This window comes from Pristiophorus japonicus, chromosome 20 (assembly GCF_044704955.1).
Source record: "Pristiophorus japonicus isolate sPriJap1 chromosome 20, sPriJap1.hap1, whole genome shotgun sequence".
Lineage (NCBI taxonomy): Eukaryota > Metazoa > Chordata > Chondrichthyes > Pristiophoridae > Pristiophorus > Pristiophorus japonicus.
Genome location: NC_091996.1, coordinates 86,895,943 through 86,966,681, shown reverse-complemented (window position 1 = coordinate 86,966,681; position 70,739 = coordinate 86,895,943). Strand labels below are relative to the sequence as shown.

Sequence of the window (70,739 nt, the reverse complement as noted above, 5' to 3'; positions counted from 1 at the left end):
CGCCAAAAATCAAAGTGAAAACTATTTACAAGGTGAGGCAGTCGGGAGCCTTTCTTTCCCTGGTGGACCGCCTCGGTACAAATGTCTGTTCTGGTGTGTTGGCTGTGCCCTCGCTGGGCTGGCGTGATGTTGGCCCTGCAGGGCTGTTGGGTGAGCCTGGCCTTGCAGGGCTGCTGGGTGAGCCTGGCCTTGCAGGGCTGTTGGGTGAGCCTGGCCTTGCAGGGCTGCTGGGTGAGCCTGGCCTTGCTGGGCTGTTGGGCGTGATGGGTTCGATTTCCTGGTCCGGCGTGGTGTCGTTGATCCTTTGGGTGTGTGTTGTGGGCTCGAAAAAGGTGGTGTCTGCTGTGGGTTGTTCAGGGCAGTCTGTGAACCGCAGCCTCGTTTGGTCCAGGTGCTTTCTGCAAATTTGTCCATTGTCTAGTTTGACTACAAACACCCCACTCCCTTCTTTAACTATCACCATGCCCGCGATCCACTTGGGACCATGTCCATAGTTTAGCACATACACAGGGTCATTCAGATCAATTTCCCGTGACACAGTGGCGCGACCATCGTTTATATTTTGTTGCTGCCGCCTGCTCTCTACCTGATCATGCAGGTTGGGGTGAACCAGCGAGAGTCTGGTTTTAAGTGTCCTTTTCATGAGTAGCTCAGCCAGGGGCACCCCTGTGAGCAAGTGGGGTCTCGTGCGGTAGCTGAGCAGTACTCGGGACAGGCGTGTTTGGAGTGAGCCTTCTGTGACTCGTTTAAGGCTCTGTTTGATTGTTTGTACTGCCCGCTCTGCCTGCCCATTGGAGGCTGGTTTAAACGGGGCCGAGGTGACATGTTTGATCCCATTGCGGGTCATGAATTCTTTAAATTCGGCACTGGTGAAACATGGCCCGTTGTCACTGACCAGTATGTCAGGCAGGCCCTGGGTGGCAAACATGGCCCTCAGGCTTTCAATGGTGGTGGTGGCGGTGCTTCCCGACATTATTTCACATTCAATCCATTTTGAAAAAGCATCCACCACCACCAGGAACATTTTACCGAGAAACGGGTCCGCATAGTCGACATGGATCCTCGACCATGGTCTGGAGGGCCAGGACCACAAACTTAGTGGTGCCTCTCTGGGCGTGTTGCTCAACTGAGCACACACGCTGCATTGCCGTACACAGAACAATACCATCAGAGTCAATAAGTCAGAGTTGATACCGGGCCACCACACGTGGGATCTGGCTATCGCTTTCATCATTACTATACCCGGGTGTGTGCTGTGGAGATCCGAGATGAACGTCTCCCTGCCCTTTTTGGGTAGCACTACGCGGTTACCCCACAACAGGCAGTCTGCCTGAATGGACAGCTCGTCCTTTCGCCGCTGGAACGGCTTGATTGTCACTTGCATTTCAATGGGGATGCTGGCCCAGCTCCCATGCAGTACACAGTTTTTTACTCGGGACAGCAGAGGATCTCGGCTGATCCAAGTCCTAATCTGGCGGGCCGTGACAGGTGATTTACCATTTTCAAACGCTTCCATGACCATCAACAAGTCTGCGGGCTGCGCCACCATCAACAAGTTTGCAAGCTGCGCCATTTCCACCCCCGTGGTGGGCAATGGTAGCCGACTGAGAGCATCTGCACAGTTCTCGGTGCCTGGCCTGTGGCGGATGGTATAGTTATACGCTGATAGCGCGAGTGCCCACCTTTGTATGCGGGCTGAGGCATTAGTATTTATCGCGAATTTATTAGTTTTTAGCGAACAGGGATATGAGGGGCTTGTGATCGGTTTCCAGCTCAAATTTGAGGCCAAACAGGTACTGATGCATTTTCTTTACCCCGAACACACACGCTAATGCCTCTTTCTCAATCATGCTGTAGGCCCTCTCGGTCTTAGACAAGCTCCTGGAAACATAGCGACAGGTTGCAACTTCCCCGCAACGTTAGCTTGTTGTAATACACACCCAACTCTGTACGACAACGCATCACATGCTAGCACAAGTCTTTTACACGGGTTATACAATACAAGCAGCTTGTTGGAGCATAAAATGTTTCTGGCTTTCTCAAAAGCAATTACTTGTTTTTTTCCCCATACACAGTTCTCACCTTTACGCAATAACACAGGTAGGGGCTCTAAGAGGGTGCTTAACCCCGGTAGGAAGTTACCAAAATAGTTGAGGAGTCCCAGGAACGACCGCAGCTCCGTGACGTTCTGTGGCCTGGGCGCGATCCTGATAGCCTCTGTCTTGGAGTCTGTGGGCCGAATGCCGTCCGCCGCGATCTTTCTCCCCAAAAACTCCACTTTTGTTGCCCTGAAGACGCATTTCGACCTCTTCAGCTGCAGCCCTACGCGATCCAGTCGCTGGAGGATCTCCTCCAGGTTTTGTAGGTGCTCGACGGTGTCCCGACCCGTGACCAATATGTTGTCCTGAAAACCACCGTGCGTGGTACCGACTTAGTGGGCTCTCCATGTTTCTCTGGAAGATCGCTGCAGCCGACCGAATTCCAAACAGGCATCTGTTGTAGATGAACAGCCCCTTGTGCGTGTTGATGCAGGTGAGGCCCTTCGAAGACTCCTCCAGCTCCTGCGTCATGTAGGCTGAAGTCAGGTCGAGCTTGGTAAACGTCTTGCCTCCTGCCAGCGTCGCAAATAGGTCGTCTGCCTTAGGTAGCGGGTATTGGTCCTGTGGTGAGAAGTGATTAATAATCGCCGCAAATCCTGACCGTGCCATCACTTTTGAGTACTGGAACAATCGGGTTGGCCCACTCGCTGAATTCCACTGGGGAGATGATGCCCTCACGTTGCAGCCTGTCCAGCTCGATTTCCACTCTCTCCCTCATCATGTGAGGTACCGCTCGCGCCTTGTGGTGAATGGGTCGTGCCTCTGGGACCAAGTGGATCCGCACCTTCGCCCCGGAAAAGTTTCCAATGCCTGGCTCAAAAAGGGAAGGAAATTTGTTCAGAACCTGGGTACATGAGGCCTCATCGACATGTGATAGCGCTCGGATGTCATCCCAGTTCCAGAGGATTTTGCCCAGCCAGCTCCTTCCAAGCAGTGTGGGGCCATCGCCCGGGACAATCCAGAGTGACAGTTCATGCACCGTGCCCTCGTAGGTGACCTTGACCATGGTGCTGCCCAGGACAGTGATAAGCTCTTTGGTGTACGTTCTCAGTTTTGTGTGGATGGGGCTCAGGGCTGGTCTGAGTGCCTTGTTGCACCACAGTCTCTCAAACATCTTTTTACTCATGATGGATTGGCTAGTGCCAGTGTCCAGTTCCATGGCTACGGGTAAGCCATTCAATTTTACGTTTAGCCTTATAGGTGGACATTTCATCGAAAATGTGTGCACCCCGTGTACTTCAGCATCTGCCTCCTCTCTCTGAGGCTCGAAATTGTTTTAATCCACCATGGACTGATCTTCCTCTGCCACGTGGTGGTTAGACGGTTTTTCAGAGCTTGCAGCTCATCTGCAAGCTCGTTGGAGGTGCCCCATTGTTCCACAGCTCTTGCAAACATACCCTTTGAAGCGGCATGTATAGGCTGAATGGAAGCCTCCACAACGCCAACAAGGTGTGAATTGCCTTGCATTCATCCTTTGTTGGGGACTCTGAGTCATCTGGGTCATCTGAGGCCTGCTGGCAGTTGCAGACTCATGGTTTCTGCCCTGTACATTTCTGCTCGCAAACACAGTTCCAGTTAATTTATGAACATTGCTAGCACTTGTGTGCTGAGAGATTTGTTTGGTGTTATCACTGATGGACATAAACGCCTGTGCTATCGCAATGGCCTCACTGAGGGTCGATGTCTCTACAGTCAAAAGTTTTCATAGGATGTTCTCGTGGCCAATGCCCAGTTCAAAAAAGTCTCTGAGTATCTGCTCCAGGTAGCCATCAAACTCACATTGTCCTGCAAGTCGCCTTAGCTCGGCGACGTAGCTCGCCACTTCTTGACCTTCAGATCGCTGGCACGTGTAGAACCGATACCTCGCCATCAGCACGCTCTCCGTCGGGTTAAGATGCTCCCTAAGCAGTGTACACAGCTCCTCATATGACTTATCAGTGGGTTTCACCGGAGCCAGAAGATTCTTCATGAGGCTGTAGGTCGGTGCCCCGCAGACTGTGAGGAGGACCGCTCTCCTTTTTGCAGCGCTTCCTTCACCATCCAGCTCGTTGGCTACAAAGTACTGGTCTAGCCGTTCGACATAGGCTTCCCAGTCCTCACCCTCCGAGAACTTCTCCAGGGTGCCCACAGTTTGCTGCATCTTTGCGTTGGATTCGTATACTCGTCGCCAGTTATTGTGTTTCTAGCACAGTTGAGACTGCACACAGGGAGGTTAAAGTAACAGTGACCTCAGTCTTTAATAAGACACTCCAGAGTGAGGAACAGGCCTTAGGGGCCGGCTTATATACAGTGCTCCCAAGGGATGCTGGGATCCCTTGGGACTTCAGGGGATGCGCTCCCTGGTGGCGGAACATGGGAGTGCAGGCTTTACAGATACACAACACCTTCCAAGGCCAATATATCCTCCCTACAGCAAGAGCAACGAGCTCAGGGCGCAGGAACGGTGAGAGATTGCAGAGCGATGTGATCGGGGCCCAGGAGAGGCGAGAGTTCGGGGCCCAGAAGAGGCGAGGGCCCCAGGGGCAGCACGGGGCCCAGCCCACACTGTGCGATATGTGTGGGCGCACTAGGGTCCGTGCAGCAGAGCTGGTCTCCAGTCGTCCTGGTTAACCCTGGCCACTGGACCAAGACCTCGCTCTGTCAAGCCCCGTGTGGTGGCTGGTGTGCAACGGCCACCCCACGTTAAAAAAATCCACCCACAGGCATCTTCCACCCTTCAACATGTAGTTCGGGATCCGGAATATCAGGGCCTTCATTGAAACATCTGTGAACTCATCCCTTTTTGGTGTGGAGTCAAATCCTTGTTTCGAGGGAACGCCTATGATGATGATGGTGCTTCTTAAGGAGTGGTGCCCAGAAGGTTGGCATGCAGGTGCAGCAGGCGGTTAAGAAAGCAAATGGCATGTTGGCCTTCATAGCGAGGGGATTTGAGTACAGGGGCAGGGAGGTGTTGCTACAGTTGTACAGGGCATTGGTGAGGCCACACCTGGAGTATTGTGTACAGTTTTGGTCTCCTAACCTGAGGAAGGACATTCTTGCTATTGAGGGAGTGCAGCGAAGGTTCACCAGACTGATTCCCGGGATGGCGGGACTGACCTATCAAGAAAGACTGGAGCAACTGGGCTTGTATTCACTGGAGTTCAGAAGAATGAGAGGGGACCTCATAGAAACATATAAAATTCTGACGGGGTTAGACAGGTTAGATGCAGGAAGAATGTTCCCAATGTTGGGGAAGTCCAGAACCAGGGGTCACAGTCTAAGGATAAGGGGTAAGCCATTTAGGACCGAGATGCGGAGGAACTTCTTCACCCAGAGAGTGGTGAACCTGTGGAATTCTCTACCACAGAAAGTTGTTGAGGCCAATTCACTAAATATATTCAAAAAGGAGTTAGATGAGGTCCTTACTGCTAGGGGGATCAAGGGGTATGGCGAGAAAGCAGGAATGGGGTACTGAAGTTGAATGTTCAGCCATGAACTCATTGAATGGCGGTGCAGGCTAGAAGGGCCGAATGGCCTACTCCTGCACCTATTTTCTATGTTTCTATATGTTTCTAACTGCTCACAGTGCTCCAGGTGTGGGCTAACCAGGTGATGTTGAAAGCTAGTCGGAGTGGATTTGGCATTCAACTTGTCCAGTAATCAACAATGGCTAAACTCTCATTGCCCAGACAGTGCAACATCATCACAGGCAGTCCCTCGGAATCGAGGAAGACTTGCTTCCAGTCTTAGCATGAGTTCTTAGATGGCTGAACAGTCCAATACAAGAACCATAGTGCCTGTCACAGGTGGGACAGACAGTGGTTGAGGGAAAGGGAGGGTGGGACTGGTTTGCCGCACGCTCCTTCCGCTGCCTGCGCTTGGTTTCAGCACGCTCTCGGCGACGAGACTCGAGGTGCTCAGCGCCCTCCCGGATGCACTTCCTCCACTTAGGGCGGTCTGGTCTTTGGCCCAGGGACTCCCAGGTGCCGGTGGGGATGTTGCACTTTATCAGGGAGGCTTTGAGGGTGGTCCTTGTAACGTTTCCTCTGCCCACCTGGGGCTCGTTTGCCGTGTAGGAGTTCCGAGTAGAGCGCTTGCTTTGGGAGTCTCGTGTCGGGCATGCGAACTAAGTGGCCCGCCCAGCGGAGCTGGTCGAGTGTGGTCAGTGCTTCGATGCTGGGGATGTTGGTCTGGTCGAGGAGGCTAACATTGGTGCATCGGTCCTCCCAGGGGATTTGCAGGATCTTGCGGAGGCAGCGTTGGTGGTATTTCTCCAGCGACTTGAGGTGTCTACTGTACATGGTCCATGTCTCTGAGCCATACAGGAGAGCGGGTATCACTACAGCCCTGTAGACCTTGAGCTTGATGGTAGATTTGAGGGCCTGGTCTTCGAACACTCTTTTCCTCAGGCGGCCGAAGGCTGCACTGGCGCGCTGGAGGCGGTGTTGGATCTCCTCATCAATGTCTGCTTTTGTTGATAAGAAGCTTCCAAGGTATGGGAAATGGTCCACGTTGTCCAGGGCCGTGCCGTGGATCTTGATGACTGGGGGGCAGTGCTTTGCGGCGAGGACAGGCTGGTGGAGGACCTTTGTCTCACGGATGTTTAGCGTAAGACTCAAGCTTTCGTACGCCTCAGTAAATACGTCGACTATATCCTGGAGTTCAACCTCTGAATGTGCGCAGACGCAGGCGTCTGTAGCTCGACGACAGAGGTTGGGGTTGTCTTGGAACTGGCCTGGAGGCGGCGAAGGTTGAACAGCTTCCCACCGGTTCTGTAGTTTAGTTCCACTCCAGCGGGGAGCTTGTTGACTGTGAGGTGGAGCATGGCGGCGAGGAAGATTGAGAAGAGGGTTGGGGCGATGACACAGCCCTGTTTGACCCCGGTCCGGACGTGGATTGGGTCTGTGATGGAACCGCTGGTCAGGATCACGGCCTGCATGTCATCGTGGAGCAGGCGGAGGAGGGTGACGAACTTTTGGGGGCATCCGAAACAGGGGAAGGTGCTCCATAGACCCTCGCGGTTGATGGTGTCAAAGGCCTTTGTAAGGCCGAAGAAGGCCATGTATAAGGGCTGGCGCTATCCCCTGAATTTTTCCTGCAGCTGTCGTGCTGCAAAGATCATGTCCGTTGTGCCCCGCAGGGGACGAAATCCACACTGTGACTCCGGGAGGAGCTCCTTGGTCACAGGGAGAAGACGGTTGAGGAGGACTCCAGCAACAGCTTTCCCAGTGGCTGATAGCAGGGAGACTCCTCTGTAGTTGCCGCCCAGGAACACAAGGCACCGGAAAGAGTGATCACGCTGGATAAGGCCGCAACTTGACCACTGCGTCCAGTTCTGGTCACCCGAGACACAAGGGGGATATTCAACTGCAGGAGGCAGTGCTTCGACGAGCCACGGGCCGGATCTTCAGTGCCAGGGGGGGGCGAAGTGATGCGGAAAGACCCGAGAGACGTGGGCAATTCGGCCTGGAGAGGAGGCGCCTGAGAGGTGGTCTCAGAGAAGGATACAATACCTTGCATTTGTATAGCACCTTTAACGTAGCAAAACGTCCCAAGCTGCTTCACAGGAGCGATTACCAAACAGAATTTGACACCGAGCCACATAAGGAAATATTCGGGACAGGTGACCAAAAGCTGGGTCAAAGAGGTCGGTTTTAAGGAGCGTCTTAAAGGAGAAGAGAGAGAGGCGGAGAGGTTTAGGGAGGGAGTTCCAGAGCTTGGGGCCCAGGCAGCTGAAGGCACGGCCACCGACAGTGGAGCGATGGAAATCGGGGAGGGGGATGCTCAAGAGGCCAGAATTGGAGGAGCGTGGAGATCTCGGAGAGGGCTGTAGGACTGGTGGACGTTACAGGGATAGGGAGGTGGGAGGCCAGGCCATGGAGGGATTTGAACCCGAGTCATATTGGAAGAGGAACATGCGGCCTATCGCTTCAAACGGAACAGAGTCCAGAGGTCAAAGGTGGCTCGGGCGTCGAAACGAATAATGGTAAACTCAGGACCGGAGCCGAGGTGGTGAGCAAAACACGGAGTGGAGTCTGGAGGTAGCGGATCGGAGTGGGCAACTCCCTCGCAGATGGTCTCGGGAGAGGGTTATACGCTGGTGAAGGCACTTTAGGTTTCCAATGGGCCACGTGACCTCCCATTCACCCGTAGCTGTCTTGTGAAGTCGACGTTGGTTTGTGTTTTGGTTCAGGTTCGGATGGCGGGGGGGGTGGGAAGAGGGGAGGAGGTGCGGGGCTCGGTGAGGTTGGTCCAACGGGAAAGGCTAGTCCCTTCCAGGACCTGTGCTGTGGTCTTTGGCCCTTGTGACAAAATACGCAGCAGGCTGGGAGAATCACCGATCCCCCTCCCCCATAAAATCTGTCGGTATGCCGTCGCCGGGCATGATGGGGGTGAGAGAGTGTGCAGGCGAAGCCTCGTGTGATCGAATAGCCAACCACTGCTCACTTTCTGGAGGCACGGGTGCAGAATAGCTGCCGTTTCCGGAGATGAGGGGCTTGACTTACGAGGAAAGGTTGAGTAGGTTGGGCCTCTACTCATTGGAATTCAGAAGAATGAGAGGTGATCTTATCGAAACGTATAAGGTTATGAGGGGGGCTCGACAAGGTGGATGCAGAGAGGATGTTTCCACTGATGGGGGAGACTAGAACTAGAGGGCATGATCTTAGAATAAGGGGCCGCCCATTTAAAACTGAGATGAGGAGAAATTTCTTCTCTCAGAGGGTTGTAAATCTGTGGAATTCGCTGCCTCAGAGAGCTGTGGAAGCTGGGACATTGAATACGTTTAAGACAGAGATGGACAGTTTGTCAAAAGATTAAGGGGGTAAGGGGTTATGGGGAGCGGACAGGGAAGTGAGCAGGCTCGAGGGGGCCGTATGGCCTACTCCTGCTCCTATTTCTTATGTTCTTATGTTTCCTCTCTGCCCCCACTTCCCCCGGGGGGGAGGGTGTAAGTGTAACCCCAGCGAGAGTTAGGTGCCGGTGAGAGGCGGGGGGCCCAAGGAGAATCTCTCGCCCACCCCCACCACGAGTCCAGTGTGACGGACGGAGGGAGGAGAATGTTGGAGTTGGGAGCCACACACACACACACACACACACACACAAAGCCCAGCCTTGGGCAAATAGCACAAATTCCAGGCATTCTCACCAGTGGTAACGCTGCAGAAGCCGAGTGTGTGAGAGACATCGCTCAAAAAGGCAAACAGTGAGTCGATCGGGCAGTGATGTTCCTGAGCAAACTAATCTCGGCCTGGGGCCTGACATGGCTGCCTCAGCCCTGAATTAGACAGATTAAAAAAATATATAAGCCTGGGTTCTCTGCTCCTGTTAATAAAGAAAGAAGGACTTGCATTGATATAGCGCCTTTCGCGACCACTGGCCGTCTCGGAGTGCTTTGCAACCAATGAAGTACTTTTGGAGCGCAGTCACGGCTGGAATAGAAACATAGAAATGTATTGCGTATTGTGCGGTGAGAGATCATGGCGGAGGAGCGGCGAGAGATCGGGGCGGAGGAGCGGCGAGAGATCGGGGCGGAGGAGCGGCGAGAGATCGGGGCGGAGGAGCGGCGAGAGATCGGGGCGGAGGAACGGCGAGAGATCGGGGGCGGAGGAACGGCGAGAGATCGGGGCGGAGGAGCGGCGAGAGATCGGGGCGGAGGAGCGGCGAGAGATCGGGGCGGAGGAGCGGCGAGAGATCGGGGCGGAGGAACGGCGAGAGATCGGGGGCGGAGGAACGGCGAGAGATCGGGGGCGGAGGAACGGCGAGAGATCGGGGCGGAGGAGCGGCGAGAGATCGGGGCGGAGGAGCGGCGAGAGATCGGGGCGGAGGAGCGGCGAGAGATCGGGGCGGAGGAGCGGCGAGAGATCGGGGCGGAGGAACGGCGAGAGATCGGGGCGGAGGAGCGGCGAGAGATCGGGGCGGAGGAGCGGCGAGAGATCGGGGCGGAGGAGCGGCGAGAGATCGGGGCGGAGGAACGGCGAGAGATCGGGGCGGAGGAGCGGCGAGAGATCGGGGCGGAGGAGCGGCGAGAGATCGGGGCGGAGGAGCGGCGAGAGATCGTGGCCGAGGAGCGGCGAGAGATCGTGGCGGAGGAGCGGCGAGAGATCGGGGGCGGAGGAGCGGCGAGAGATCGGGGGCGGAGGAGCGGCGAGAGATCGGGGCGGAGGAGCGGCGAGAGATCGGGGGCGGAGGAGCGGCGAGTGATCGTGGCGGAGGAGCGGCGAGAGATCGGGGCGGAGGAGCGGAGAGAGATCGGGGCGGAGGAGCGGCGAGAGATCATGGCGGAGGAGCGGCGAGTGATCGTGGCGGAGGTGTGGTGAATGAGGGTACAGGGCCCAGAAGAGGCGAGGGCCCAGGGGCAGCACAGGCCCAGCCCACACTGTGCGATATGTGGGCGCACTGGGTCCGTGCAGCAGAGCTGGTCTCCAGTCGTCCTGGTTAACCCTTGCCACTGGACCAAGACCTCGCTCTGTCAAGCCCGTGTGGTGGCTGGTGTGCAACGGCCACCCCACGTTAAAACAATCCACCCACAGGCATCTTCCACCCCCTCGACTAGTGTTCAGGACTGGAACAATGGGTCCTTCATTGAAACATCTGTGAACTCATCCCTTTTGGTGTGGAAGCAAGTCATCCTCGTTCGAGGGACCGCCCATGATGATGATGATGATGATGATGGAGAGGGAGGATTTGTTCAGCGTCTGTGCACTTCCATCGCAGAATTCCCTCCTCCTACACTCCCACCTCTTGTAGGGACCTTTTCCCTACCACCCCCAGGAAAACATATAATCCTCTGCACTGCTCCAGCTTCTCGTTTCATTAGCCGCAAGGGAAATCTGGCTTGCAAGCTTCTGAAGTCCAAAGATAGACTTGCATTTATATAGGGCATGAAACACAAAAGGTTAGTATGCAGGTACAGCAGGTGATCAGGAAGGCCAATGGACTCTTGGCCTTTGTTGCAAAGGGGATGGAGTATAAAAGCAGGGAAGTCTTGCTACAGTTATACAGGGTATTGGTGAGGCCCCACCTGGAGTACTGCGTGCAGTTTTGGTTTCCGTATTTACGAAAGGATATACTTGCTTTGGAGGCAGTTCAGAGAAGGTTCACTCGGTTGATTCCAGGGATGAGGAAAGGTTGAGTAGGTTGGGCCTCTACTCATTGGAGTGCAGAAGAATGAGAGGTGAAACGTATAAGAAAATGAGGGGGCTCGACAAGGTGGATGCAGAGAGGATGTTTCCACTGGTGGGGGAGACTAGAACTAGGGGGCATGGTCTTAGAATAAGGGGCCGCCCATTTAAAACTGGGATGAGGAGGAATTTCTTCTCTCTGAGGGTTGTAAATCTGTGGAATTCACTGCCTCAGAGAGCTGTGGAAGCCGGAACATTGAATAAATTTAAGACAGAGATAGACAGTTTCTTAACCGATAAGGGAATAAGGGGAGCGGGTGGGGAAGTGGAGCTGAGTCCATGATCGGATCAGCCCTGATCTTATTGAATGGCGGAGCAGGCTCGAGGGGCTGTATGGCCGACTCCTGCTCCTATTTCTTATGTTCTTCTGCTCTTAGCGCCTTTCACAACCACCGGACGTCGCAAAGCGCTTTACAGCCAATGAAGTATTTTTGAAGTGCAGTCACGGTCGCAATGTGGGAAACGGGGCAGCCAACGTGCGCAGAGGCGAGAGCGGGGGCGTGATGGAGAATTGAAACAGCGAGCGAATAAAAGCTCGCGTTTGCGGACTGAACGGAGGCGCTCGGCAAAGCCCGATCTGCGTTTGATGTCCCCCTCCAGTGTTGAGAGACCACATTGTCAGCAGCGAGCGCAGCATACAAGGGCGGTGTAAGGGAACGGGAAGTTTTGGTCTCCTTACCCAAGGAAGGATATACTTGCCGTAGATCATCATCATCTTTATCATCATCGGCAGTCCCTCGGAATCGAGGAAGACTTGCTTCCACTCCTGAAGCGAGTCCTTCGGTGACTGAATAGTCCAATACGAGAGCCACAGTCCCTGTCACAGGTGGGACAGACAGTGGTTGAGGGAAAGGGTGGGTGGGACTGGTTTGCCGCACGCTCCTTCCGCTGCCTGCGCTTGATTTCTGCACGCTCTCGGCGACAAGACTCGAGGTGCTCAGCGCCCTCCCGGATGCTCTTCCTCCACTTAGGGCGGACTGGTCTTTGGCCAGGGACTCCCAGGTGTCAGTGCGGATGTTGCACTTTATCAGGGAGGCTGCCCACCTTTGGCTCGTTTGACGTGAAGGAGTTTCGAGTAGAGCGCTTGCTTTGGGAGTCTCGTGTCGGGGCATGCGGACAATGTGGCCCGCCCAGCGGAGCTGATCGAGTGTGGTCAGTGCTTCGATGCTGGGGATGTTGGCCTGGTCGAGGACGCTAACGTTGGTGTTTGCCATAGAGGGAGTGCAGCGAAAGTTCACCAGACTGATTCCTGGGATGGCAGGACTGTCGTATGAGGAGAGATTGGGTCGACTGGGCCTGTATTCACTGGAGTTTAGAAGAATGAGAGGGGATCTCATTGAAACGTATAAAATACTGACTGGGTTGGACAGACTGGATGCGGGGAGGATGTTTCCCCGGAACTGGGAAGTCTAGAACAAGGGGTTACAGTCTCAGGATACGGGGTAGGAAATTTAGGAGCGAGATGAGGAGAAACGTTTTCACTCCGAGGGTGGTGAACCTGTGGAATTCTCTACCACAGAAGGCTGTGGAGGCCAAGTCACTGAATATATTTAAGAGGGAAATAGATAGATTTCGAGACACAAAAGGCATCAAGGGGTATGGGGAGAAAGCGGGAATCTGGTGTTGAGATAGAGGATCAGCCATGATCATATTGAAGGGCGGTGCAGGCTCGAAGGGCCGAATGGCCGACTCCTGCTCCTATTTTCTATGTTGCTCAGTGCAGGCAAATCGCTGTCTCAGCCGGACGGAGTGTTTGGGGCCCTGACGGCGGGAAGGGAGGGGGTCAAAGGGCAGGTGTTGCATCTCCTGCGCTCGCACGGGAAGGTGCCGTGGGGAGGGGAGAGGATGCTGGGAAGGGGGGGGCGACATCATGGAGGACAACAGGGCCATTGGAATGCTGGAGGGGAGGGACAGGTTAAGTGTTTGGTGGGGTGGGGGGCAAATCTCAGCGGGTGTGGAGATAGCAGTGGACAATCGATCCCCAGAGCTGGAGAAGTGGAGGAAGGGAAGAGTCAGAGACGGCAGACACAAAGTAAAGCTGCACTCATCCAGGCAAACATAGACAATAGGTGCAGGAGTAGGCCATTCGGCCCTTCGAGCCTGCACCACCATTCAATAGGATCATGGCTGATCATTCACCTCAGTACCCCTTTCCTGCTTTCTCTCCATACCCCTTGATCCCTTTAGCCGTAAGGGCCACATCTAACTCCCTCTTGAATATATCCAACGAACTGGCCTCAACAACTCTCTGCGGAGAGTGTTCCATCACACTCCTGACTTGTGCCTTGTAGATGGTGGAGAGGCTTTGGGGAGTCAGGAGGTGAGACACTCGTCACAGAATACCCAGCCTCGGACCTACTCTTGTAGCCACAGTATTTGTGTGGCTGGTCCGGTTAAGTTTCTGGTCAATGGTGACCCCCGGGATGTTGATGGGAGGATTCGGCGATGGTAATGCTGTTGAATATCACGAGGAGGTGGTTAGACTCTGGCTTGTTGGAGATAGTCATTGCCTGGCACTAGTGTGGTTGCAAATGTTACTTGCCACTTATCAGCCCAAACCTGAACGTTGTCCCGGTCTTGCTGCATGCGAGCATGGACTGCTCCATTATCTGAGGAGTTGCGAATGGAAGTGAACACTGTGCAGCCATCAGCGAACATCCCCAGTCTTTCTGAGCCAGTTTTACCCGGGCTCGCTCAACCATCGCCACCTCCCACCCTCACCTGCAGAGCAACACATTCAGCAAGCCATGTCACACCTGTCACCATCATCATCATAGACGGTCCCTCGTATTGAGGATGACTTGCTCCAACACCAAAAAGGGATGAGTTCCCAGGTGTTTCAATGAAGGACCTAATATTCCAGATCCCGAACTACATCCTGAAGGGTGGAAGATGCCTGTGGGTGGATTTTTTTAACGTGGGGTGACCGTTGCACACCAGCCACCACACGGGGCTTGACAGAGCGAGGTCTTGGTCCAGTGGCAAGAGTTAACCAGGACGACTGGAGACCAGCTCTGCTGCACGGGCCTAGTGCGCGCACATATCGCAGTGTGGGCTGGGCCTGTGCTGCCCCTGAGCCCCTGGCCCCGAACTCTCGCCTCCCCTGGGCCTCGATCACGTCCCTCAACAGTCTCTGAGGGAGCGGCAGGTCGGGGCCTTAAAAGGAGCAGCGTGGAGGCATACTACTCCAGGGAGCAACGCGAGCTGGTGCAGGAGGGCGACGGCAGCGGGGAGTGACGTCACCAAGGTCCAGGTCGGTGATTGGAGCGCGGGCAGGTACAGCAGGGGCGGCGAGAGACTGTGGAGGGACGTGATCGGGGCCCAGTCACACCTGTACTGAACCACTGGCACTAGGCTTCAGCATGCAACAGCACCACCTGCTGTCAGCGTCCGCGACTACAACACTACTTGAAGACGGCCAAATTCACCCCCGACTCAAACCTGTTTGTGAAAATTCTGTTTCAAATTGCAGAATAAAGATGTCCGTGGCACAGGTCCTGTTCCATTTAAAGGGCTCTTTGTTCATTTTATACTCTTCATTCTGTTCTTTGCTGTGGCTCAGTGGGCAGCACTCTCGCCTGAGTCAGAAGGTTGTGGGTTCGAGTCTCACTCCAGGGGCTTGAGCACAGAAATCCAGGCTGACACTCCCAGTGCAGTGCTGAGGGAGTGCCGCACTGGTCGGAGGGGCAGTGCTGAGGGAGCGCCGCACTGTCGGAGGAGCAGTGCTGAGGGAGCGCCGCACTGTCGGAGGGGCAGTGCTGAGGGAGCGCCGCACTGTCGGAGGGGCAGTACTGAGGGAGCATCGCACTGTCAGAGGGGCAGTATTGGGGGAGCGCCGCACTGTCGGAGGGGCGGTGCTGAGGGAGCACCGCACTGTCGGAGGGGCAGTACTGAGGGAGCGCCGCACTGTCGGAGAGGCAGTACTGAGGGAGCGCTGCTCTATTGGAGGGGAAGTACTGAGGGAGCGCTGCACTGTCGGAGGTGCCGTCTTTCGGAGGAGACGTTAAACCGAGGCCCCGTCTGCTCTCTCAGGTGGATGAAAAAGATCCCACGGCCACTATTTCAAAGAAGAGCAGGGGAGTTCTCCCCAGTGTCCTTGGGCCAATATTTATCCCTCAAGCAACATCACTAAGATTGATTATCTGGGTCATTATCACATTGCTGTTTGTGGGAGCTTGCTGTGCGCAAATTGGCGTTTCCTACATTACAACAGTAACTACACTTCAAAAGTACTTCATTGGCTGTAAAGCACTTTGGGACATCCTGAGGTCATGAAAGGCGCTCTATAAATGTATGGTACTCCTTTAGGGGTAAAGGCTCTTGGTCTTGCCCCAGTGAGATTTTGGCGGTCTGGTGCAGAGAGTTCTGCGGTTCCCCTCAGTAGGAGGGAAAGGGTGGGAAATATAACCAGCCACTGTCCCAGCTTCTGGGTGCTGGAGAGCAAGAGGAGGTGCGTGGACCTTTGCTAACTTGCTCAGCTGTGGGATGGCCAACACGTTCCTCAGGGCAGTGTCCTAGGCCCAACCATCTTCAGCTGCTTCATCAATGACCTTCCCTCCATCATAAGGTCAGAAGTGGGGATGTTCGCTGATGGCTGCACAGTGTTCAGTTCCATTCGTAACTCCTCAGATAATGGAGCAGTCCATGCTCGCATGCAGCAAGACCGGGACAACGTTAAGGTTTGGGCTGATAAGTGGCAAGTAACATTCACGCCACACAAGTGCCAGGCAATGACCATCTCCAACAAGCCAGAGTCTAACCACCTCCCCTTGATATTCAACAGCATTACCATCGCCGAATCCCCCACCATCAACATCCTGGGGGTCACCATTGACCAGAAACTTAACTGGACCAGCCACATAAATACTGTGGCATCAAGAGCAGGTCAGAGGCTGGGTATTCTGTGGCCAGTGTCTCACCTCCTGACTCCCTTTCCACCATCTACAAGGCACAAGTCAGGAGTGTGATGGAACACTCTCCACTTGCCTGGATGAGTGCAGCTCCAACAACACTCGAGAAGCTCGACACCATCCAGGACAAAGCAGCCCGCTCGATGGGCACGCTACCCACCACCTTCAACATTCACTCCCTCCACCACCAGCGCCCCCTGGCTGCAGTGTGCACCATCGACAAGATGCACTGCAGCAACTCGCCAAGGCTTCTTCGACAGCACCTCCCAAACCCGCCACCTCTCCCCCCTAGAAGGACAAGGGCAGCAGGCGCATGGGAACACCACCACCTCCACGTTCCCCTCCCAGTCACACACCGTCCCGACTTGGAAATATATCGGCCGTTCCTTCATCGTCGCTGGGTCACAATCCTGGAACTCCCTCCCTAACAGCACTGTGGGAGCACCTTCACCACACGGACTGCAGCGGTTCAAGAAGGCGGCTCACCACCACCTTCTCAAGGGGCAATTAGGGATGGGCAATAAATGCCGGCCTTGCCAGCGACGCCCACATCCCCAGAATGAATAAAAGAAAACTCACTTTCCAGGCTCGCATACGAAAAATGAGGCAAGCAGGCAACATATTGAACAGATTCAGCCACTAGGGGGCAACACGGGAGGGTAAGGTGGCCACCAAGCCTAGACGCCCCTGAAGTTTCCCGAAAATTAAAGATTAATCTCCCAAATATTAGTTTGAACATCCCAGAAGAAAAATCACAGGGATATGTTCCTCCAATTCGGTCCGGCCGAATTCTCAGCAAATAGCAGGGCTGCAATGTACCCAGCATGCAACGCGGCCCTGGCAGGCGTGCGATGTGGGGGCAAGCCAAGCGATAGATAGAGCAGTTTCTGGGGTGCAGAGGATTGTGGGTACTGTCACCACCATTGACTGGCACGTTGGCACTGGCAATCACAAGGGCCTTTGGAGAGAGGTGGGGTACGAGATTCCCAGACTCTGTCAGCTGTGCCTCACTCAGGAGCAGAGTGCCCTGTCAGCTTCACTTTGTTCTGCGGGGCCCTTTAAATTTCTGCGCATGCACAGCAGTTACGACAGGAGAGCCATTTGGCAGCCTGAGTCAGAAGGTTCTGGGTTCGAGTCCCACTCCAGGAACTTGAGCACATAAAGCTACGCTGACACTCCCAGTGCAGTGCTGAGGGAGCATCGCACTGTCGGAGGGGCGGTACCGAGGGAGCGCCGCACTGTCGGAGGTGCCGTCTTTCGGATGAGACGTTAAACCGAGGCCCCGTCTGCTCTCTCAGGTGGACGTAAAAGATCTCTCGGCCACTATTTGGAAGAAGAGCAGGGGGAGTTCTCCTCGGTGTCCTGGGGCCAATATTTATCCCTCAAACAACATAACTGAAAAAATTATCTGGGTCATTATCACATTGCTGTTTGTGGGAGCTTGCTGTGCGCAAATTACCTGCTGCATTTCCCACATTACAACAGGGACTACACTTCAAAAATACCTCATTGGCTGTAAAGCGCTTTGAGACGTCCAGTGGGTGTGAAAGGCGCTATATAAACGCAAGGGCTAGAATTTCCTCACAGCCCGCCAGCGCCTGATTGCCGCCTAAAAGATCGTGGAGATTCCCAAGATTTTCATCGCAAAAACTGCCCTCCACCCGCAACACCCCAAAAACAGGAAAGAAATACGCCCAGTGAGAAAAATGGGGGTTGCACCCCGATTCTCGGCACAAAAGTGCAATTTAGGGGCGCTTGGGCAGTTCTTAAAGAAAATGGGCAATAATTTAAAAATCCACTACTAAATTTACCCCGGGGCTGCGGGTTGGGCCTAGGAGAAAAACACAATATTTTTTCAGAAAAATAGAACATTAAAAAACTCATTAAAATAGTCTCAAGGCGCTTTCAACTTAAATCACAACAGAATTTTTAAATAATTGAGTCCAAAACCAATTACTTATCTTTTTTCTTGCAGAGCTACTCATTGACCGCCCAGCTCTGCTGATTCTCGTGAACGTTTTTTTTTAATATACTTAGCTACGGGTCACCGCTGAACCAAATAGTGTGCCATGGCGGTCTGTGGATGGTCCGCTCCCCCTCGGTACCTCGAAACCGCCGGTGGAACTCAGCTGGGCAATTTCTCGCCGAGCCGGTTAGCGCCCAATACTGCCCAGAAACCGGGCGGTAAGCCACTGCAATTTCTAGCCCACCATCTTTGTTTTTTAACCGAGGTGAGGATTGCAGTCTGCTGCCACCTACTGGCATCACAGTAGACTGCAGCAGCTTTCCATACCTCGGGAGCCCACTATCAGCAAGGGCAGACATGAATGACGAGGTCAAACACCACCTCCAGTGCGCCAGCGCAGCCTTCGGCCGCCTGAGGAAGAGAGTGTTCGAAGACCAGGCCCTCAAATCTGGCACCAAGCTCACGGTCTACAGGGCTATAGTGATACCCGCCCTCCTGTATGGCTCAGAGACATGGACCATGTACAGTAGACACCTCAAGTCGCTGAAGAAATACCACCAACGATGTCTCCGCAAGATCCTGCAAATCCCCTGGGAGGACAGACGCACCAACAGGCCAACATCGAAGCACTGACCACATTCAACTAGCTCCGCTGGGCAGACCACATTGTTCGCATGGCAGACACGAGACTCCCAAATCAAGCGCTCTACTCAGAACTCCTACCTGGCGAGAGAACCCCAGGTGGGCAGAGGAAACATTACAAGGACACCCTCAAAGCCTCCCTGATAAAATGCAACATCCCCACCGACACCTGGGAGTCCCTGGCCAAAGACCAGTCCTAAGAGACTAATTCCCGTATTGGACTGTTCAGTCACCTGAGAACTCACTTTTAGAGTAGAAGCAAGTCTTCCTCGGTTTCCAGGGATTGCCTATGATGATGAGGAGCCTGCAGCAGCTCTATCTAGATTCATCATCATCACCACTGGCAGTCCCTGGGAATCGAGGAAGACTTGCTTCCACTCTAAAAGCGAGTTCTCAGGTGACTGAGCAGTGCAATACGGGAATTACAGTCTCTGTCACAGGTGGGACAGACAGTGGTCGGAGGAAAGGGTGGGTGGGACTGGTTTGCCGCACGCTCCTTCCGCTTGGTTTCTGCACGCTCTCGGCGACGAGACTCGAGGTGCTCAGCGCCCTCCCGGATGCACTTCCCCCACTGAGGGCGGACTGGTCTTTGGCCAGGGACTCCCAGGTGTCGGTGAGGATGTTGCACTTTATCAGGGAGGCTTTGAGGGTGCCCTCGTAACATTTCCTCTGCCCACCTCGGGCTCGCTTGCCGTGTAGGAGTTCACGGAGTGACCACTTGGACAAGGCCGCAGAGGTACAGTGCCATTTATAAATATATTTTCAGCATCACACAAAAGCATACAGGATCCTGGGCTTCATAAATAGAGGCGTAGAGTACAAAAGCAAGGAAGTTATGATGAACCTGTATAAAACACTGATTCGGCCTCAACTGAAGTATTGTGTCCATTGCTGCAATGCTGGGCACCGCACTTTAGGAAGGATGTGAAGGCCTCAGAGAGGGTGCAGAGGAGATTTACGAGAATGGTTCCAGGGATGAGGATAAACTGGAGAAGCTGGTGTTGTTCTCCTCGGAGCAGAGAAGGTTGAGAGGAGATTTGTTCGAGGTGTTCAAAATCAGGAGGGGTCTGGACAGAGTAGACCGAGAGAAACTGTTGCCATTGGTGTAAGGGTCAAGAACCAGAGGACACAGATTTAAGGCGACTGGCAGAAGAACCAAAGGCGACCAAGAGGAATAAAAAAAACTCTTAATAAAACACAGAGTGGTTAGGCTATGGGGAAAGGGCAAGGAGAGTGGGACTAGCTGAGGGGCTCTTGCAGAGAGCCGGCACAGGCTCGACGGGCCGAATGGCCTCCTGTGCTGTAACCGTTCTGTGATTCTATTCAATGATCGCTCCAAGGGGGTAGGGACGTGGTTAAAACAATACGGGGGAGGAGCAACAAAAGCGGATGTTGGAACCGGGAATAAAAAAAACAGAAAATGCTGGAACTACTCAGCAGGTCGGGCAGCATTTGTGGAGAAACAGAGTTAACGTTTCGGGTCGATGACCCTTCGTTAGAACTGGAGTGTGTTGGGAAATTAAAAGGGGCGGGGAAAGGGGGAGGAGAGGAAAGAACAAATGGGAAGGTCTACGGTCGGGTGGGAGACGGGAGAGACGAGAGACAAAAGGGATGATGGACCAAATTTGAAATGATAATGGCAGAAGTTAGAAAAAGGTTGGAACCTTTTGGGAGCGGGCGGGGAAGTGGAGCAGAGTCCATGATCAGATATCAGTCATGATCTTATTGAATGGTGGAGCAGGCTCGAGGGGTCGTATGGCCAACTCCTGCTTATGTTCTTTTTAAAATTTTTCATAATTTTAAAAAGAACACAAGAGTGGATAGAGAGAGAATGTTTCCACTTATGGGGAAGAGCATAACTAGAGGCCATCAATATAAGATAGTCAGCAAGAAATCCAATGGGGAATTCAGGAGAAACTCCTTTACCCAGAGAGCGGCGAGAATGTGGAACTCGCTGCCACAGGGAAGGGTTGAGGCGAATAGTATCGATGCATTTAAGGGGAGGCTGGACAAGCGCATGGGGGAGAAGGGAATAGAGGGTTATGCTGATAGTTAGATGAGGAACAATTTATAAAGCGCATTTAACATAGTAAAATGTCCCAGGGCGCTTCACAGAAGACAAAAGTTAGACACTGAACCACAAGAGATTAGCATAGATGACCAAAAGGTTGGTCAGAAAAGGAGCATTTTAAAAAGGAGGAGAGAGAGGTAGAGAGGTTTAGGGAGGGAGTTCCAGAGCTTGGGGCCCAGGCAACAGAAGGCACGGCCACCGATGGTGGAGCGATTATAATCAGGGATGGTCAGGAGGGCAGAATTAGAGGAGCACAGACATCTCGGGGGGGGTTGTGGGGCTGGAGGAGATTACAGAGATAGGGAGGGGGCGAGGGCCATGGAGGGATTTGTAAACAAGGATGAGAATTTTGAAATCGAGGTGTTGCTTAACCGGGAGCCAATGTAGGTCAGCGAGCACAGCAGGTGATGGGTGAGCGGGACTCGGTGCGAGTTAGGACACGGGGCAGCGAGCACAGGGGGTGATGGGTGAGCGGGACTTGGTGCGAGTTAGGACACGGGGCAGCAGAGTTTTGGATCACCTCCAGTTTACGTCGGGAGGATGTGGGAGGCCGGCCAGGAGTGCGTTGGAATAGTCAAGTCTGAAGGTAACAAAGGCACGAATGAATGAGGGCTTCAGCAGTGGATGAGGGGCGGAGACGGGCGATGTTACGGAGATCGGTGGTCTTAAGTTACGCTGTGGATGTGTGGTCAAAAGTTCATTTCAGGGTCAAATAGGACACCAAAGTTGTGAACAGTCTGGTTCAGACTCAGACAGGAGTTGGGGCGAGGGATGGAGTTGGTGTTGGGGATCGCAGTTTGTGGCGGGGACCGAAAACAATGGCTTTGGTCTTCCCAACGTTCAATTGGAGAAAATTTCTGCTCATCCATCCAGAACTGGATGTGGGACAAGCAGTCTGACAATTAACTGATAGACGGGAGGAGGCTCGAGTGGAGCATATAAACGCTGGCATGGACTGGCTGGGCCGAATGGCCTATGCAGCACCAAGTGTGGCTCAGTACATTGCACTCTTGCTTAAGATCGGATTGGCTGCGGTTGTTTTCCTTGGAACAAAGGAGGCGGAGGGGAGTCCTGATTGAGGTGTATAAAATGATGAGGGGCCTGGATTGAGTGGATAGGACGGACCGGTTTCCCTTGGCAGAGGTGTCAACAACCAGGGGGCATAGATTTAAAGTAATTGGGGGGAGGTTTAGAGGGGATTTGAGGGGAAATGTCTTCACCCAGAGGGTGGTGGGGGTCTGGGGCGGAACTCACGGCTTGAAAGGGTGGTAGAGGCAGAAACCCTCACCACATTTAAAAAGTACTTGGATGTGCGCCTGAAGTGCCGTAACCTGCAGGGCTACGGACCCAGAGCGGGAAAGTGGGATTAGGCCGGGTGGCTCTTTGTCGGCCGGCGCGGACACGATGGGTCGGAATGGCCGCGCTGGAAATTCCTATTGACTATGAAGGTCGTGGGGTCAAGTCCCGCTTCCGGGGCTCATAATCCAACGGACAGCCCCCTCATTCCGGGGGATCAATTTGGTGAACGAGTGGGACAGCAGGGGGCACAACGGGGCAAAGGGCCCTCCCTCCTGTCGCTTTATGAGCCCCGCCAAGGGGGGGGGGGGGGGGGTGGCCTCACGGAGCCAAAAATGAACAGACGCAGGGACACAAGGCAGATGCTGACGATGTTTCGGAAGCCGTTTTATTGTTGCACATGACCCCAAATCAGCACATCGGTAAAGTAAAACCGGACACACGTGGAAACTCTGGGACAAGCGCCACGCGTGCAAAAATACAAAAAAATCTCGACGGTGGGGGCGGGAGGGGGGAGATGGAGAACAAAAACAAACAAGAGGTTCCACAAAAAATAATTAAAAATAAAACAATCTCTGGTAAGTTCGAAAGCTCCCAGTCTTCATTCGGGATACCACTTTTTTTTTTAATACAATATAAATCTAAAGGGTCACACGATATAATCGGGGCACTTAAGAGTTTTCTCTGCCCCTTCCCCACATGTCCAAGAACTTTTCATGTGCAATTAGCAAAAAGATTCCTGCAAAACAAAAAGATTAAGAATTAATTAGAATCGTTAGCATGCAAACCAGCCATGAGCTCCATCGAAAGCATTGACTGCATCACTTACATTTGGAAAGCACCTCCAACCCAATAAAACCTCCCCCCAAGGCTCTTCATAGTAGCACCATCCAACAAATGTGGACCGCCGAGCCAACAGAAGAGATATTGGGACACGCGACCAACAGCTTGGACACAGAGGTAGGTTTTAAAAAGGTAGAGAGGGAGGTATTGTATATGCAGACTAGTTATACTCTCTGTGTAGTCACTGTACAATTGCATGAGATGGAGACTGGTTACCTGATGTAAACCTGATTGATAGTACACTTATACACTCTGCTGGCACCACTAGAGGGTGCAACTGGTGGAGACCAGGGTTTCCTGCCCCTGTGGCAAAGGCTGTCCACCAGAGGGCACTGCAGTGGGAGACCAGAGGGCCACCTGCATAGGTGTGCAGGGCCCAGTATAAAAGGCTGCCCACTATGCTTGTGCCTCACTCTGGAGTTATGAATAAAAGGACCGAGGTCACTGCAGTTTGAGTACAACACATTGTATTGTACTGATGACTCCACGAGGCAAACATAACAGGAGGTGGACAGGTTTAGGGAGGGAGTTCCTGAGCTTGGGGCCCAGGCAGCTGAAGGTACAGCCACCGATGGTGGAACGATGGAAATCGGGGGATACGCAAGAGGCCAGAATTGGAAGAGCGCAGAGATCTCAGGGGGTTGTGGGGCTGGAGGAGATTACAGAGATAGGGAGGGGGCGAGGGCCATGGAGGGATTTGAAAACAAGGATGAGAATTTTGAAATTGAGGCGTTGCTTAACTGGCAGTCAATGTAGGTCAGCGAGCACAGGGGGTGATGGGCGAGCGGGACTCGGTGCGAGTTAGGACACGGGGGCAGCCGATTTTTGGATCACCCCTAGTTTACGCAGGGCGGAATGTGGGAAGCCAGCCAGGAGTGCATTGGAATAGTCAAGTCTGGAGATAACGAAGACATGGATGAGGGCTTCAGCAGCAGATGGGCCGGGGCAGGGGCGGAGACAGGCGATGTCACTGAGGTGGAAATAAGCAGACTTGGTGATGGGAGAGGATGTGCAGTGGGAAGCTCGGCTCGGGATCAAGTAGGGCATCAAGGAATTAAATGGTCTGCCTCGGGCTCAAACAATGCTCAGGCCAGAGAGGGGGATTGGAATCAGTGGTCTGGGAAGCAATTTTGGGGCAGGGACCAAAGACAATGGGCTAGAAATTCCATTGCAACTCGTTTGGGGAGATAACCGTGAAGAGTACCAGCAACTTCAGTTTTAGCACCCCAAGAGATGAGGGAGTGAAATATAAATACCACCAACGATGTCTTCGCACGATCCTGCAAATCCCCTGGGAGGACAGACGCACCAACATTAGCGTCCTCGACCAGGCCAACATCACCAGCATCGAAGCACTAACCACACTCAACCAGCTCTGTTGGGCGGGCCACATTGTCCGCATGCCAGACATGAGACTCCCAAAGCAAGCGCTCTACTCGGAACTCCGACACGGCAAACAAGCCAAAGGAGGGCAGAGGAAACGTTACAAGGACCACCCTCAAAGCCTCCCTGGATAAAATGCAACATCCCCACCGGCACCTGGGAGTCCCTGGGCCAAAGACCAGTCCGCCCTAAGTGGAGGAAGTGCATCCGGGAGGGCGCTGAGCACCTCGAGTCTCGTCGCCAAGCATGCAGAAAGCAAGCGCAGGCAGCAGAAACATAAGATAATGAGGGGGCTCGACAAGGTGGATGCAGAGAGGATATTTCCCACTCATAGGGGAAACTAAAACTGGGGGACATAGTCTCAGAATAAAGGGCTGCCCATTTAAAACTGAGATGAGGAGGAATTTCTTCTCAGAGGGTTATAAATCTTTGGAAGTCTCCACCCCAGAGAGCTGTGGAGGCTGGGTCATTCAATAGATTTAAGGTGGAGATAGACAGATTTAAGAGCGATAAGGGAATAAGGGGTTATGGGGAGCGGGCGGGGAAGTGGAGCTGAGTCCATGATCAGATCAACCATGAGCGCATTGAATGGCGGAGCAGGCTCGAGGGGCCAAATGGTCGACTCCTGATCCTATTTCTTATGTTCTTGTGTAAACCAGACTCCCCACCCACCCTTTTCTCCAACCACTGTCTGCCCCACCTGTGACAGACTAATTCCTGTATTGGACCGTTCGGCCACCCGAGAACTCACTGTTAGAATCATAAACAAAGAAATTTAGAGCCATTTCGGCCTAGCGTGTCTGTGTGGGCAGACAAAGCTGCATGGCCCTCACTCAGGAGCCCTGAAGGTTACATATAAACCCATGAACAATGACGGAAAGGCAAACAGCACCCAGCCCAACCAGTCCGCCTCACACAACTGCAACACCCCTTACACCGAAACATTCCACACTCCACCCCAACCGGAGCCACGTGATCTCCTAGGAGAGGCAAAAGAGTGGAAGCAAGTCTTCCTCGATTCCGAGGGACTGCCTATGACGGAGAACACAGATACCCAAGTGCCACCCCCCCCCAACTCCAGTGTCCTGGTCAAACCCAACCCCCTCACCATACTTACCATTTTTTTTTTTTTTAAACACAGTGCTTTTTGTTCAGATGATGCTTTCTTCATTTTGGGGTTGAGCAGCGACGACCACGATAGGCTGCTCGGCGTTGGGATCTACCATTTTCTGCAGAGGGAGGGAAGGGGGGAGGCACAAAAAAAAATTTTTTTAACTCACCTCTCAATATCCTAACACCAGCCTCCTTCCACGCTGGAAATTTCTATGATTTATAAAATAAAAATGAAGTTGAACTCCGCGCTAACGGCAAGATTTGGACTGGGGGAGGGGAAGGGGGTTGGGGGTCGCAGACACTTACGTCGACCTGGGGAGCGTCAGTCGACTCGGACGTGTCGACAAGTTGCGTTGCGAGGGCGGTTGCCGTGGGGATGGCCTCTTCCGCAGCTGGTGGTGGTGGTGGTGGTGGTAGCTCATGGGTCACCTGCGTCTCCGGCAGGGTGAGGGCAGGACTCGCAGGGGCAGGTTCCGAAGCTCCTTCAGCGGGGGTCCCCGAGGCTGGGCTGTCATCGGTGGTTTTGGCCTTCTGCAGAGGAAAGGGGAGAAAGAGTGGGGGGGGAAAAGGAGAGAGAGAGAGAGAGAGAGAGAGAGAGAGAGAGAGAGAGAGAAAGAAAAATAATTCAAAGGTGAAGCTACGAGGTTGCCACCAGACACCGTTCCAGAACATAAATAGGTGCAGGAGTAGGCCATTCGGCCCTTCGAGCCTGCACCACCATTCAATATGATCATGGCTGATCATTCAACTTCAGTACCCCATTCCTGCTTTCTCCCCATACCCCTTTAGCCGTAAGGGCCACATCTAACTCTCGAATATATCGAACGAACTGGCCCCAACAACTTTCTGTGGTAGAGAATTCCACAGGTTCACCACTCTGGGTGAAGAAGTTTCTCCTCATCTCGGTCCTAAATGGCTTACCCCTTATCCTTAGACGGTGACCCCTGGTTCTGGACTTCCCCAACATCGGGAACATTCTTTCTGCATCTAACCTGTCCAATCCCGTCAGAATGTCATATGCTTCTATGAGATCCCCTCTCATTCTTCTAAATTCCAGTGAATATAAGCCTAGTCGATCCAGGCTTTCTTCATATGTCAGTCCTGCCATCCCGGGAACCAGTCTGGTGAACCTTTGCTGCACTCCCTCAATAGTAAGAATGTCCTTCCTCAGATTAGGAGACCAAAACTGAACATAATACTCAAGGTGATGTCTCACCAAGGCCCTGTACAACTGCAGTAAGACCTCCCTCTTCTTATACTCAAATCCCCTAGCTATGAAGGCCAACATGCCATTTGCTTTCTTCACCGCCTGCTGTACCTGCATGCCTACTTTCAATGACCAATGTTACATGACACCCAGGTCTTGTTTCACCTCCCCTTTGAATGGGAGGAGGCATGGCTGCATTCATATAGAACCGGTCATATCTTCGGGACACCCTAAAGTGCCACACAGCCAATGAACTGCTTGGTGAGGTGCAGTCAGGCACAGTAGTTTTATAGGTTAATAACACCCGTCTCCGCCCCTGCCTCAGCTCATCTGCTGCTGAAACCCTCATCCGTGCCTCTGTTACCTCTAGGCTGGACTATTCCAACACACTCCTGGCCGGCCTCCCAGATTCTACTCGACGTAAACGAGAGATGATCCAAAATTCGGCTGCCCCAGTGTCCTAACTCGCACTGAGTCCCGCTCATCCATCACCCCCTGTGCTTGCTGTCCCGTGTCCTAACTCTCACCAAGTCCCGCTCACCCATCACCCCCTGTGCTCGCTGCCCCGTGTCCTAACTCGCACCGAGTCCCGTTCACCCATCACCCCTTGTGTTCGCTACCCCGCTCACCCATCGCCCCCTGCGCTCGCTGTCCCGTGTCCTAACTCGCACCGAGTCCCGTTCACCCATCGCCTCCTGTGCTCGCTGACCTACATTGGCTTCCGGTTAAGCAATGCTTAGTGTAACCATGCCTCTATTTATAAAGCTCTAGGATCCCTTTCTTTCGTGAAAATGGAAAAGTGGGGCTGAGCAAAAGGCTCAGACTTGTAAGAAATTATGGAAGGCAAGAAATCACCTTGTACGGGTTCCCCAGCTCAGCAGTTTTGCCCAAGTTGATGACATCAAAGGATTCCAATCACATCGGATAAGGAATTGTAAAGATCTGAGTGACAAGAGCATCACCCCCAAAAACAGGCCTCGATAAGGAAATCAAGCAAGGAAACTGCCCAAGAGAAGGGGTGATCTCATACGGTGGGGAGGAGGATTTCATCGGAGAGTTGAGACAAAGAAGTCGACCTGCCAATGGGCACTTTGGTTTGGGAAGAGCCCTTACAGGTTAGATAGTCGTGTCTATCTTCTACCCCAGGTCCACCCCTAAAAAAAAGGATATATATCTAAAAGGGCAGACGGTGCAGAGAAGAGCTGTTTGTGAACGCCTGTCGTGTTCCCGATCGGGACTAGTACCAGCTACTTGTTATGGTCGTCTGTCTCTCCTGATTATAATCAAATACAGCGCATATCGAACTAACTTAATAAAATGGCCGGTGACTCACCAAATCCTTTTGGGCAATGAGAGAATGAGACCTGGGGTCCAAATCTTAGCCTTCTCCCTGGGGAGCAGAAATGTGGAACGCGAACATCTCCACACAAAACGCTGTTGATGCTGGCGAGGTGGGGGGGGGGGGGGGGGGGAAAAGTGATCAACTTCAAAATAGAGGGGGACACGGACACACCGAGCGGGAGGGGGAGGGGGAGGGAGATGATCGCTTACCTCGGTGTCGGCCTGCTCCGGGGCGACAGGCACCTGACCCGGCTCGCTGGTCCGGCGGCGAAAGAACGGGCGGCGGAAGCGACGGCGATCCCGCTCCGGCAGCGGCTGTTCCCGCGGCTCGGCCTTCGGGTCCTTGTTCTCGTCGGCCCCGCCCGCCGGCTCCTGCGCTTGCGGCCGGGGGCGGAAGGGCCGCCTGCAGGGTGGGGAAGGAATGGCGCCAGAGATTAACCACAGGGCACGGAAACAGCCTCCGACTCCAACAGTGCCTTGTCGTAACTGCTTCTCCCACCCGTGTCCCGTTCACCCATCACCCCCTGTGCTCGCTGTCCCGTGTCCTAACACGCACCGAGTCCCGTTCACCCATCACCCCCTGTGCTCGCTGCCCCGTATCCTAACTCGCACCGAGTCCCGCTCACCCATCACCCTCTGTGCTCGCTGTCCCGTGTCCTAACTCGCACCGAGTCCCGCTCACCCATCACCACCTGTGCTCGCTGACCCGTGTCCTAACTCGCACCGAGTCCCACTCACCCATCACCCCCTGTGCTCACTGTCCCATGTCCTAACGCGCACCGAGTCCCGCTCACCCATCACCCCCTGTGCTCGCTGACCTACATTGGCTCCTGGTTAACCATCACCTTGATTTCACAATTCTCATCCTGGTTTTCAAATCCCTCCACGTCAGAAGAACATTACAAGAAATAGGAGCAGGAGTCGGCCATTCGGCCCCTCGAGCCTGCTCCGCCATTCAATAAGATCATGGCTGATCTGATCGTGGACTCAGCTCCACTTCGCTGCCTGTTCCCCATAACCCTCGACTCCCTTATCGCTCAAAAATCTGTCTATTTCCACCTTAAATATATTCAATGGCCCAGCCTCCACAGCTCTCTGGGGCAGATTTACAACCCTGAGAAGAAATTCCTCCTCATCTCAGTTTTAAATGGGCGGCCCCTTATTCTGAAACTATGCCCCCCCCTAGTTCTAGATTCCCCCACGAGGGGGAAACATCCTCTCTGCATCTACCCTGTCGAGCCCCCTCAGAATCTTATACGTTTCGATAAGATCACCTCTCATTCTTCTGAACTGCAATGAGTAGAGGCCCAACCGACTCAACCTTTCCTCATAAGTCAACCCCCTCATCCCCAGAATCAACCTTGTGAACCTTCTCTGAACTGCCTCCAAAGTATATCCTTCCTTAAATACGGAGACCAAAACTGTACGCAGTACTCCAGGTGGGGCATCAATACCCTGTATAATTGTAGCAAGACTTCCCCGCTTTTATACTTTGGTCACCTGTCCCAATATTTCATGTGGCTCAGACAAATGGTGTCTGATTAATGCTTCTGTGAAGTGGCTTGGAACATTATATCATCGTAGGCGGTCCCCCGAACGAGGATGACTTGCTTTCACAGGTGTTTCAATGAAGGACCCGATGTTCCAGGTCCTGAACTCCAATTGAGGGGGTGGAAGATGCCTGTGGGTGGATTTTTTTAACGTGGGGTGACCGTTGCACACCAGCCACCACACGGGGCTTGACAGAGCGAGGTCTTGGTCCAGTGGCAAGGGTTAACCAGGACGACTGGAGACCAGCTCTGCTGCACGGGCCCAGTGCGCACACATATCGCCCGTGCTGCCCCTGGGCCCTCGCCTCTTCTGGGCCCGTACCCTCATTCGCCGGACCTCTGCCCACGATGTTCCAGAGCCTGGCCCTCCAGCTCGATTTATAGCCCCAACCTGCGGTGGTGTCCTCACACAGGTCGGGGCGGCCCAGCATGTTATATAAACGGCGCAGTAAAGTATCCAAATATGCTTCACAGGAAACTGCGACAGAATCACATACGGAGATATTCGGACAGATGAGCAAAAGCTTGGTCAAAGAATCATGTTGGGGTAATGAGAGTGTGTGTCAAGTAAAACCAGCGAGAGTGAGGGAGAGAACATAACGTAACAGGAACCGGGAGTAGGCCCCATGGCCCCTCGAGCCTGCTCCGCCATTCAATAAGATCACGGCTGATCATCGACCTCAACTCCACTTTCCCGCCCGATCCCTGTATCCCCTCGATTCCCCAAAAATCTAATCCATCTCAGCCTTGAATATATTCCCTCGGCATCCCCAGCCCCCTGGGGCAGAGGGGAGAGATTTTGCAGTTATTTGGGCAGAATTAAAGGGAATGGATACACCCTGGATAAAGGAGACAGCTGGCAGCTAAAGGCAACACCGGTGAGGGAAGAGGGGAGGCACGTCACTGGTCCAGCACATTTACCTGCGGAACTGGGGTCGGAAGCGACCGGCTGGACCTCCGCGCTGGCTGGGCTGCTGAGGCTGGCCCGGCCCGGATTCCGGAGCTGGCTCCTTGTTCTCCGTCGTCTCATCGGCCTGGAAAAAGGGAAGCGGGGCCTGTAACTCCGTGCAGCCTCAGGTCAAAGGTTACTCAGGCCGCAGCCAACTCGGCATCGTAGCCCTGAACTCTGACCCCCCCCCCCCCCACTCACTAACACACAAATTACCATGGCCGCATCTCCCACCAACAACAACCTGGGGGTCACCATTGACGAGAAACTTAACTGGACCGGCCGCATAAATACTGTGACAACAAGAGCAGGTCAGAGGCTGGGGTAGAGTGTAGAATGTTTCAGTATAAGGGGTGTCGCAGTTGTGTGGGGCGGACTGGTTGTTCTTTACCTTTCCGCCATTGTTCATAGGTTTATATGTAATCTTTAGGGCTGCTGACCGAGGGCCGTGCGGCTCTTTGTCGGCCGGCACGGACACGATGAGCCAAAATGGCCTCCTTCTGCGCTGTAAACTTTTTATTATTCTGGGCAAATGTCCCACCTCCCGACTCCCCAAAGCCTTTCCAACGTCTACAAGGCACAAGTCAGGAGTGTGATGGAACACTCTCCACTTGCCTGGATGAGTGCAGCTCTAACAACACTCGAGAAGCTCGACACCATCCAGGACAAAGCAGCCCGCTTGATGGGCACGCTACCCACCACCTTCAACACTCACTCCCTCCACCACCGGCGCCCCCTGGCTGCAGTGTGCACCATCGACAAGATGCACTGCAGCAACTCGCCAAGGCTTCTTCGGCAGCACCTCCCAAACCCGCGACCTCTACCCTCTAGAAGGACAAGGGCAGCAGGCGCATGGGAACACCACCACCTCCACGTTCCCCTCCCAGTCACACACCGTCCCGACTTGGGAAATATAGCGGCCGTTCCTTCATCGTCGCTGGGTCACAATCCCGGAACTCCCTCCCTAACAGCACTGTGGGAGCACCTTCACCACACGGAACTGCAGCGGTTCAAGAAGGCGGCTCACCACCACCTTCTCACGGGGCAGTTAGGGACGGGCAATAAATGCCGGCCTTGCCAGCGGCGCCCACATCCCAGAAATGAATTTTTAAAAAACGCTGTGCGCCAGTCCAAATTCCACCGGAACACCGGGGGGGGGGGGGGGGGAAGGGAGAAAGGGCCTCCCCTATTTTCCCTTCCAACACCACACCCCTGTAGCAGTCCACTGCAAGCAAGAAGCAAGTCATTACACGTGAGCATTTGTCAACCGTGGCTCAGTGGGCAGCAACCTCGCCTCGGAGTCAGAAGGTTGTGGGTTCGAGTCCCACTCCAGGGACTTGAGCACATAAATCCAGGCCGACACTCCCAGTGCAGTGCCGAGGGAGCGCCGCACTGTCGGAGGGGCGGTGCTGAGGGAGCGCCACACTGTCGGAGGCGGTGCGGAGTGTGGGAGCTTGCTCTGCGCAAGTTGGCTGCCGCGTTTCCCATATTACAACAGTGACTGTGCTCCAAAAGAACTTCATTGGCTGCAAAGGTGGTCGTGAAAGGCGCTATATAAATGCAAGTTTTTAAAGGCAGCTATTCAACCATGTTTGGGACAGATCTCCTTAACAGATATTCAGATGCAACAGCAGGAGATAGCAGACAGCAATCAGTGGCTGGAACATCAGTGTGGATTAAATACCATGCACATCAGCTCCCCACCTCCAATGGGTTCTGAGGCCAATTGTAGGACCCCAACTCAAGAGCGACCACGAACCTTATGACCCCTTCCTCCTCCACATGCATCACTTAAAAAGGCAGCGAGAGAAGTTTCTCTCTCCCCAATCACAGGCGGACCGGAGACAGGGAAAGCGGGCAATAAGTCAGGCTTCTAGAGCGGGCAGTAGGCCCGACCTCTACCTCCAAAAAGGATTTGCCAACATTTAACGATCCAAGCGGCAAAAAAAAAAAAAAGGCCCCGATGACTCACGCTGACCCACTGCCCCTCTCCGTCCGGCTGAGAGGTCGGAGGTCGCGGTTGTCGCCGAAAGCGCCGCCGGTAGAGGTAGGGAGCCGGGGGTCGCCGCCGCTGATCGGAGGCCGGCTGCTGGGCGTCGGCAGTCTCCGACGCGTCCACCGGCCCCGCGCCGGAACCTTCCGCCGGCTCTCCCGTCACCGGCTGGTCATCCTGCGGAGAGAAGGTCAGAATGGTCGGCAGAGAGAACGTCCCATTACACCCGTCGGCAAGGGGTCTACACCCCCGCTTCTCCCATCGGTACTGAGCACGCCGGGAATGGAGCGATACTGTTATAACCAAACACTCCCAGGGCAGGTACAGCACTGGGTTAGATACAGAGTAAAGCTCCCTCTACACTGTCCCATCAAACACTCCCAGGGCAGGTACAGCACGGGGTTAGATACAGAGTAAAGCTCCCTCTACACTGTCCCATCAAACACTCCCAGGGCAGGTACAGCACGGGGTTAGATACAGAGTAAAGCTCCCTCTACACTGTCCCATCAAACACTCCCAGGGCAAGTACGACAGATATAAACAGCAATTCAATACGATCGTGGCTGATCTGCGACCCAACATATACCCGCCTTTGGTTCCGTATCCCTCAATACCTTTTGGTTAACAGAAATCTATCAATCTCCGATTTAACAGTAACAATTGACCCCCAGCATCGATTGCCGTTTGCGGAAGAGTTCCAAACCTCTCCCACCCTGTGTGTGTAGAAGCGTTTCCTAATTTCACTCCTGAAAGGTCTGGCTCTAATCTTTAGACTTTGCCCCTGGTCCCAGACTCCCCAACCAGCGGGAACAGGATCTCTCTATCTACCCTCTGCTCTCTGTAATATCCTGAAAACCTCAATCAGATCACTCCTTAACCTTCTAAATTCCAGGGAATACAACCAGAGTTTGTGCAATCGCTCCTCGTAACTTAACCCTTTGCGTGCGGGTATCACTCTGGTAAACCCACGCTACACTCCTTCCAAGGTTAATATATCCTCCCCAAGGTGTGGTGCCCAGAACTGCTCTCAGTGCTCCAGGTGTGATCTAACCAGGGCTTTGTACAGCTGCAGCATAACTTTGAACCTCTGGTTGATGTCACATCCCTGGACAAGGGCAGAGAGCCAGTGTGCATTTGCCCCAACCCCATTCCCCTCCCAACTATTTTGAGTAGAACTTTAAAATCAAGTGTCCCCTAATTAAAAAGGGCATTAGAACCAACAAATTAGCACAAAACTTTTGGAACTTTAAACGGTCAAATTAAAATTTGGTTGCCGGGGGCGATGGTGCACTCTAGGTCCCTCCGGCGCCCACCTCTCGCGGAAGGCCGCGAGCGTACCGGTGGACACCGCGCGCTCCATCGCTAGGGGCACCCTGGCACAAATGTAGCCGCGGAAGAGAGGTGGGCAGTCGGGCTGAACGACCCCCTCGACTGGTTAATGGCCACCTTGGCCAGGCCCAGGAGCAGTCCCACGAGGAGGCCCTCCGACCTGCTCGCTCCCCCACCGGGTACCCAAAGATCAGGAGCATGGGACTGAAGTGCAGCCAAAAGTGGAGGAGCAGCCCCTTTACAGTCCCCTCCCATATCCGGATCAACGATAGCACCTGGGAGTTGAACTCGTGGCCTTTGACTTATCGTGCCCATGCCTCTGACCTTTGGCTTGCTCGTCAGGCCCGATAACCACACTTGCCCTGCATCTGTGTAGCTCAGTTTAGTTTTCTTTAATAAATGGGACAAACTCAAGTCTTGTGGACATCTTGGCACCCTTGGCAAGGTGGGTGCCCGTCTCAGTCAGCGATCGTGGGCACTAATGCGTCCCATTGGGCGTGACTCTCACAAGCAACATCATCGGTAGTCCCTCGGAATCGAGGAAGACTTGCTTCCACTCTGAGTCCTTAAGTGGCTGAACAGTCCAATACGAGAACCACAGTCCCCTTCACAGGTGGGACAGACAGTGGTTGGAGGAAAGGGAGGGTGGGACTGGTTTGCCGCACGCTCCTTCCGCTTGCTTTCTGCACGCTCTCGGCGACGAGACTCGAGGTGCTCAGCGCCCTCCCGGATGCACTTCCTCCACTTAGGGCGGACTGGTCTTTGGCCAGGGACTCCCAGGTGTCGGTGGGGATGTTGCACTTTATCAGGGAGGCTTGGAGGGTGGTCCTTGTAACGTTTCCTCTGCCCACCTTTGGCTCGCTTGCCGTGAAGGAGCTCCGAGTCGAGCTCCTGCTGACATGCGGACAATGTGGCCCCGCCCAGCGGAGCTGGTCGAGTGTGGTCAGTGCTTTGATGCTGGGGATGTTGTTCTGGTCGAGGACGCTAACGTTGGTGCGTCTGTCCTCCCAGGGGATTTGAAGGATCTTGGAGACAACGTTGGTGGTATTTCTCCCGCGACTCGAGGTGCCTACTGTATATGGTCCATGTCTCTGAGCCACACAGGAGGGCGGGTACATGCCCCTTGTGACACTACCTGCCCAGGGCAATCTCCCTGGTGAAACCCTCCCCTCCCTTGCGTGCTGGGCTATGATGGGCTGAATGTTATGTCTTCAGATGCTCTGATAATGACTCCACGAGGCAATGTGTTGTACTTGAACTGTAGTGACCTTAGTCCATTTAATGTAACTCGAGTGAGTATCACACCTGGTGGCCTGCCTTTTATACTCGGCCTGGCCCACCTGTACAGGTAACCTACAAGTTTCCCATTGTAGTGCCCTCTGGTGGCACATGTGTAACAGTACAAGCAGTAAACATGTCTGGATACATGACAGCTCCGTGCTGTAAAAAAAATTATTTTTTTTTTAATTCCTTCGAGACATGTGCATCGCAAGCAAGGGGAAAGAGCAGTGTGGGACTGTTTGGACAGCTCTTTCAAAGAGGCAGCACAAGTATGATGGGCCAAGTGGCCTCCTGCCAAGCTGTAGGATTCCTTGGCCGTGAGAAGGTGAAGCTCGGCCACCTTGAGCTACTGCGGTCCATGGGATGAAGCTAGTCCTACCAAGAGATTCCCCCCCCTCCCCTCCTGCTCCAAAACCTGTGCACACTTACATTTTCAACATGAATAGATTTTTGTTAGGCAAGGTAATCGAGGGACATTTGTTGGATTACAAGAGTAAGGAAGTCTTGCTACAATTGTACATCATCAGCAGTCCCTCAAAATCGAGGTAGACTTGCTTCCACTCCGTGAATTCTCAGGTGACTACCATCCAATACGGGAATTACAGTCTCGGTCACAAGTGGGACAGAGTCGCTGGAGGACCAATTGTACAGGGCCTTGGGAAGACCACACCTGGAGTACTGTGCACAGTTTTGCTCTCCTTATCCAAGGAAGGATATACTTGCCTTGGAGGGAGTACAACAAAGGTTCACTACATTGATCCCTGGGATGAGGGGGTTGTCCAATGAGGAGAGATTGTGCAGAATGGGCCTGTACTCACTGGAGTTTAGAAGAATGCGAGGTGATCTCATTGAAACATATAAAATTCTGAGGAGGATTGACAGGGTAGATGCAGGGAGGATGTTTCCCCCCAGGCTGGGGAGTCTAGAACCAGGGGTCACACAGTCTCAGGGTAAGGGGTCGGCCATTTAGGACTGAGATGAGGAGGAGTTTCTTCACTCAGAGGGTGGTGAATCTTTGGAATTCTCTGCCCCAGAGGGTTGTGGAGGCTCAGTCGTTGAGTATATTCAAGGCTGAGATCGATAGATTTTTGGGCTCTCGGGGAATCAAGGGATCGGGCGGGAAAGTGGAGGGGAGGTCAATGATCAGCCACGATCTTATTCAATGGCCAACTCCTAATTCTGATGTTCTTGTAACATGGATCAAAGGCAGGTAAATGAGGCTGCGCTACACAAGGACACAAGAAATAGGAGCAGGAGTCGGCCATTCGGCCCCTCGAGCCTGCTCCGCCATTCAATGAGATCACGGCTGATCTGATCATGGGACTCAGCTCCACTTCCCTGCCCGCTCCCCATAACCCTTAACCCCATTATCGTTCAAAAATCTGTCTATCTCCACCTTAAATATATTCAATGACCCAGCCTCCACAGCTCTCTGGGGCAGAGAATTCCACAGATTCACCACCCTCAGAAGAAATTCTTCCTCATCTCCGTTTTGAGTCAGATCAGCCGTGATCGGACCGAACAGGCTCGTGGGGGCCGAAAGGCCTACTCCTATATTCCCCACCCCATTACGCTCAATGCTTTGGAAGGTGTCCGGTCACTCATACTTGCCTGACCCACGGTGCCGCGGCGCCTGAAGTAGCCCCTGCGGAAACGCCGGCGGTTCGGAGCGTAGCGACTCCCTTTGACCGGAATGCCTCCTGGGCCACTCACGTTCGCAGCCTCCGCTCCCTGAGAGAGAGAGTGGGGCACAGAATGCGTTAGGATATAGCGCTGGGGTACATGACCTTCAACCACGCCCCCGCATCCCCCAATCCTTCTCTCTTCCAACCCTCCCCCACCCAATCCTTCTCCCTTCTCCCCCCCCCCCCCCACAATCCTTCTCCCTTCCAACCCAACCACCCCCCCACAATCCTCCTCCCTTCCAACCACCCCCCCAATCCTTCTCCCTTCCAACCCTCCCCCACCCAATCCTTCTCTCTTCCAACCCCCCCGCCCCCCAATCCTTCTCCCTTCTCCCTTCCAACCCCCCCCCCACCAATCCTTCTCCCTTTCAACCCTTCTCCCTTCCCCCCCCCCACAATCCTTCTCCCTTCCAACCCAACCCTTCTCCCTTCCCCCCCCCCCACAATCCTTCTCCCTTCCAACCCAACCCTTCTCCCTTCCAACCCAAACCCAACCCTTCTCCCTTCCAACCCAACCCTTCTCCCTTCCACCCAACCCTTCTCCCTTCCAACCCAACCCTTCTCCCTTCCAACCCAACCCTTCTCCCTTCCAACCCAACCCTTCTCCCTTCCAACCCAACCCTTCTCCCTTCCAACCCAACCCTTCTCCCTTCCAACCCAACCCTTCTCCCTTCCAACCCAACCCTTCTCCCTTCCAACCCAACCCTTCTCCCTTCCAACCCAACCCTTCTCCCTTCCAACCCAACCCTTCTCCCTTCCAACCAACCCTTCTCCCTTCCAACCCAACCCTTCTCCCTTCCAACCCAACCCTTCTCCCTTCCAACCCAACCCTTCTCCCTTCCAACCCAACCCTTCTCCCTTCCAACCCAACCCTTCTCCCTTCCAACCCAACCCTTCTCCCTTCCAACCCAACCCTTCTCCCTTCCAACCCAACCCTTCTCCCTTCCAACCAACCCGTCTCCTTCCAACCCAACCCTTCTCCCTTCCAACCCAACCCTTCTCCCTTCCAACCCAACCCTTCTCCCTTCCAACCCAACCCTTCTCCCTCCAAACCCACCCTTCTCCCTTCCAACCCAACCCTTCTCCCTTCCAACCCAACCCTTCCTCCAACCCAACCCTTCTCCCTTCCAACCCAACCCTTCCTCCCTTCCAACCCAACCCTTCTCCCTTCCAACCCAACCCTTCTCCCTTCCAACCCAACCCTTCTCCCTTCCAACCCAACCCTTCTCCCTTCCAACCCAACCCTTCTCCCTTCCAACCCAACCCTTCTCCCTTCCAACCCAACCCTTCTCCCTTCCAACCCAACCCTTCTCCCTTCCAACCCAACCCTTCTCCCTTCCAACCCAACCCTTCTCCCTTCCAACCCAACCCTTCTCCCTTCCAACCCAACCCTTCTCCCTTCCAACCCAACCCTTCTCCCTTCCAACCCAACCCTTCTCCCTTCCAACCCAACCCTTCTCCCTTCCAACCCAACCCTTCTCCCTTCCAACCCAACCCTTCTCCCTTCCAACCCAACCCTTCTCCCTTCCAACCCAACCCTTCTCCCTTCCAACCCAACCCTTCTCCCTTCCAACCCAACCCTTCTCCCCTTCCAACCCAACCCTTCTCCCTTCCAACCCAACCCTTCTCCTTCCAACCCAACCCTTCTCCCTTCCAACCCAACCCTTCTCCCTTCCAACCCAACCCTTCTCCCTTCCAACCCAACCCTTCTCCCTTCCAACCCAACCCTTCTCCCTTCCAACCCAACCCTTCTCCCTTCCAACCCAACCCTTCTCCCTTCCAACCCAACCCTTCTCCCTTCCAACCCAACCCTTCTCCCTTCCAACCCAACCCTTCTCCCTTCCAACCCAACCCTTCTCCCTTCCAACCCAACCCTTCTCCCTTCCAACCCAACCCTTCTCCCTTCCAACCCAACCCTTCCTCCCTTCCAACCCAACCCTTCTCCCTTCCAACCCAACCCTTCTCCCTTCCAACCCAACCCTTCTCCCTTCCAACCCAACCCTTCTCCCTTCCAACCCAACCCTTCTCCCTTCCAACCCAACCCTTCTCCCTTCCAACCCAACCCTTCTCCCTTCCAACCCAACCCTTCTCCCTTCCACCCAACCCTTCTCCCTTCCAACCCAACCCTTCTCCCTTCCAACCCAACCCTTCTCCCTTCCAACCCAACCCTTCTCCCTTCCAACCCAACCCTTCTCCCTTCCAACCCAACCCTTCTCCCTTCCAACCCCAACCCTTCTCCCTTCCAACCCAACCCTTCTCCCTTCCAACCCAACCCTTCTCCCTTCCAACCCAACCCTTCTCCCTTCCAACCCAACCCTTCTCCCTTCCAACCCAACCCTTCTCCCTTCCAACCCAACCCTTCTCCCTTCCAACCCAACCCTTCTCCCTTCCAACCCAACCCTTCTCCCTTCCAACCCAACCCTTCTCCCTTCCCAACCCAACCCTTCTCCCTTCCAACCCAACCCTTCTCCTTCCAACCCAACCCTTCTCCCTTCCAACCCAACCCTTCTCCCTTCCAACCCAACCCTTCTCCCTTCCCAACCCAACCCTTCTCCCTTCCAACCCAACCCTTCTCCCTTCCAACCCAACCCTTCTCCCTTCCAACCCAACCCTTCTCCCTTCCAACCCAACCTTCTCCCTTCCAACCCAACCCTTCTCCCTTCCAACCCAACCCTTCTCCCTTCCAACCCAACCCTTCTCCCTTCCAACCATCCCTTCTCCCTTCCCACCCAACCCTTCTCCCTTCCAACCCAACCCTTCTCCCTTCCAACCCAACCCTTCTCCCTTCCAACCCAACCCTTCTCCCTTCCAACCCAACCCTTCTCCCTTCCAACCCAACCCTTCTCCCTTCCAACCCAACCCTTCTCCCTTCCAACCCAACCCTTCTCCCTTCCAACCCAACCCTTCTCCCTTCCAACCCAACCCTTCTCCCTTCCAACCCAACCCTTCTCCCTTCCAACCCAACCCTTCTCCCTTCCAACCCAACCCTTCTCCCTTCCAACCCAACCCTTCTCCCTTCCAACCCAACCCTTCTCCCTTCCAACCCAACCCCCCCCCCCAATCCTTCTCCCTTCCAACCCCCACCCCCCCCACAATCCTTCTCCCTTCCAACCCCCCCCCACAATCCTTCTCCCTTCCAACCCCCCCCCCACAATCCTTCTCCCTTCCAACCCCCCCCACAATCCTTCACCCTTGCAACCCCCCCCCCACAATCCTTCTCCCTTTCAACCCTTCTCCCTTCCAACCCCCCCCCCCAATCCTACCCTTCTCCCTTCCAACCCCCCCCCCACAACCCTTCTCCCTTCCAACCCCCCCCCCCCCAATCCTACCCTTCTCACCCAACCCCCCCCAATCCTTCTCCCTTCCAACCCCCCCCCGCCACAATCCTTCTCCCTTCCAACCCCCCCCCCCACAATCCTTCTCCCTTCCAACCCCCCGCCCCCCCCCACAATCCTTCTCCCTTGCAACCCCCCCCCCCACAATCCTTCTCCCTTTCAATCCTTCTCCCTTGCAACCCCCCCCACAATCCTTCTCCCTTCCAACCCCCCCCCCCAATCCTACCCTTCTCCCTTCCAACCCAATCCCCCCCCAATCCTACCCTTCTCCCTTCCAACCCAACCCCCCCCCCCAATCCTACCCTTCTCCCTTCCAACCCAACCCCCCCCGAATCCTTCTCCCTTCCAACCCCCCCCCACAATCCTTCTCCCTTCCAACCCCCCCCCCCCCACAATCCTTCTCCCTTCCAACCCCCCCCACACAATCCTTCTCCCTTCCAACCCCCCCCCCACAATCCTTCTCCCTTCCAACCCCCCCCCCACAATCCTTCTCCCTTCCAACCCCCCCCCCACAATCCTTCTCCCTTCCAACCCCCCCCACAATCCTTCTCCCTTCCACCCGCCCCCCCCCTCCCAATCCTTCTCCCTTCCACCCCCACCCCCCCACCCCAATCCTTCTCCCTTCCAACCCCCCCCCCCCAATCCTACCCTTCTCCCTTCCACCCCCACCCCCCCACCCCAATCCTTCTCCCTTCCAACCACCCCCCCCCCCCCACCCCAATCCTCCCAGCAACATGATGGAAACAGCCTTCACATCTCAAGTGATTGTGGGAAGGATAACCAGATTATGTCCGGAAGGGACCGAGCATACAAACAAAAGAGTGCACTAACAAATAGGGTCCAGGAAAGAAAAATAGCACCAAGACAAATAGGGGTATAGTGCAAAATAATGTTAAGGTGTCTAATAATGTTCAGACAAATTAAAAAGCATTGTATCTGAATGCACGAATCATCTATAAAGGTAGACGAATTAACAGCGCAAATAGAAGTAAATGGATACGATATAGTTGCAATTACAGAGACATGGTTGCAGGGTGACCAGGGTTGGGAACTGAATATCCAAGGATATTCAATATATAGGAAGGACAGGCAAAAAGGCAAAGGGGGAGGTGTAGCGTTGTTAGTAAAGGATGACATCAGAGCAATAGTGAGAAAGGATATTGGCTCAGAAAATCAAGATATAGAATCAGTCTGGGTGGAGCCAAGGAGCAGAAAACATTGGTGGGAGTTGTCTATAGGCCTCCAAACAGTAGTGGTCGTGTAGGGGTTGGTATCAAACAGGAAATTAGAGATGCATGTAGCAAGGGTACTACATTAATCATAGGTGACTTTAATCGACATATAGACTGGCCAAACCAAATTAGTAACAATACTGTGGCAGATGAATTCCTGGAGTGTGTACGAGATGTTTTTTTTTCGGCCAGTATGTTGAGGAGCCAACTAGGGAACAGGCTATCCTAGATTGGGTATTGTGTAATGAGAAGGGGTTAATTGTCAGGGTCCTTTAGGGAAGAGTGACCATAACATGATCGAATTCTTTATTAATTGTGAAATTGAAGTAGTCCAATCCGAAACTAGGGTCCTAAATCTAAACAAAGGAAACCACAAAAGGTATGAGGAATGAATTGGCTATGATAGATTGGGAAAATTTATTAAAAGGCATGATGGTGGAGAGGCAATGGCTAACATTTAAGGAACGAATGCATGAATTGTAACAATTATACATTCCTTTCTGGCATAAAAACACAAGAAAAAGTGGCTCAATCATGGCGAACAAAAAGGAATTAAGGATAGCATTTGATTCAAAGAGTCGTCATACAAAGTTGTCAGAAATTAGCAAGCCTGAGGATTGGGAGCAGTTTACAATTCACCAAAAAAGGACCAAGAGATTGATTAAGAGGGGAAAAATAGCATGAGATGAGTGGGCAAACACATGGCAAATGCAGTACAACGTGGATAAATGTGAAGTTATCCATTTTGTCCTTATATTTTTCCTACCAAAGTATTATTTAAATGGGGATGGCTTGGGAAGTGTCGATGTACAGAGGGACCTGGGTGTCCTTGTACACCAGTCAGTGAAAGCAAACATGCAGGTGCAGCAAGCAGTTAGGAAGGCAAATGGTATGTTGGCCTTCATTGCAAGAGGATGAGTACAGGAGCAAGGATGTCTTACTACAGTTATACAGGGCCCTGGTGAGACCGCCTACCTGAAGTATTGTGTGCAGTTTTGGTCTCCTTACCTTAGAAAGGATATACTTGCCATAGAGAGAGTGCAGCGAAGGTTCACCAGACTGATTCCTGGGATGGCAGGACTGTTGGAGGAGAGATTGGGTCGACTAGGCCTGTATTCACTAGAGTTTAGAAACGTATAAAATTCTGACTGGGTTGGATAGACTAGATGCGGGGAGGATGTTTCCCCGGGGCTGGGAAGTCTAGAACAAGGGGTCAGTCTCAGGATACGGGGTAGGAAATTTAGGACCGAGATGAGGAGAAATGTCTTCACTCAGAGGGTGGCGAACCTGTGGAATTCTCTACCACAGAAGGCTGTGGAGGCCAAGTCACTGAATATATTTAAGAGGGCGATAGATAGATTTCTAGACAAAAGGCATCAAGGGGTATGGGGGAAAAGCAGGAATATGGTGTAGAGATAGAGGATCAGCCATGATAATATTGAATGGTGGTGCAGGCTCAAAGGGCCGAATGGCCTACTCCTGCTCCTATTTTCTATGTTTCAATGTTTCAAAGTGACATCAACCTGACTTTGGCCACGTATTCACTGGATGAATATCCTGACCAATCACCACAAGGACTGTTCTGCAGTTGCCAGAGGAGGGGGCGACTGCAAAGATAATTTATTTTAAATTATCTGTGCCTGGGATGTGGGTGATGCTGGCAAGGCCAGAATTTATTACCCATCCCCAATTGCCCCTTGAGGAGGTGGTGGTGGTGAGCCGCCTTCTTGAACCGCTGCAGTCCGTGTGGTGAAGGTGCTCCCACAGTGCTGTTAGGGAGGGAGTTCCAGGATTGTGACCCAGCGACGATGAAGGAACGGCCGATATATTTCCAAGTCGGGACGGTGTGTGACTGGGAGGGGAACGTGGAGGTGGTGGTGTTCCCATGCGCCTGCTGCCCTTGTCCTTCTAGGGGGTAGAGGTCGCGGGTTTGGGAGGTGCTGCCGAAGAAGCCTTGGCCAGTTGCTGCAGTGCATCTTGTAGACGGTGCACACTGCAGCCAGGGGGCGCCGGTGGTGGAGGGAGCAAATGTTGAAGGTAGTGGGTAGCGTGCCCATCAAGCGAGCTGCTTTGTCCTGGATGGTGTCGAGCTTGGAGTGTTGTTGGAGTTGCACTCGTCCAGGCAAGAATTCAGACAAGGTTCCCACTCCAAATTATTATTGGTGCGCGAAAGGAATCAGGTGGCTGATTGCCCTCCATAGTCGAATAGCCAACTGCCCCCCACAGCCGAATAGCCCTTCAGGATCGGGAGGCGGCCGCTTGGGGCGGGGTTACAGGACACCTGTGGGCCTGAAACCCAACCCCACCAAAAATGCCAGTGACTCCAAAAGAGTTCGAAAAATTGGATATATTTCTGAAAAGCAGTTACCTTCTCACCCTCAACCACGTCGAACTCCACCGTCTCTCCGTCACCGACACTGCGCAAGTACTTCCGAGGGTTGTTTTTCTTGATGGCAGTCTGACAGGGTGGCAAACACAAGAACATAAGAATTAGGAGCAGGAGTTGGCCATTCGGCCCCTCGAGCCTGCTCCGCCATTCGATGAGATCATGGCTGATCTTCGACCTCAACTCCACTTCCCTGCACTATCCCCATATCCCTCGATTCCCCTCAATATCCAAAAATCTATCGATCTCTGCCTTGAATATACTCAACGACTGAGCCTCCACAGCCCTCTGGGGCAGAGAATTCCAAAGATTTACCACCCTCTGAGTGAAGAAATTTCTCCTCATCAGTCCTAAATGGCCGACCCCTTATCCTGAGACTGTGTGACCCCTGGTTCTAGACTCCCCAGCCCGGGGGGGGAAAAACATCCTCCCTGCATCTACCCTGTCGAGCCCTGTGAGAATGTTGTATGTTTCAATGAGATCACCTCTCATTCTTCTAAACTCTAGAGAATAATCAGCCTGGTATACTCACTCAATCTCTCCTCATAGGACAATCCCTCCCCATCCCAGGAATCAGTCTGGTGAACCTTCGCTGCACTCCCTCTATGGCAAGTATATTGTTCCTTAGGTTAGGAGACCAAAATTGTACACAATACTCCAGGTGTGGTCTCACCAGGGCCCGATATAATTGCAGTAAGGCGCCTTTACTCTTAAATCCTCTTGCAATAAAAGGTCAACATACCATTTGCTTCCTTTAATTGTTTGCTGTACCTGCATGTTAACTTTCAGGTGATTGGTGTACAAGGACACCAACATTTCCCAATCTCTCACCTTTTTAAAAAAAAACTCTGCTTTTCTATATTTTCCTACCAAAGTGGATAACTTAACATTTTATTCCATTTGCCATGTTCTTCCAAAAAGAGAAGGAAAAAAAAAAAATGAACAAAAGCATTGCCCAATCTCGATTCGGCCGAAACAGGTTGCTCTCGATCGAATCCACTTCAACTCCTGGCACTGGGCCTACAGATCAGGGCTCTGATCAAGGTCAACAGCCGCACCGTGTACACACAGCATTTCTCAAAAACGCTGCGTTTTCACAGGCAGGCAGACCTCTGCCACTATAGTTATTGGAACTTTTGTCTCCAGACTCACCGAGAGGGCTTCCTGAACACACTTGCTGTGGTACAACAACTTAAAGCGCCTTCAATGTAAACACATCCCAAGGTGCTGCTCAGAAGCGCCAGACAGAACTTGACAATGAGCCACATAATGGTCAGGTGACCAAAAGCTTGGTCAAAGGAGGTAGGTTTTAAGGAGTGTCTTTTAAAAAAAAAAAAATGGGAGAAGAGGTTTAGGAAGGGAGTTCCAGAGCTTAGGGCCCAGGTGGCTGAAGGCACAGCCGCCAATGGTGGAATGATAAAGATCGGAGACGGGGGGAAAAAAAAAAAAGCGGCCAGAATTGGAGGAACTTAGACATCTGAGGGTTGTGGGGCTGGAGGAGATTAGAGATAGGGAGGGGGCGAGGACCATGGAGGGATTTGTAAACAAGGATGAGAATTTAAAAAAAATTGAGGCACTGCTGGACCGGGAGCCAATATAGGTCAGCGAGCACAGGGGGTGATGGGTGAGCGGGACTCGGTGCGAGTTAGGACACGGGGCAGCGAGCACAGGGGGTGATGGGTGAGCGGGACTCGGTGCGAGTTAGGACACGGGGCAGCGAGCACAGGGGGTGATGGGTGAGCGGGACTCGGTGCGAGTTAGGACACGGGGCAGCGAGCACAGGGGCTGATGGGTGAGCGGGACTCGGTGCGAGTTAGGGATGATGTTAAGGTTACGGAGGGTGGAAGATGAGGGGTCAGCCAGGAGTGCGTTGGTTCCCAAGAGGGGCCGTGAATCACCAGCTCTTCAAGTGGTGAAGCTACCATGCAAAAGGGAGCGAATGCCAGCAAGCTATTCGACCACAAGGATCATCACAGCCAGAACCCCACCCCTTCTGTATCCTGTCAGTGCCACACACTGGCACATTCCAGCAGGAGTTACTGGAGAACAATTGGGAGCAGGAACCTTGGCTGACTTTCTCATTCCTTTTCCGACCCCCATCCTCCCAATAATCTAAGTTAACACGCCTGGACAAGGGAGTGCTGAGACACACTCCTTAAACCTCGCCATCTCCCTTTCATCCTTCAAGACGCTCCTTAAAACCTTCCTCTTTGACCCTGCTTTTGGTCACCTGCCCCAATATGCTGCTCGGTGTCAAATTGGTTTATCGTAGAATACTCCTGTGAAGCGCCGTGGGACGTTTCACTATGTTAAAGGCGCTATATAAATACAAGTGGTTGTTGTAAGCCCCTCCTAACTCTGGACAACTCAGACGCGATTTGGCCCGTTTTTGCAGCTGATCCACCGTGGGAGCGACAAGTGCCAGTTGCCCTCTAACTTGCACTGTGCAGTCAGCTCCGCCGTCCATGCTGAACACAAGCAGGACACCACCTTTTATTTTGATGATTTAATTTCCGTATCTCACGGGTTAGATACAGAGTAAAGCTCCCTCTACACTGTCCCATCAAACACTCCCAGGGCAGGTACAGCACGGGGTTAGATACAGAGTAAAGCTCCCTCTACACTGTCCCATCAAACACTCCCAGGGCAGGTACAGGGGGTTAGATACAGAGTAAAGCTCCCTCTACACTGTCCCATCAAACACTCCCAGGGCAGGTACAGCACAGGGTTAAATACGGAGTAAAGCTCACTCTACACTGTCCCATCAAACACTCCCAGGACAGGTACAGCACGGGGTTAGATACAGAGTAAAGCTCCCTCTACACGGTCCCGTCAAACACTCCCAGGGCAGGTACAGCACAGGGTTAGATACAGAGTAAAGCTCCCTCTACACTGTCCCATCAAACACTCCCAGCGCAGGTACAGCATGGGTTAGATACAGAGTAAAGCTCCCTCTACACTGTCCCATCACACACTCCCAGGGCAGGTACAACACGGGGTAAAAATCTCCACCTTCACTGCCTCAAACACAGCTCTAAACTAATGTACCCTTTGTTGTAGTGTTACATTCATACTATCTCACTCCCCCACTAATCACATTGAGTGTAATGACAGGAGATTTCCAATGCAAGAGAGAGAGACAGAGAAAGCCTTAGTACTAGGCCTTAGATGTGAAAATGCATCATCTAACCTACTGCACAAGTTATTGAGTAATTTTTGAGGTGCAATAAATGCCAACAGACGAGAGCGAGAGCACTTTAATCCATACCTGGTGAACAAACACATCCTCTTTCGTGTCATTCCTAGAAGAGACGGAGGTTGGGGAAAAAATAACTAAGTGGGTATGAAAGTGACATCACATATACAAATAAATGAACTTTATACAGTGCCTTACCACCTCAGGTTGCCTCAAAAGCACTTTACAGCCCATGACATACATTTGAAGCGCAGTCCCTGTTGTAATGTAGGGGGCAAATTCGGCAGCCATTTTGTGCACAGCTCGCTCCCACAAACAGCAATGAGATAAATGATCAAATCCGCATTTTTATTGTGATGTCGGTCGAGGGTCACCGGCGAGAACTCTTCTTCCAATATTGCCACGGGACCTTTAATGTCCACCCAAGAGGGCAGAGGGTTCCTCTTTTGAATGTCTCATCTGAAAGGCGGCACCTCCGACAGTGCAGCGCTCCTTCAGTACGGGAACTGGGGAGTGTTGGCCTGGATTATTTGCGCACTTCTCTGGAGTGGAGCTGCTTGCCTTTGACTCAGGAGGCAAGAGAGTGCGACCCACAATAAATGTAATTGTTATGTCTGTAATGTACCTATGCGTGACTCCACGAGGCAATGTGTTGTACTCAAACTGTTGTGACCCTAGTCCTTTATTCGTAACTCCAGAGTGAGACACAAGCATGGTGGGCAGCCTTTTATACTGGGCCCTGCACACCTATGCAGGTGACCCTCAGGTCTCCCACCACAGTGCCCTCTGGTGGACAGCCTCTTCCACAGGGGCAGGAAACCCCAGTCTCCACCAGTTGCACCCTCTAGTGGTGCCAGCATAGTATAGACAGTATATCAGGTAACAAGGCTCCATCTTATGCAACTATACAGTGACGACACAGAGTATACCTATAGTCTGCATATATAACAGTAATGAGAAGCAAAGAGGGGTCTCGCTAGGAGCTGGAACCTGCACAGTTTCCTTTTCTGGGCAGGGGGCAGGGAAGGGGAGAGGGGAAAAAAAAAAACACAAAATCACAGACAGTTGCTGGGAAAGACTGAGGGGCAAACCTTCATCAGACTCAGGCCAGTGTCAGCCAGAAGCTTGGTGTGGCTAAAATAGGAATTCAGATGTGATGACTGGCACTTGATTAATAATTAAAGAGTGAGTAACAGGCACCATTGTCAGTCATGTGATCTCAATACACAATCACACGATACATGAACTTTAAGCCTTTTGAGTGTTTGTTGGTAAAACAGAAAGCAGAGCTTTGATCGTTACGTGCTCTTTACTTCCGTGGTTAGGAGTTCACCCGGACAAAAAAAATGTCAGACTTCATCACCATGGAAACACCAGCAACACTGGTACACTTGACCAAAACTGCATCGCCATAGCAACACCTGTAGTACCACACTTGAGAGCACTGTGCACAGTTCTGTCTGCATATTACAATAAAAAGGATTACAGGAGGTACTGGAGAAGGTGCAAAGATGCTGAAGACTTGCATTTATATAGCGCCTTTCACGACCACCGGACATCTCAAATCGCTTTACAGCCAGCCAATGAAGTACTTCTGCAGTGCAGTCACTGTTGTAATGTGGGAAACGTGGCAGTCAATTTGCGCACAGCAAGCTCCCACACACAACAATGTGATAATGGCCCAGATCATCTATTTTTTTTTTTAAAAAGTGATGTTGATTGAAGGATAAATATTGGCCCCAGGTCACCGGGGAGAAATCCCCTGCTCTTTGAAATAGTGCCATGGGATCTTTTATGTCCACCTGAGAGAGCAGACAGGGCCTCGGTTTAACGTCTCATCTGAAAGACGGCACCTCAGACAGTGCGGCACTCCCTCAGCACTGCACTGGGAGTGTCAGCCTGGATTTATGTGCTAAAGTCCCTGGAGTGGGACTCGAACCCACAACCTTCTGACTCGGGGGCGAGGGTGCTGCCCACTGAGCCACAATTGACACTTCTAATAGCTTCTCAGTAAAGGCCGGGTCTCTTTTCTCTAGGAAAGCAAAGGCTGAGGGGTGACCTGATAAAGGCCTTTTAAAATTATGGAAGGATTCAATAGGCAAGACGTATAGAAGATGTTTCCACTTGTGGAGGGAGACCAGAAATAGGGGCCATCGGTATAAGACAGTCGCTCAAAAATCCCAAATGAGGAATTCAGGAGAAACTTCTTTACCCAGAGACCGATGAGAATGTGGAACTCACTGCCACAGGGAGTGGTTGAGGCGAATAGTATCGAGGCATTTAAGGGGAGGCTGGATAAACACGAGGGAGAAAGGAATAGAAGGTTTTGCTGTTAGGGCGAGATGAAGAGGGGTGGGAGGGGGCTGGTCTGGAGCATAAACACCAGCACGGAGCGATGGGCCGAATGGCCTGTTTGTGTGCTGTGCACTATGTAGTCAAAGATCGCTGTTGGGATAACCCTGTCCCCAAGGAACATAACAGAACAGCACATAAGAAATAGGAGTAGGAGTCGGCCATAAGCCTGCTCCGCCATTCAATATCATTGACTCAGCTCCACTTCCCCACCCGCTCCCCATAACCACTTATTCTCTTATCGTTCAAGAAACTGTCTATTTCTGTCTTAAATTTATTCAATGTCCCAGCTTCCACACCTCTCTGAGGCAGCGAATTCCACAGATTTACAACCCTCAGAGAAGAAATTCCTCCTCATCTCTGTTTTAAATGGGCGGCCCCTTATTCTAAGACCATGCCCCCTAGTTCTAGTCTCCCCCATCAGTGGAAACATCCTCTCTGCATCCACCTTGTCAAGCCCCGTCAATCTTATACATTCCGATAAGATCACACCTCATTCTTCTGAATTCCAATGAGTAGAAGCCCAACCTACTCAACCTTTCCTTATAAAAATCAACCCCCTCATCTCCAGAATTGACCTAGTGAACCTTCTCTGAACTGCCTCCAAAGCAAGTGTTTCCTTTCGTAAATATGGAAACCAAAACTGCACGCAGTATTCCAGGTGTGGCCTCACCAATACCCTGTATAACTGCAGCAAGACTTCCCTGCTTTTATACTCCATCCCCTTTGTAATAAAGGCCAAGATTCCATTGGCCTTCCTGATCACTTGCTATGCCTGCATACTAACCTTGTGTTTCATGCACAAGTACCCCCAGGTCCCACTGTACTGCAGCACTTTGCAATCTTTCTCCATTTAAATAATAACTACGCATCTGCTAAATTTTTGCCCACTTAGCCTGTCTATGTCCTTTTGCAGATTTTGTGTCCTCCTCACACATTGCTTTTCCTCCCATCTTTGTATCGTCAGCAAACCTGGCTACGTTACACTCAGTCCCTTCTTCCAAGTCGTTAATATAGATTGTAAATAGTTGGGGTCCCAGCACTGACCCCTGCAGCACCCCACTAGTTACTGTTTTCCAACCGGAGAATGAACCATTTATCCCAACTCAGTTAGCCAATCCTCTATCCGTGCTAATATATTACCCCCAACCCCATGAACTTTTATCTTGTGCAGTAACCTTTTACATGGCACCAGCCCAGTGTGTCTCTCGGCAGAAGACAGGAGAGTTCTCGCCATGGCTGAGCAGGTGAAATGAGGTACCAAGCCATGCCAGGTCTGCCAGGATCGGAACCAATCACGGTCAGAAAGCAGATTTGGGGGGGGGGGGGGCGAAAGAGGACAAATACGGAGCTCAGCACTCGTGAGCGGGAGAGAAACAAACTCGATCACGGCCCTCTAAGTGACCACACGCGACAGTAAAGTTCACAGGCGCGAGGGGAGAACAGGAGAGGCAGTGGGCACGAGATAAGCCCACACCCTCTTATCAATGATTTGGACGAGGGGGACCAACTGTAATATATCTAGGTTTGGCGATGATACAAAGCTCGGTGGGAATGCAAGTTGTGAGGAGGATGCAAAGAGGCTTCAAGGGGATATAGACAGGCTAAGTGAGTGAGCAAGGACATGGCAAATGGAATATAATGTGGAGAAATGTGAAGTTAGCCACTTTGGTCGGAAATATAGGAAAGCAGAGTATTTTTTCAATGGTGAGAGATTGGGAAATGTTGGTGTTCAGAGGGACCTGGGTGTCCTTGTACACCAATCACTGAAAGTTAACATGCAGGTACAGCAAGCAATTCAGAATGCAAATGATATGTTGGCCTTTATTACAGGAGGATTTGAGTATAAGAGTAAAGACGTCTTACTGCAATTATATAGGACCCTGGTGAGACCACACCTGGAGTATTGTGTACAGTTTTGGTCTCCTTACCCAAGGAAGGATATACTTGCCATAGAGGGAGTGCAGCGAAGGTTCACCAGACTGATTCCTGGGATGGGGGATTGTCCTATGAGGAGAGATTGAGCAGACTAGGCCGATATTCTTCGAAGAATGAGAGATGATCTCATTGAAACATGCAACATTCTTACAGAGCTCGACAGGGTAGATGCAGGGAGGATGTTTCCCCCGGGCTGGGGAGTCTAGAACCAGGGGTCACAGTCGCAGGGTAAGGGGTCGGCCATTTAGGACTGAGATGAGGAGAAACTTCTTCACTCAGAGGGTGGTGAATCTTTGGAATTCTCTGCCCCAGAGGGCTGTGGAGGCTCAGTCGTTGAGTATATTCAAGACAGAGATCGATAGATTTTTGGATATTGAGGGGATCGAGGGATATGGGGTTTGGCAGGAAAGTGGAGTTGAGGTCGAAGATCAGCCGTGATCTCATTGAATGATGGAGCAGGCTCGAGGGGCCGAATCCTGCTTCTCATGTGCTCAGTCTCCTCCACTCCCGCCTCATTATAAAATAAGTCTGACACTCAGTGCTCATGAATCAAAGTAGTCCCACTTGGGGTGAAGTAGCAGAAGTCTGTCAGGCCCATAGAACCAGTCCTCAGCACCCAGAAGGGGGGGGGTGGGGGTGAGGAGGAAGTGAGAATCTGGGACCGACAGACATGTTCTCTTACCTGTTAATGAACCCGTACCCATTTCGGACGTTGAACCACTTCACGGTACCGAGAACACTCGTGGCTGTGGAACGGAGAAAAAAAAAAAGTGTGTTAGGGGCGATAACAGTATTGAACCACTTGAATTATTCCTACAGGGGCCCCTCAGATTTCTCCCTGCCCCCACCTTCACTTCACGAGCAATGCACTTGTTCGCGAGCCAGAGCAGAGGCTCGGAATGAGATCGGCCACTTACAGCAAAGTTCCACATGAAAGCACTGATCATCATCATAAGCAGTCCCTCGGAATCGAGGCAGACTCGCTTCCACTCGGAGTTCTCAGGTGGCTGAACAGCCCAATACGGGAATTACAGTCTCCGTCACAGGTGGGACAGACAGTGGTTGAGGGAAAGGGTGGGTGGGACTGGTTTGCCGCACGCTCCTTCCGCTTGGTTTCTGCATGCTCTCGACGACGAGACTCGAGGTGCTCAGCGCCCTCCCGGATGCTCTTCCTGGGTGGACTGGTCTTTGGCCAGGGACTCCCAGGTGTCGGTGGGGATGTTGCACTTTATCAGGGAGGCTTTGAGGGTGGTCCTTGCAACGTTTCCTCTGCCCACCTGGGGCTCGTTTGCCGCGTAGGAGTTCCGAGTAGAGCGCTTGCTTTGGGAGTCTCGTGTCGGGCATGCGGACAATGTGGCCTGCCCAATGGAGCTGGTCGAGTGTGGTCAGTGCTTCGATGCTGGGGATGTTGGCCTGAGCGAGAACACTGATGTTGGTGCGTCTGTCCTCCCAGGGGATTTGCAGGATCTTGCGGAGACAGCGCTGGTGGTATTTCTCCAGTGACTGGAGATGTCTGTTGTATATAGCCCACGTCTGAGGCATAGAGGGCGGGTATCACCTGGATTGCTGATCCAGTAACAAAACCACATCGCGACTCTACAATATTGTGTACACTTTGCAACCGTTAAATTGCTGGATACCCGGATAGCATCATCATCGGCAGTCAATCGGAATCGAGGAAGAGCTGCTTCCACTCTTAACACGAGTCCTTAGGTGCGACGTTCCAGGGCCCGAACTTCATGTTAGAGGAGTGGAAGATGCCTGTGCAGGAGTTCTTTTAACGTGGGGTGGCCGTTGCACACCAGCCACCACACGGGCTTAGCCGAGCAAAGTCTTAGTCCAATGGCAAGGGGGGGTCCAAGCTGACTGGCAACCAGGCACTGGATAGTAACGGCATTAACGAACAACAAGGAATGAATGTGCTTGTCTGCAGCATCTTTCACAACCTCAGGACGTGCCAAAGCGCTTTACAGGCAATGAAGTACTTTTGAAGTGCAGTCATTGAACGGTAACACAGTGGTTACGTGACTGGACCAGTAATGCAGACCCTGGACTAATGATCTGGAGACACGGGTTCAAATCCCACCACGGCACCGGGGGGGGAATTTAAATTCAGTTGATTTAACAAGGCTGGAATAAAAAGCTTGCATCATTAATGGTGAGCACGAAACGACTGGATTGTTGTTAAAAACCCATTTGGTTCAGTGATGTCCCTTTAGGGAAGGAAATCTGCCACCCTTACCCAGTCTGGCCGAGACATGACTCCAGACCCACAGCAACGTGGCCAACTCAAACGGCCCTCTGTGGTACTAAACTGCTACAAAGAACAACGTTTTTTTTTTCCCCCTCGATTCGGAATGTGCAATAAATGCTGCCCTTGCCCACCACAACCTAGGAAAGAATAAATTTCTAAAAAGGTCAGTCACAATGCCGAAGACAGACTTGCATTTATATAGCGCCTTTCACGACCACCGGACGTCTCAAAGCGCTTTACAGCCAACGAAGTACTTTTGGATTGCAGTCACTGTTGTAATGTGGGAAACGCGGCAACCAATTTGCACACAGCAAGCTCCCACAGGCCTCAATTAAGAGAGTGAGCGAGCCTGCAAGCTATTTTAGCGACGGTGGCCCAAATTGGCTGCCGCATTTCCCCCAAATTGTGAGCGACTGCACTTCAAAAGGCAATTTCATGGCTGTAAAGTGCACAGTGTTGGAGAGCAGTGTAGTGGTTTTGTTACTGGATCAGCAACCCGGAGACTGGGCACTCAAATCCTGCCAGGGAGTGTTTGAGAATTTGAATTCAGTTTTTAAAAAAAAAAAAAATCTGGAAACGATCAGTGAAAGTGACCAAGAAGCCGTCAGATCGTTGTTTAAAAAGCCAATTGGTTCACTAATGTCTCTTCAGGATAGGAAAAAAGAAAAAGAAAAACTTGCATTTATATAGCACCTTTCATGGCCACCAGACGTCTCAAAGCCCTTTACAGCCAATGAAGTACTTTTGGAGTGTAGTCACTGTTGTAATGTGGGAAACACAGCAGCTAGTTTGCACACAGCAAGCTCCCACAAACAGCAATGTGATAATGACCCAGATCATGTGTTTTTGTTATGTTGTTTGATGGCCCCAGGACACCGGGGAGAACTCACCCGCTCTTCTTCGAAATAGTGGCCGTGGGATCTTTTACTCCCACCTGAGGGGGCAGACGGGGCCTCGGTTTAATGTCTCATCCGAAAGACAGCACCTCCGACAGCGCGGCACTCCCTCAGCACTGCACTGGGAGTGTCAGCCTCGATTTATGTGCTCAAGTCTCTGGAATGGGACTCAAACCCACAACCTTCTGACTCCGTGACAAGTGTGCTGCCCACTGAGCCACGGCTGACCTGGTCTGGGCCTGCACATGACTCCACCCATTGACAGAGTTTCCTTCATTGAATTCAGTTCAAATGTGTGCAAGTTAGAGAAAAAAAAAAACCCAATGGAACATATGCAAACCATCTCTGAATCCATTGCACCATTCACAGGAGGGGCACAGTGGTTGGGGCAGGCACAGCAGGAGGGGCAAAGGAGCGGTGGGAGATTGCAGCGTGACATGACCGGTGCCCAGGAGAGGCGAGGGCCCAGGGGCAGCACGGGCCCAGCCCACACTGTGCGATATGTGCGCGCACTAGGTCCGTGCAGCAGAGCTGGTCTCCAGTCGTCCTGGTTAACCCTTGCCACTGGACCAAGACCTCGCTCTGTCAAGCCCCGTGTGGTGGCTGGTGTGCAACGGCCACCCCACGTTAAAAAAATCCACCCACAGGCATCTTCCACCCTCCAGGATGTAGCTCGGGACCTGGAATATTAGGTCCTTCATTGAAACACCTGGGAACTCACAGACATTTTCAGGGTAGCCCTGGCGAAGGAACACACAGTGGCCCATTACAGGTTGGACCTCTCTGGTCCGGCCCCCGCGGGACACGACCGGTGCCGGAACGGAGAAGCTGCCGAACTACAGGAGGCGAGGCCGAGCCTTGGCCACCAAACAGCTCTGCCACACTACGGCTCCGAAGCTTGGACCTCGCTCGCTCCGCAGCAACGAGACAGTAAGCGCTGGAAAGAAACCGAGGCACCTTTCACGCAAAGCAGCAATTGCTCACGGATCACCGAGATCCAGGAAACACAGGAAACCGATGCCTGAACCACGGATGTTTCCGAACCAGAGAGGTCCACCCTGTAGTACCACGCGAGGCCTCCCCGTGGCCAGTGGGCACCGCACAGGAGAGCGAGCATCAGGTTGGCACACAAAAGCCAGTTTAAATTTGATGTGTGTTTAAATGATCCCATCAGTGGCACCTCATTGCGAGGCGAGACTGTTGGCAGTGGTTCCCCCCATCCCCCGATGACACTGGGTGGATGAACTAAACCAAAAAAAACAGGAGGCCCGGATCATCACACAGGCCCGACGGCCATCTTGGAAAGGAGATCTCCCATTCATCCAGTCACACAGCTATGTCACAATAGTCTTGTGACTGACTCATTGGCAAAGGGAGTGAAAGGTAGCTTTCCGGCACCATTTTGTGCAGCAAGCTGCTTCGGGGCAGCACAGGTGGCCTCTTAGAGCAGTGAGAGAGAAATCTTTTAAATATAAAACCACTAATGTGGAATCATGTCAGTGTTATTTGATACATAACCCCACCAAACTGTTTCCAGCCTGTTATTCGATTTATAAACCCCCCCGAATCCCTCGATTAGATTCCAGCCTGTAACTCATTCACGGGTATCTGTTATTCTATATATAAACCCCCCGAACCCCTCGATTAGATTCCAGCCTGTAACTCACTCCCGGGTATCCGTTATTCTATATATAAACCCCCCGAACCCCTCGATTAGATTCCAGCCTGTAGCTCACTCCCAGTTATCCATTTTGATGTGTGACAATGGGAACTATAATACAATCAATTAGATTTAGTCAGTAAAGCAGGGGTTACAGATTGGATTTGACCCCTCCCCAAACCAATTGCACCAGGTATGGATTACTGAATCTTATCTGGGGATGCAAGGTGACAATTAGCTTCCATGCAGCAAGAATAATTTGTACCCCTTAAAATCAAGAATGCAAACAGAGGCTATATTGACTTTTCTCTTGTTAAAGGAGGTTAAAAATCCTAATGGCTGAGGCTGCTCCATTGACACGGGAGGGGGGGGGCGCAGAAAGGAAGGGGGTGGAAGTGAGAGGGAATATATTCCAATCTCTCTCTCTCCCCTCCCCCTCCCTCCTGTCCACTTGGAGCAGTCCCCACACTCCTTTCCCCATCCAGCGGCAGCTTTAAATCAGGGCAGCAGAGTGCAAGGTCCCTTTAAGAGAGAAAAAATGCAGCAAACCAAAGTTCACCTGATTAACACGCAAACGGGACACGGGGGGGGGGGGGGGGGGGGGAATCGAATTGAGAACATTTCATCCCACAAGAAACAAAACTTCGATTTGAAAAGGCTTCTTAAAAATAAAAAATAATTTTCTAAAAATAAGTGACCCCTTTTAAAGAAACACTTCACAAACTAATGCCTACACAATGTATTTACTTTTCATAAAACCTGAACACTTTATAAAGGGCATAAAAGTGCATTAAACTTTATACTGAAAAGGGCATTACAAGTCACATTGAAAAGGACATCAAACTAAGTCAATTTAAACTTAAGTGCATTAAACTTTATGTTTAAATGTCATCAAACTTTATATTTAAAGTGCATTAAATTTTATTTCTAAAAAGGTGATTTCTCTTGATCAAGTGCTCAAAAAAAAGTGAGTACACTTTAAAAGCCTCCTCCAAGGAACAAAATGTTCTCTGCCTCTCTAGCCCAGTTGGGCAATCTGGAACTATTTTTTTAAAATTTTTCCTACCAAGAACTTTCTTCTCCACTGCGCTGGGGCTTCGCTCGGGCTGAACCTCCGCCTCGCTCATTGCTCTGGGCTCCGGTGGAGGGTGTCCTGTGAACAGCCACTGCTGTCAAAACCCCAAATCAGATATAACTTGCTCTTGATCTGGCCACCCCCGACTCCAGGGCCTCTTCCCCCGGGCTCCTAAACTCCACCCCAACTACTTGCCAAACTTTCAGCAACTTTTCGAAAGTTCGTGGCCCGTGGGCGGGGCCGGACAGCCGGGCCGCGCTCCGATTGGCCGCCCTGTAATTAACATCTTGGCTCCCATTGGCTGAGGCCGCCCCCGCGGCAGAACTCTCCTTTATGAATGGGAAATTAACACGATTTTTTTTTCAAAAAATGAGAAATTTGCGATAATTTTCCTTTTCTGTTCTGAATTTGACAGTTTCAAAAAAGAAATAATGTCATCATTCTTAAATTCAGTTCAAGGGGTAAAGATCGCAGAGACCGCCTCCCATGGTCAATAATTCTAATTGCAAATCATTTGTTCAATCATTCTATTTACCCATCATACTAAGTTAACAACTCTTTTCAATTATACAATTAAACCAAGTGCCCCTTGTTAAAAAGTACAACTTAAAAACTGCAAACTAACCAAAAATGCTTAAGAAAACCTAACAAATGAAATTAAAATTTTGTTCCCATTTGTGATGCACTCCAGTCCCTCCGGCGCCCACCTCTCATGGAAGGCCGCGAGCGTACCGGTGGACACGGCGTGCTCCATCTCCAGGGACACCCTGGCTCGGATGTAACTGCGGAAGAGAGGCAGGCAGTTGGGCTGAACGACCCCCTCGACCGCCCGCTGCCTGAACCCCTTGGCCCAGGGGCAGTCCTACGAGGAGGCCTTCCGAGCTGCCCTCCGCACCGGGGTGCCCAAAGATCAGGAGTGTGGGACTGAAGCGCAGCCTCAAATCGGGGGGGGCAGCCCCTTCGAATAATGGAAGAGGGGCTGCAACCTCTCACACTCTACGTGAATATAGAACACGTACTCTTCCAGACCGCAGAAAATGCAGGCGACCCGGGAATCCGTGAACCGACTTAAAAACTTATTGCACGGGACTGCCCCGAGCAACATCCTATACCAAGCTTACAGCACAGAAACAGGCCAGTCGGTCCCACCGCTCCATGCTGGTGTTTATGCTCCACACCAGCCCCCTCCCACCCTCTCTCGCCGCTCCTTCGCCCCGACCTCGCCGCTCCAGCTGTACCTGCCCACGCTCCAATCAGTGACCTGGGTTCGGGTGACGTCCAATCCGGTCGCCCTCTTCACGGCCGTCACTCTCCTGCACCGTGCTCGCACTGCACGTTGAAGTGGCATGCCTCCACGCTGCTTTAAATGCATTTAAGGGGAAGCTAACATACGGAATGAATTCCTTTTAGAGGAGCCCACAGTACAACCTGAAGGATCAAACTTTCCTCGCAAACAGTGGACAACCATCAAACCGCCTCAGAACCGGTCATGCTAGAAACATAGAAAATAGGTGCAGGAGCAGGCCATTCAGCCCTTCGAGCCTGCACCACCATTCAATATGATCATGGCTGATCATGCAACTTCAGTACCCCTTTCCTGCTTTCTCTCCATACCCCTTGATCCCTTTAGCCGTAAGGGCCACATCTAACTCCCTTTTGAATATATCGAACGAACTGGCCTCAACAACTTTCTGTGGTAGAGAATTCCACAGGTTCACAATTCTCTGAGTGAAGAAGTTTCTTCTCATCTCGGTCCTAAATTGCTTACCCCTTATCCTTAGACTGTGACCCCTGGTTTTAAGGGGCATCTTAAAGGAGGAAAGAGAGGTAGTGAGGCGGAGAGGTTTAGGGAGGAAGTTCCAGAGCTTGGGGCCCAGGCAACAGAAAGCACGGCCACTGATGGTTGAGCGATTACAGAGATAGGGAGGGGGCGAGGGCCATGGAGGGATTTAGAAACAAAAATGAGAATTTTAAACAAGAAATCGAGGCGTTGCTTAACCGGAAGCCAATGTAGGTCAGCGAGCACAGGGTGTGATGGGTGAGCGGGACTCGGTGCAAGTTAGGACACGGGGCAGCGAGCACAGGGGGTGATGGGTGAGCGGGACTCGGTGCGAGTTGGGACACGGGGCAGCGAGCACAGGGAGTGATGGGTGAGCGGGACTCGGTGCGAATTGGGACACGGTGCAGCGAGCACAGGGGGTGATGGGTGAGCGGGACTCGGTGCGAGTTGGGACACGGGGCAGCGAGCACAGGGGGTGATGGGTGAGCGGGACTCGGTGCGAGTTAGGACACGGGGCAGCGAGCGTAGCAGGTGATGGGTGAGCGGGACTCGGTGCGAGTTAGGACACGGGGCAGCGAGCACAGGGGGTGATGGGTGAGCGGGACTCGGTGCGAGTTAGGACACGGGGCAGCGAGCACAGGGGGTGATGGGTGAGCGGGACTCGGTGCGAGTTGGGACACGGGGCAGCGAGCACAGGGAGTGATGGGTGAGCGGGACTCGGTGCGAATTGGGACACGGTGCAGCGAGCACAGGGGGTGATGGGTGAGCGGGACTCGGTGCGAGTTGGGACACGGGGCAGCGAGCACAGGGGGTGATGGGTGAGCGGGACTCGGTGCGAGTTAGGACACGGGGCAGCGAGCGTAGCAGGTGATGGGTGAGCGGGACTCGGTGCGAGTTAGGACACGGGGCAGCGAGCACAGGGGGTGATGGGTGAGCGGGACTCGGTGCGAGTTAGGACACGGGGCAGCGAGCACAGGGGGTGATGGGTGAGTGGGACTCGGTGCGAGTTAGGACACGGGGCAGCGAGCACAGGGGGTGATGGGTGAGCGGGACTCGGTGCGAGTTAGGACACGGGCAGCCGAGTTTTGGATCACCTCTAGTTTACGTAGGGTAGAATGTGGAAGGCCAGCCAGGAATGTGTTGGCATAGTCAAGTCTAGAGCTAACAAAGGCACGGATGAGGGCTTCAGCAGTGGATGAGCAACAACAACTTGCATTTATATAGCGCCTTTAATGTAGAAAAATGTTCCAAAGCGCTTTTACAGGAGCATTATCACATAAAATTTGACACCTAGCCACATAATGAGATATTCATAGAATCATAGAAAGTTACAGCACGGAAGGAGGCCATTCGGCCCATCGTGTCCGCGCCGGTCAGGTAACCATCATCTTGGCCAAAGAGGAAGGTTTTAAGGAGCATCTTAGAAGAGGAGGGAGACCGAGGGGTTTATGGAGGGAATTCCAGGGCTTAAGGCCTCGAGGTCTGAAAGCTCAGCCTCCAATGGTGGAGCGATGGAAGTGGGGGATACGTAAGAGGTCAGAGTTGAAGGAAATCAGGGTTCTTGGAGGGTTTTAAGGCTGGAGGAGATTACAGAGATAGGGAGAGGGCAACGAGGATGAGTATTTTAAAATGGAGGCGTTGCCGGACTGGGACCCATTGTAGGTCGGCAGGCACAGGGGCTGATGGTTGGATGTCAGACTTGAAGTGAGTAAGGACACGGGGCAGCCGAGTTTTGGATGAGGTTAAGCTTATGCAAGGTGGAAGATGGGAGGCCAGCCCGGAGAGTGTTGGAATAGCGGAATCCAGAGATAACAAAGGCACGGACGAGGGTTACAGCTGCAGATGAGCTGAGGCAGGAGTGGAGTCAGGGTCTGTTATGGAGGGGGGAGTCGGCGGAAATGAGCTTCCGGCCACATAGCTGCAGCGTAACTAAGACCGCCTGTTTCCACCTCCGTAACATCGCCTGTCTCCGCCCTTGCCTCAGCTCATCCGCTGCTGAAGCCCTCATTCATGCCTTTGTTACCTCTAGACTTGACTATTCCAACGCACTCCTGGTTGGTCTCCCACATTCTACCCGATGTAGAATGATACCCGGGGCTAAAAGGGTTAAATCACGAGGGACAGGTCGCACAGACTGGGCTTGTATTCCCTCGAGTGTAGAAGATTAAGGGCCGATCTAATCGAGGGGTTTAAGATGATTTAAGGAGTTGATAGGGTCGCTGGAGAAAAACTGTTTCCTCTGGTGGGGGGGGGGGGGGGGGTGTCCAGAACAAGGAGCTTAACGTTAAAATTAGAGCCAGGCCATTCAGGGGTGATGTCAGGAAGCACTTCTTCACACAAAGGGCAGTGGGAATCTGGAACTCACTGCCCACAAAAAGCTGTTTAAGCTTGGGGGAGGGGGGCGGTCAATTGAAAATGTAAAAACTGAGATTGACAGATTTTTGTTAGGCACGGATATTAAGGGCTTCGGGACCGAGGCGGGTGAAACATAGAAACATAGAAAATAGGTGCAGGAGTAGGCCATTCGGCCCTTCGAGCCTGCACCACCATTCACTAAGATCATGGCTGATCATTCACCTCAGTATCCCTTTCCTGCTTTCTCTCCATACCCCTTGATCCCTTTAGCCGTAAGGGCCATATCTAACTCCCTCTTGAATATATCCAATGATCTGGCATCAACAACAATGAATGGCGGAACAGGCTCGAGGGGCTGAATGGCCTCCTCCCGCTCCTGTGTTCCTGGGTGAGTCAAAGCAAGACACGCAGAACAGAAGGTGCCAGGGCTGAGTTCGTGGCAACCCAGCCTGAGCACAGCAATTGGACACGGTGCTCCCCCCTATCCCCACCCAGGCTGGGGTTGGGCAGGGTCAGTGGGGGTGGGGGACGGAGGGGGAAACGAGGGCAGGATCACCCAAGGTCCTCACTCCTGGGCACCAAGTCCTACAAGAAGCACACATGTGTGAGAACAGGATGTGCTAACCTATGACCTTTGGAAAGGCTGCAAGAATGGATCACTATGGATGTAACTTTGTATCTTAGTCGAGTATAGGAAGTTCCCTATTCTTGCTCTGTCTCATTTATAAACGTTTGACAAGCTGCAGATTACATACTTAAAATGGCAGATCCTAATGTCTCATAAAAACATAAGAAATAGGAGCAGGAGTTGTCCATTCGGCCCCTCGAGCCTGCTCCGCCATTCAATAAGATCAATAAGATCTGGTCATGGACTCAGCTCGACTTCCCCGCCCGCTTCCCATAACCGTTCACTCCCTTATCGTTCTCATTCTTTGGCTTCATATCAATCTTTTTTTTTTGCATTTATATAGCATCTTAAACGTAGTGAAATGTCCCAAGGCGCTTCATAGGAGTATTACACAATAAAAAATTTGACACCGAGCGCGTAAGTAGAAATTAGAGTGGGTGACCAAACACTCGGTCAAAGAGGTAGTTTTTAAGGAGCGTCTTGAAGGAGGAAAGAGAGGTAGAGAGGCGGAGAGGTTTAGGCAGGGAGTTCCAGAGCTTGGGGCCCAGGCAACAGAAGGCACGGTCACCAGTGGTGGAGCGATTATAATCAGGGATGCTCAGGAGGGCAGAATTAGAGGAGCGCAGACATCTCGGTAGGTTGTGGGGCTGGAGGAGATTACAGAGATAGGGAGGGGGCGAGGGCCATGGAGGGATTTGTAAACAAGGATGACAATTTTGAAATTGAGGCGTTGCTGGACCGGGAGCCAATGTAGGTCGGCGAGGGTGATGGGTGAGCGGGACTCGGTGTGAGATAGGACACGAGGCAGCGAGCACAGGGGGTGATGTGTGAGTGGGACCCGGTGTGAGATAGGACACGAGGCAGCGAGCACAGGGGGTGATGGGTGAGTGGGACTCGGTGTGAGATAGGACACGAGGCAGCGAGCACAGGGGGTGATGGGTGAGTGGGACTCGGTGTGAGATAGGACACGGGGCAGCGAGCACAGGGGGTAATGGGTGAGTGGGACTCGGTGTGAGTTAGGACACGGGGCAGCGAGCACAGGGGGTGATGGGTGAGTGGGACTCGGTGTGAGATAGGACACGAGGCAGCGAGCACAGGGGGTGATGGGTGAGTGGGACTCGATGTGAGATAGGACACGAGGCAGCGAGCACAGAGGGTGATGGGTGAGCGGGACTCGATGCAAGTTAGGACACGGGGCAGCGAGCACAGGGGGTGATGGGTGAGCGGGACTTGGTGCGAGTTAAGACACAGGGCAGCCGAATTTTGGACTACCTTTGGTTTAAATAGGGTACCATCATTTGTTATGTTCTGTGCCGTATATCCTATGTATTGCGTTCTCCCTCATGCACTTATCTACTCTCCCCTTAAATGCATCTTCTTGTGTTTTTGCCAATTCTGGTTGGTGCATTTTTTCAGGGTGCGCTGCCCCTTTAAGGCATGGCCCCGCCCCCTCCCCGGAGCGAGTCAGCAGAATCCTGCGCATGCGCAGCGCGACGCCAGTGCGCAAGGGAGGGGGGAGGAGTGCGCGCAGGCGCAGAGCGGGCGGGGCGTGCAGCACGCAGGCGCAGTGCGCTGTGGGCCAGGATCGGGGGCACGGTGAGTGGCGGCCATGTGGTGGCGGGAGGCCTGGGGCAGGGGGAGAGGCTGAGGGGGGCCGCGCCGCGCCGCGCCGCCCGGCACCCGACTCGAGCCGCGCCGCCCGGCACCCGACCCGAGCCGCACCGCGCCGCCAGGAGCAGCGGGCCGCCATTGGGCCCGGGGGGAGAGAAGGAGAGAGATAGAGGGGGAGAGGGAGAGGTGCAGAGGGCCTGGGGATAGAGAGAGGGGGATAGAGGGAGAGAGGCCTGAGGATAGATAGATGGAGAGGGGAAGGAGGGATGGAGAGAAGGAGGGGACCTGGGGAGAGAGCGATAGAGAGGAGAGAGAAGGAGAGGTGCAAGGGCCGGGGGAGGGAGGGAGAAGAAGGGGGCCTGGAGATAGATAGATAGATAAAGAAGGGGAAGGAGAGAGATGCAGGGGGCTTCGGGACAGACAGGGAGGGAAGGAGAGGGTTTAGGGAGGGAGGGAAGGAGAGGGTTTGGGGAGAAGGGGGCTTGGCTTAGGGAGGGAGAGGAGGGGGTTTAGGGAGGGAGAGAAGGAGGGGGCTTGGCTTGGGGAAGGAGGGGGCTTGGCTTGGGGAGGGAGAGGAGGAGGAGGGGGCTTGAGGAGAGGGAGAGGAGGAGGAGAGGGCTTGGGGCGAGAGGAGGAGGGGGCTTGGGGCGAGAGGAGGAGAGGGCTTGGGGCGAGAGGAGGAGGGGGCTTGGGGCGAGAGGAGGAGGGGGCTTGGGGCGAGAGGAGGAGGGGGCTTGGGGCGAGAGGAGGAGGGGGCTTGGGGCGAGAGGAGGAGGGGGCTTGGGGCGAGAGGGAGAGGAGGAGGGGGCTTAGAGGGAGAGGAGGAGGGGGCGAGAGGAGGAGGGGGCTTGGGGCGAGAGGGAGAGGGAGAGGTGGAGGAGGGGGCTTGGGGCGAGAGGGAGAGGAGGAGGAGGGGGCTTAGAGGGAGAGGGGGAGGAGGGGGCTTGGAGCGAGAGGGAGAGGAGGAGGAGGGGAAGGAGGGAGTGAGCGAAGGAGGGGGCTTGGGGACAGAGAGAGGAGAGATGCAGTGGGTCTGGGGATAGTTAGATCGAGAGAGATGGGGGAGAGAAGAGGAAGGAGAGAGAGAAGCGGGGGGGGCCTGGAGAGAGTGAGAGAGAAAGAAGGAGGGGCCTTGGGGGGGAGGGGAGGGAGGCGAAGGGGCGAGGGGGCCTGGGGGGTGGGGGGAGAGAGGTTGTGGGCGAGATTTGAGGGGCGACGGATGCAGGGGGTCTGGGAAAGGAGAGAGAGGGGGAGGGAGACGGGGAAGAGGGAGTAGGTTGTTTTACTTGGAACAGAGGAGGCTGAGGGTAGATTTAATTGAGGTGTATAAAATAATGAGGAGATCTACTTCCCTAGCAGAAGGGGTCAATAACCAGGGGACGTAGTTAAATCATTGGTCGAAGGTTTAGAGAGGAGTTGAGAACTTTCTTCACCCAGAGGGTGGTGGAGGTCTGGAACTCACTGCCTGAAAGGGTGGTAGAGGCAGAACCCTCGCCACATTTTAAAAAGTGCTTGGATGTGCACTTGCTGGTGGGTGGGGTGGGAGAGGGAGTTTATCCCTGTGAGTGGGGAGGGGGTGGTGCTGACGCAGTTTACGGTCCCTTTTTATTGAAGCCAGCTTTTTATATTGAATAATTTTTTGTGAACAGTTCAAACTTTCAAACTATCGTGGCGTGATTTGAGCTAGACTGATTCCTGGTATGAGAAGGTTGTCCTATGAGGAGAGTAGAATGGGCTTATGCTTTCCGGAGAATGAGAGGGGATCTCATTGAAACATGTAAGATTCTGAGAGCGCTTGACAGGGTAGATGCAGAGAGGTTGTTTCCCCTCGGGAGGCGGGGGGAGAATCTAGAACCAAGGGGCACAGTCTCAGGATAAGGGGTCGGCCATTTAAGACGGAGACGAGGAGGAATTCCTTCGCTGGGGGTCGTGAATCTTTGGACTTCTCGGCCCTAAAGGCTCGTTGAATGCTGAGTCATTGAGTATTGCAAGACTGAGATCGATAGATCTCTCGGGGGGATCGAGGGTCATGGGGATCGGGCAGGAAAGCAGAGTTGAGGTCGATGATCAGCCGCGATCTTATTGAATGGCGGAGCAGGCTCGAGGGGGCTTACGGCCTGCTCCTATTTCTTATGTTACCCGTGAGAATGGGAGCAGGCAGGGGAGTTTATTCAGGGATATGGGGGTGCAGGGGGGAAAGAGAAGGTGGAATATATCCTACGGGGGAGAGGGAAAGAATGAATTGATCCACGACGGCGTGGGGGGGTGGGGGGTGAGAGAGAGGGAGTTTATCCCTGCAGTTAATCAGTGTATTGGTGAGGGGAGGAATAGGGTGTACATCCAGCGGGTGGGGGGATGGAGGGAGGGTGTGTATTGGGGGAGTGAAGGGGGAACTGGCTGTCTGGGGAGGGGTGTGGGGGAGTGACACGGGTATTGGCTATCTGCGGAGGGGTGTGGGGTAATGAAGGGGGCACTGCCTATCTGTGGAGTAGTGAAGGGGATACTGGCTATCTGCAGAGAGCTGTGGGGCGGTGATGGTGGATCCTGGGGTGCTGAAAGAGCTGGGACTGTGTAGGGGGAGCTGTGCGACTTATTCTGGCCGGTTTGGCGAAAGGTTGGGTGTCTGGACTGTGACGAGGCTGTAATGCAGGGAACCATTGCTCCCTGTGGCCTGAATGCTTCAGGAGCCTGCTGTGGTGCGTGTATCGGGCGGACTAGCTGAAGGGGAATGGTGCATGCGCTCGCAGTCAGCTGTAATGAAGGCAGTGCCTATTACCATTCACAGTTCAATGCAGTGGTGTTTCGACTTGTGATCAAGGAGCGTGTTACTCGATTTGTGATGATTCAAGAGTGTACCTGGTCCAGTGAAAGAAAGACTTGCATTTATATAGCACCTTTCACGACCCAAAGCGCTTTACAGCCAGTGCATTCCCTTTTGGAGTGTAGACTCTGTTGTAATGGAGGAAACGCAGCAGCCAATTTGCGCACAGCAAACTCCCACAAACAGTAATGTGATAATGACCCAGATCATCTGTTCTTGCGAGGTTGGTTCAGGGATAAATATTGACCCCAGGACACCGGGGAGAACTCTTTGAAATAGTGGCCACGGGATCTTTTACGTCCCATCCGAAAGACGGCACGGTGTGGCGCTCCCTCAGCGCCGCCCCTCCGACTCCGAACTGGGCTGCCCGCTGAGCCACTGCTTACCCATTGGCATGATTCGCTCGTGTGCTGGTCTTAATTCAAAAAGACAAGTCTTGGGGTGTGATTTATACCGGCACGGTTGCTTCGCTGACCTACTTCGAGGTGCCCTTCAATTTTATATCCCAGTGACTCACTTGACCGCTTTACAGGACATTGAGTCGTGTGTCGGCCACGCACAAAGTGTTTTTTCTTTAATAGTCTTTCTCTGGTGTCAAGTCAGTGGCCAAGATGCAGTGAATTCAGCTTCCTGGGATTCTGAGCATAGTGCATGTGGGTTGCTGGTCCGTGACCGTTATTACTTGAATCGCCTGCCCTCGGATTGCTCCCGCCTTCAGTGACAGACCTGCACCCACCCAGGACATCACCCTGTCAGCTGTGGCTCAGTAGGCAGCACTCTCTCGCCCCTGGGTCGCGGGACAGAATGTAGGAAACGCGGCCGCCAATTTGCGTAAAGCAAGATCCCACAAACAGCAATGTGACCGGATCATATGAAATAGGAGCAGGAGTCGGCCTTTCAGCCCCTCGAGCCTACTCCGCCATTCAATACGATCATGGCTGATCTGATCCGATCATGGACTCAGCTCCACTTCCCCGCCCGCTCCCCATAACCCCTTATCCCCTTATCGTTCAAGAAACTGTCTATCTCTGTCTTAAATTTATTCAATGTCCCAGCTTCCACAGCTCTCTGAGGCAGTGAATTCCGCAGATTTACAACCCTCTGAGAGAAGAAATTTCTCCTCATCTCAGTTTTAAATGGGTGGCCCCTTATTCTACAATCATGCCCCCTAGTTCTAGTCTCCCCCATCAGTGGAAACATCCTCTCTGCATCCACCTTGTCATCTGGGTTTTTTTTTAGGAATGTTGGTTGAAGGATAAAAATTGGCCCCAGGACACCGGGGAGAACCCCCATCCCCCCCTGTTCCACTTCCTACTGGGGCCGTGGGATCTTTTATGTCCACCTGAGAGGGCAGGCGGGGCCTCGGTTTAACCTTTCTGATGGCAGCACCGATAGTGCGGCGCTCCCTCAGCACTGCACTGGGAGTGTCGGCCTGGATTATGTGCTCTAGTCTCTGGAGTTGGACTCGAACCCACAACCTTGTGACTAAGAGGAGAGAGAGCGCGCTGCCAAATGGGGCCATGGCTGAGCCAGGTTTGCAGGGAATTGGCTCAGCTTGTGTGGCCACAAATATACTGTATCATATGCTGAAGATTTGAAGTATTTGACTTGGAGTACTGTGTTCAGTTGTGGTCAGTGAGGCACAGGAGACAACGTGCAGAGCCTAGAGTGGGAACAACAACTTATATTTGTATAGCGCCTTCAACGTAGTGAAACGCCCCAAGGCGCTTCACAGGAGTATTGAGATTTTAAAAAATTTACACCGAGCCATGTAAGTAGAAATTAGGGCAGGTGACCAAAAGCTTGGACAAAGAGGTAGGTTTTAAGGAGCGTCTTGAAGGAGGAAAGAGGCAGAGAGGTTTAGGGAGGGAGTTCCAGAGCTTAGGGTTTAGGTAATAGAAGACATAGCCACCAATAGTTGGCCGATTATAATCAGGGATGCTCATTGAGGGCAGAATTAGAGGAGCGCAGAGATCTCGGGTGTGGCAGGGTTTGTGGGGCTGGAGGAGATTAGAGATAGGGAGGGGGCGAGGGCCATGGAGGGATTTGAAAACAAGGATGAGAATTTTGAAATCGAGGTGTTGCTTAACCGGGAGCCAATGTAGGTAAGCGAGCACAGGGGGTGATGGGTGAGCGGGACTCGGTGCGAGTTAGGACACGGGGCAGTGAGCACAGTGGGTGATGGGTGTGCGGGACTCGGTGCGAGTTAGGACACGGGGTCAGCGAGCACAGTGGGTGATGGGTGAGCGGGACTCGGTACGAGTTAGGACACGGGGCAGCGAGCACAGGGGGTGATGGGTGAGCGGCACTCGGTGCGAGTTAGGACACGGGGCAGTGAGCACAGGGGGTGATGGGTGAGCGGGACTTGGTGCAAGTTAGGACACGGGGTCAGCGAGCACAGTGGGTGATGGGTGAGCGGGACTCGGTGCGAGTTAGGACACGGGGCAGTGAGCACAGTGGGTGATGGGTGAGCGGGACTCGGTGCGAGTTAGGACACGGGGTCAGCGAGCACAGTGGGTGAGCGGGACTCGGTGCGAGTTAGGACACGGGGTCAGCGAGCACAGTGGGTGATGGGTGAGCGGGACTCGGTGCGAGTTAGGACACGGGGCAGTGAGCACAGGGGGTGATGGGTGAGCGGGACTCGGTACGAGTTAGGACACGGGGTCAGCGAGCACAGTGGGTGATGGGTGAGCGGGACTCGGTGCGAGTTAGGACACGGGGCAGTGAGCACAGGGGGTGATGGGTGAGCGGGACTCGGTGCGAGTTAGGACACGGGGCAGCGAGCACAGGGTGTGATGGGTGAGCGGGACTCGGTACGAGTTAGGACACGGGGCAGCGAGCACAGGGGGTGATGGGTGAGTGGGACTCGGTGCGAGTTAGGACACGGGGCAGTGAGCACAGGGGGTGATGGGTGAGCGGGACTCGGTGCGAGTTAGGACACGGGGTCAGCGAGCACAGTGGGTGATGGGTGAGCATGACTCGGTGCGAGTTAGAACACGGGGCACCGAGCACAGGGGGTGATGGGTGAGTGGGACTCGGTGCGAGTTAGGACACGGGGCAGCCGAGTTTTGGATCACCTCTAGTTTACGTAGGGTACAATGTGGGAGGCCAACCAGGAGTGCGTTGGAATAGTCAAGTCTGGAGGTAACAAAGGCACGGATGAGGGTTTCGGCATGGATGAGGGTTTCGGCATGGATGAGGGTTTCAGCTGCGGATGAGCTGAAGCAAGGGCGGAGACGGGCGATGTTACGGAGGTGGAAATATGCAGTTTTAGTTATGCTGCGGATATGTGGTCGGAAGCTCATTTCACGTACGAGGGGGGCCTGGGGACTGACCTCAAGGCAAAGGTGTCTGTATAAAAAGATGGAGAAGCTCGGTGTCATCCGTTTACATTGGTTCTACGGCACAGAAACAGGCCTTTCGGCCCAACCAGTCCATGCCGGCGTTTATGCTCCACTCGAACCTCCTTCCGTCTTTCCTCATCTAAATCTATCAGCATAACCCTCTATTCCCTTCTCCCCCATGCGCTTGTCCAGCCTCCCCTTAAATACATCGATACTATTCGCCTCAACCCCTCCCTGTGGCAGCGAGTTCCACATTCTCACCGCTCTCTGGGTAAAGAAGTTTCTCCTGAATTCCCCATTGGGTTTCTTGGTGACGATCTTGTATTGATGGCCTCTAGTTATGCTCTTCCCCACAAGTGGGAACACTCCCTCTGTATCCACTCTCTCAAAACCTTTCATCATTTTAAAGTTCTCTATTCGGTCACCCCTCATCCTTTCTTGATGTGTATACCCCCTCAGTTCTGGTATCATCCTTGTAAATCTTCTTTGCACCCTCTCCAGTGCCTCTATATCCTGTTTGCAATATGGCGACCAGAACTGTACGCAGTGCTCCAAGTGCGGTCTAACCATGGTTCGATACAGGTTTAGCATAACGTACTTTTCAGTTCTATCCCTCCGAGAAATAAACCCTAGTTCTTGGTTTGCCTTTTTATGGTCTTGCTAACCCGTGTCGCAACTTTAGTGATTTATGTATTTGTACTCCGAGATCCCTTTGTTCCTCTACCCCATTTACATTCTTACTTTCCAAGAAGTATGTGACCCTTATTTTTCTTACCAAAATCTATAACCTCCCATTTATCGATGTTGAAATTCATTTGACAATTATAGGCCCACCAAGTTTATTAATGTCCTGTAATTTGTTGCAGTCCTCCTTGGTATTGAGACTTTCTCTGCCCGCCCCCCCCGGTTCCAATTTGGCGTGATCAGCAACTTTAGAAACTGGTTTTGATTCCAAAGTCTAAATCGTTAATATAAATTATGGACGGTTTAGAAGCTGTCCGAAGGGGACCGTCCCAATCGAATTGCATTCCTGTGACGCCCCTCATGGCGGAAGATC

At 52.9% G+C, this 70,739-nt stretch overlaps 2 protein-coding genes across 4 annotated transcripts in view; one reads left to right on the top strand and one right to left on the bottom strand.

The window, feature by feature from the left end:
- Positions 1–22,519: 22,519 nt before the first annotated feature.
- On the bottom strand, positions 22,520–57,373 carry LOC139232654 (Y-box-binding protein 2-A-like). 2 transcript variants are annotated; one of them, XM_070863108.1, is made up of 11 exons: positions 57,135–57,373; positions 51,941–52,004; positions 47,041–47,074; positions 43,755–43,844; positions 36,746–36,865; positions 32,504–32,701; positions 30,504–30,616; positions 28,243–28,435; positions 25,791–26,015; positions 25,489–25,600; positions 22,520–22,884 (listed from the first exon to the last, which is right to left on the bottom strand). In XM_070863108.1, exons 1-10 carry the CDS (start codon positions 57,193–57,195, stop codon positions 25,523–25,525), a joined length of 1,176 nt encoding a protein of 391 aa, XP_070719209.1. In that variant the 5' UTR covers positions 57,196–57,373; the 3' UTR covers positions 22,520–22,884; positions 25,489–25,522. The 2 variants fall into 2 exon arrangements, with proteins under 2 accessions (XP_070719209.1, XP_070719210.1); XM_070863109.1 differs by lacking the exon at positions 32,504–32,701.
- Positions 57,374–63,422: 6,049 nt separating this feature from the next.
- LOC139232653 (eukaryotic translation initiation factor 5A-1-like) overlaps positions 63,423–70,739 on the top strand; it is a 30,445-nt gene continuing 23,128 nt past the window's right edge. The window contains exon 1 of one of the 2 annotated variants that reach the window (XM_070863106.1): positions 63,423–63,502. The gene's annotated coding sequence lies outside the window, so the exon portion shown is untranslated. Of the gene's footprint in view, positions 63,503–65,111; positions 65,295–70,739 lie in introns of those variants that run through there. The other variant, XM_070863107.1, reaches the window with a different exon arrangement.

Coding starts and splice junctions, on each gene's coding strand:
- LOC139232654 (XM_070863108.1), bottom strand. CDS start 57,195: ATGAGCGAGGCGGAGGTTCAGCCCGAGCGAAGCCCCAGCGCAGTGGAG. Junction 32,702..36,745: donor GCCGCGGCACCGTGGGTCAG/GCAAGTATGAGT, acceptor TTCTCTCCGCAG/GATGACCAGCCGGTGACGGG. Junction 26,016..28,242: donor CGGAGCAGGCCGACACCGAG/GTAAGCGATCAT, acceptor TTTCCTCTGCAG/AAGGCCAAAACCACCGATGA.